Raw genomic sequence first — 72,089 nt, 5'->3', positions numbered from 1 at the left:
CAGGTTGTTAGTGCAGCTATTTCAAATGAGTTTGACGGGGTCGGCATTCAAATGGTTTTCTGGATTGGATCATTCACTCATTAAAAACTGGCAGGACTTAGCTGAGATGTTCTAGCGAAATTATCGGTTCAATATAGATGTTGGTCTAAATCGAAACAACATGGTGGTGAAAGAGTATGCACAGAAATGGTGAGAGTCCGCCTCCCAAGTAAGGCCTGCAATGATCAAGCAAGAGATGAATACCACGTTTATCTCGACATTAGGGCACGCCTTCTATACTCATCTGGTGGGGCACACCACAGGCACATTCTCGAATCTGGTACAGGTGGCAAATCGAGTCAAAGACGGGATCCGAACCGGTCTAATATTCCATTTCACAAGTTTAGGGGCAACAACAGGAATCCCTACTCAGAGAAAGCCAATGCCTATGGGAAAGAAGAGCGAAGAACCACAAGTTAACAACGTACAGCCAAACCGACCCCTCTTCATCCCTTCACCAACACCAAGACCAGAAGTGCCATTAACTGCATGGGTACCAGCCCGCCAATATGGAACCCTCCACCTCAGAATCCATTTCGAGCAAATCCTTCACCAATTGCACAGCAGGCACCGCTATATGGGCAGAACCAGCAAGTACGTCCCAATAGAGTAAATAGAGTGTTCACCAGGTTACCCATGACACTATCGGAATTACTGCCAATCTTGCTCAGGGGTGAGTATCTTGCGAAACGTCCGTCAAATCCTGAGGCTGCTAAAGGGCCAGGGTACAACCCCAATCTATTCTGCAAATTTCATATGGGTGCACCCGGACACTCTACAGACCAATGCTGGCAGCTCAAACATCAAGTACAGAACTTGATCGATAAAAAGGCTTTCATCCTAGATGGACCTACTAACCTGCCCCAACAACATAATATCAATCAAAACTCCCTATCTACTCACAATGGAGAAGGGAATGGGCACAGGGTAAATGTCGTCTACGGAGAACTCGACTTCAATCCTTCGGATTTGATAGCGCCTATCAGGGCAAAAATTAAGGTCTACATAACTCAGGAATCAAGGACGTCAACGGTTAACACAGTCAACCATTATGCAACGAATCCATCGCAGAATTCACAGTTACCTCTCAGAATGGCCGACCTCACCATCCATCCCACTCATCAAAATACTACTACCCGACTGCCTTTAGCTATACCTTACGGATTACCAAACCAACAAAATTCGACTCGACCTCCTCTCATTATACCTTACACACTACCATATTCTCAAGGATCAACTCGACCCCTCCTTCATATACTATACACTTCATCTTCACGTCCACCACTCGTCATTCCATACACTTCCTCAACTCTTCACGCAACTCTTCCTACCACCACAACATCCAAATCACCACCACCACTCATTCTCAACATAAAACTCGATCCACGTCCCATGACCATACACTCACCTAAACCATTCCCCTATAGCTCCAACCAGGCAATGTCCTGAAGCTACGAGACTACCATCACCACTACCACAGGGGTTGAATTCATGAAAAAAGTAATGGTGACCGATATCGACCATATGACAAGGGCAGGGAGATGCTAGAAATTATCAAAAAAGGGGATAAGCATTGGGAAAGAAGCAAAAGAAACCGCAAAAGAAATGACAGAGGAAGAAAAAAGGAAAGCAAAGGAAAAGGGTAAGCTGTATAAGATGACAAGATAGAAGAGAAGGTGAGAGTGATAGATAAAGAGGCTGCAGACTTCATTAAGCTCGTACGAAAGAGTGAGCATAATGTAGTAGACCAATTGAACAAACAACCAGCTCAAATGAGTATTCTGGGCCTGATGCAAAATTTGGAGGAACACCAAGAGGCATTGCTGAGAGTTCTGGGAAAGTCACATGTACTTGCAACCACTTCGCCAGCACAGTTGGAATAGACAGTAGGTTAGATCATGGCCTCCAATCCCATCATATTCACTGAAAGCGAATTCGTGCCATAAGGACGGGGGCATGTCGAGCCGTTAAACATCATGGTCATGTGCAAGGGCATGATGATTGCCAGGGTGTTGATTGACAATGGTTCAACGCTTAATGTTTGTCCGCTCGAAACCTTTTGGAAACTTAACGCAGATTGGTCACATGTCAAGCCTAACAACAAGGTTGTCCGAGGCTTCGACAGTTCGAAAAGGGATTCCCTAGGAGAGGTGGATTTACCTATCACGATAGGCCCGTGCACCTTTGAAGTAACATTCGAGGTCATGGAGATACCGACAACCTTCAATTTATTACTGGGCAGGCCATGGATCCATATAACAGGGGATGTACATACTTCTCTACACGAGAGAGTCAAATTCATTATAGGGTAGAGAATGATATCGGTGCTGGCAGAAAATCTTATCCCAGCTGGGAGAGCTCCGGATGTGCCATTCATTGACATTGAGATGACAAAGGATAAGGCAATGTACCACTCCTATCAGTTCGCCGTTATCAATCATATTGAGAAAATAAAAGAGAAGGTAAAGGCAGAACTATCAAGAATGAATCTGATGATCGGTCGGGTTTTGAAGAAAGTAGGTTACCGACCCAGACAAGGGTTGGGACCAGGAGGAAAGGGCAAAGCTATGCTGATTGAAGTAAAAAAGCATACTCCTTATTTTGGTCTGGGGTTTAGGCCCACAAAAAACGATATTGCAGAAATGAATGACAAGAAAAAAGAGCTTCGATTAGTTAGAAGGCAAAATCGTGAACCGAATGTCTGGAATCACGGTAGAGTTCCGCATATCAGCATCAACTTTCCAAAATCACATACTAGACTCGACAGGTTATCGGAATCATTGCCAACAAAACTAGCCAAAAGGCCAAAAGTGGTAAAGTTCAAACCCCTACACCTTTAAGAAGATCCAGTCGTTGAGTCCCAATCATCCTTCGTAGTGGCATTGATGTTCTATTCAATGGGGATTCCGATGAAGGTCTATCAGATACCGCTTCAGAATCCACCAAAGTGGAATTCACTACAAGCCCAAAGAAAGAATCACTTTTTCCCACCGGCATTGACTGGGCATCAGTCGTCATCCCACCAAGCTTGGGAGGGACTATTCCCCAACCGGACAACAACAATCAATCGGAGATCATGGTCATATCCGAACCATCAACCTAATCACCCAACAAATCACTTTTCCATCTCATCCTCCCCCTTAGAGAAGGGGAGATATTGAACAATTGGGAGGAATTCCCGTTGACCCTTGAGGCTACCATAGCTTCCAAAAAAAATGCCGTTAGACAACATCAATTTGCCCAAGGATCATAATAAGCCCTCGTCCTCGGGGAAAGACTGTTTTGAGGGCTCCCTATCTTTACTAATGAATTTGCATGATTGTTCTTCTTACTTCAAGTATCCAAAAAATAACAAAAAAGTAAATATTCCTCAAAAAAAAATTAAATTTTTTTCAAAAATCAAAAAAATCAAAAAGTTTTCAAGATTACAAAAAAAATTGATATTTTCCAAAAATCAAAAAAAGAGTTTTCAAGGGATCTGTCTCCGTCAAATGAGTACCTAGATAAAACAAAATTTGAAAGGGACAAGTATGATTTCGATCTTGAACTCGACTTCAACCTCATGGGGATCGAAGAAGAATCTGGGAACGAAATGTAATACCCACCCAAAGAAATCAAAGACTTGGTAGAATGTCACGACAGAGTTGTTCAGCCAAACATCGAGGACACAGATTCAATCAATCTTGGTACTGAAGAGGACCAACGAATCGTCAAGATCGGAGCCTTATTAACGTCACAGTAGAAAGTAGAAATGGTTGAACTCTTACGGAAGTACCAAGACGTTTTCGCATGGTCATACAGGGATATGCCGGGATTAGATACAGATCTTGTTGTACACAAGCTGCCAATTACCTCGAGAAGCAAACCGATCAAGCAGAAACTGAGAAGACTAAAACCAGAATGGACCCTCAAGGTCAAGGATGAAGTCATGAAGCAATTTGAAGTCGAATTCCTCGCAGTTTCTACGTACCCGGAGTGGTTAGCCAACGTCGTCCCAGTACCCAAGAAAAATGGGAAAGTACGCATGTGTGTTGACTATCAAGACTTGAACAAGGCCAGTCCTAAGGATGATTTTCCATTATCACATATCGACACTCTAGTCGACAGTACAACAGGACACGGCATGTTCTCATTCATGGATGGCTTCTCAGGCTATAATCAGATAAAAATGATAGAAGAAGACTAAGAAAAAATTGCATTTATCACACCATGGGGTACGTTCCACTACAAAGTAATGCCATTCGGGTTAAAGAACGCAGGAGCGACTTACCAACGGGCAATGATAGGACTATTCCACGATATGATCCACAAGGAAATGAAGGTCTACGTAAATGACATGATCGTTAAATCTGACATCGAAGAAGACCATCTGGTGAATCTCAAGAAGTTGTTTGACAGGCTGAGGAAGTACAGCTTAAGGCTAAATCCGGTAAAATGCTTATTCAGGATAACATCAGGCAAGCTATTGGGTTCATCGTCAGCAGAAGAGGCATCGAGATAGATCCTACTCCAGGATGACCTCTGTTGATGTATATCTCGGTACAAAAAACGTTAATGGGGTGTGTACTAGGACAACATGATGAATCAGGAGGGAAGGAACATGCCATCTACTATCTAAACAAGAAATTTACCGAGTACGAAGTCAAATATTCAACACTTGAGAAGACTTGTTGTGCATTAGTCTTGGCATCTCAATGACTGCGTCATTATTTGCTCAGCTACTTGACTATGCTCATCGCTAGGATGGACTCCCTGAAGTACCTTTTCGAGAAACCGACATTAACGAGTTGTACAACGAAGTGATAATTATTATTATCTGAGTTCGACATCACCTATGTCACTCAAAAACCCATCAAAGGGCAAGCCATTGCCGACCACCTCGCCGAGCATCCACTGCCTGACTACGAGTCATTAAAAATGAACTTTCCGGACGAAGCCATACTGCTTACTAAGGTTGAAGACGATGATGAGGAACCAGGCTGGAAAATGTACTTCGACGGAGTAGCCAATCAGAAGGAAAACGGAATAAGGGCAGTTTTGATCAAACTAGATGGGTCTCACGTGCCAATCGCAATCTGACTGAAATTCCAATGTTCTAACAATAAGGATGAATACGAAACATGCATAGCAGGTTTGAAAGAAGTGCTAGATCTCGAGGTAGATGAGATCGATATTTTCGGAGATTCAAGCTTAGTAGTCTATTAGACGACTGGAGAATGGAAAACCCGGGAACAGAGACTGGTTCCTTACCACGAGTATCTGGAGGAACTAAGCTCGCACTTTGACAGGATCTCATTCACATACATGCCAAGAGCTAAGAATCAGTTTGCAGATGCACTAGCTACGCTTGCTTCTATGATCAGTATTTCGGCAGACTTAATCATCGACCTAATTGAGATTAGAATTCAGGACGAGCCAGCCTATTGTCTACCCGTCGAAGTAGAAGAATCTGAAGAAAAGCCATGGTACTCAGACATTAAGGCATATCTTGAAGATCAAACCCTTCCCTCAAATGCAATGCCAAATGATAGAAGGACTATTCAAAAATTGGCAGGGCAATTCTTCATCAACAATGGCATTTTGTACAAGAAATCGCATCACTAGGTCTTGCTCCGATACGTGGCAGAAGTAAAAGCAAAATGATTAATCGAGACTGTATATGGTGGAGTCTATGGACCCCATACGAATGGTCATATGCTAGCAAAGAAGATTATGCGGATGGGATATTACTGGACAACAATGGAAAGTGACTGCTATCAGCATGTTCACAAATGCCATCTATGCCAAATCTACGCCAACAAGATCAATGCTCCGCCTTTAGAGCTACATAATATGACCACTCCTTGGCCCTTCTCACTCTGGGGAATGGATGTCATAGGGCCAATCTCATTTAAAGTTGCAAATGGGCATCGTTTCATTCTAGTGGCTATCGATTACTTCACCGAGTGGGTAGAAGCTGCTTCATATGCCAATGTCACCAAAAGTAATGTCCTAAAGTTTGTCAAGAACAACATTATCTGTAGATATGGACTTCCAAGCTGACTAGTGACGGATAATGCCAAGAACTTCAAAAACAAAGATATGATCAAGATGTGCGAAGATTTCCATATTACTTATCACAACTCTGTACCCTACAGACCTAAGATGAACGGAGCAGTTGAGGCAGCCAACAAGAATATCAAGAAAATTATCGAGAAGATGAAAGTTACGTACAAAGATTGACACGACATGTTGCCTTTCGCACTCCACGCCTATCAAACCTCGTTCAGAACTTCGACTGGGGCAACTCCGTATTCATTGGTCTACGGAATGGAATCAGTCTTACCTATAGAGGTTGAGATTCCCTCCCTCCGGATCTTAAAAGAAGCAAAATTAGATGAAACTGAATGGATTCAAGCTCGGTTTGATCAACTGAATCTGATTGAAGAGAAACACCTCGTAGCCATCTGCCACAGACAAATCTATCAATAAGAAAGACAAACCTAGAGATTTCTCGTTAGGAGACCTTGTTCTGAAGAAAATTTTGCTAATCCAAGAAGACGCTAGAGGAAAATTCAAATCGAACTATGAGGGACCATTTATCGTGTAGAAGGTAATGACAAGAGAAGCTCTGATCCTTACAGAGATGGATGGACAAGTCTTCCCACAACCGATCAATGCTGACACTGTCAAGAAATACTACGTCTGAGATCTGACCCTGAGATGACGAAAGGCCATCTTTGCTATCCCAAACAAATTATCTAACCCTAATCAACCCTTTGAGCCATCACGTTCATTTCTTAACCTAAGACTAGAGCAAGTCAACAACTACAAAACAATTACAAAAGAAAAAAAGAAAAAAAAAGAAAAAAAAAGAAGAAAAAAAAAATAACAAAAGAAAAAAATCAGAAAAAGCATCAAAATACTCCTGGCCTGCATAAGGATAAACGGTGAACGACTAAAATACAAAAAATCAAAAAAGTCAAAAACTTGGACACTTGATCTAAGCTCGACCCAAATCTCTAACCTAAACAAGTTCAAGAGACGCTGGGAGGAGACATAGATCACCTTTTCAAAATAAAAATAGACGAGCCCCATGTCTAAACCACTCTAAATACGTCCAGAACTCAACCTTTTTGTATCCTTCCACCACCATTAGCCTAAGCCAACGTTTCGTCCTACTTAAAGTCCTTTTTGATCAGGGAATGTTCTAGGGCAACAAAATGCCAATGACAGCACCAATGATCTTGCGACTTGGTTCGGACCTCAAAGTCTTATTAGTCATTGGAATACTCGAGAGGGGAATCCAGGTCGGATATTAGAAAAAAAAGAGTACTCGAAGTGTAGAGTAGCCGATCTCGCGGCTCAACTTGAATTGCCGAACCACGAATAGTCATCAGCAAACTCGAGAGGGGAATCTAGATCGATTACTCAAGAAAGAGTGCCACTACAAGAGTAGAGTCGCAGATCTCGCAGCTCAACTTGAGTCACCAAGCCACAGAGACACAGAGACTCCGAACAGAACTAAAATGTAAAAATCCAAAAATACAAGCATAGTCTGAAAGGGCATAGTGAAAATTCGAAAAGGCGCTATGAGTAAAAGAATCAGACGATGGTAAGATCAAAGCCATCCGCACGATGAAAATCCTAAAAAGGACGTCGATGGGTAAAAAATGTGGAAACTGGGTCTGGTGAAAATCGTAATTGGCACCAAGGGCAATAAGGGTGAATAAGAAAAAAAAAAAAAAAAACAAGAACTCTTGGCCCGTAAGAGTATAAACTGTTAACAGCGAAATCCTTCCAAAAACCCACGTCCCAAGCAGATAACAATCTTCCAAATACCAAAGCACTAGGATGACTCTAAAGGAACCAAAAGAACAATTGACGTTTGTGTCCCCTGTGTTTGGCAAAAGTACCAAAACCGTCACAGCCAAAGATTTTACAAACTCTGAGTTTATCATACTCATTTGATAAAGACATTTCACAAAATTGCATTTCAAAAAGTATTATTTTGGCCAATGACGACAAATCTAGTATTCACCCAATGAAACTTCGTGTTTTCAAGGAACAATAGATATACCTGAGGTCAAGTAAGTACAAAACATATTTTCTTTGCATTAATCTTTCAACTTTTTGGCATACATTCAGTTAACGAAAAGAAAATACAAAAGTAGGAACACGACGCGGTCAATCAAACATCATGATGAGAAATGAAAAAAGAGTCAAGGCATTCCTCCAAAGCACGGATCCGGGCAGCCTGGTTCATCATCACTTTCTCGGCATCAGAAGCATCATGACTCACCAAATATGCCGTAAAGTCCTCAAAATGAGGACACTGGGCAAGTCAATCCCTCAACTCAGCAACTTCGGCTTGAAGCCTAGCCACTTTGCCACTATCACTAGGTCCAGACTGGGTAAGGGCAGATGTCAGTCGAGCAATCTCTTTCCGCATCTTCTTCTCAGACTTAAGCCATATAGCCTGAATGCGACAATGATCAGTCTGAGACTCCTCAACCCGATCTCGATAATCAAAAAATGATGAAGCACCCGGGCGTGTTCGAGGAACTATCGACACCGAGGGTCTCTCAAAGACGAGCTCTCGAATGCAATGTAGGTATGAAGGGAACAGATGTGCTGCGAAGATGGGTCGACTTAGAACTTCAACTTGATTCCATTCCCTTACGAGTCGACTCAAAAGGGCAGTCGACAAAGGACCAACCAACTCATTGAAATTCTCGGGGACGAGTACACCTTGATCATAACCAAATTGACGAAGAACTCGAAGTGGTACATAATGAGTTGCCTTGTGAAGACCAATCAAAATAAGAAAATGGGCATCATCAAATGCAATCACGGGAAACCCTCGAGGTTGGAAGGCACCAACCCATCTTACTTCCTCCTCGTTAAGGTTGCCAATAAAGAAATACCACTCTTCTTTGCCACCCGAGACGAAGGGAGCCACTCGTCTCGACATCATAAGAACGAGATCGGCATTAACGTAAAATGGGCGATTAACCACTTCAGTTGAAACTAGATGATCCATGAACCAAAGCTGCAGTAATAGGAGTATCCTAAACTTTGGAAACTAATGAAGTCAAGTTTAAATCTAAGCTAAGTTTGGAATTTACCTGCAGGAGTGGAGCACACCCTCGAAAAATTTTATCACGACCAAAAGAACAAGCCGTGAAAGATTGGAACATCTCACTCAAAAACATCGATGCTAACCGACGTCCCTCCCTGATTTGTTGAATCATGTGAATGAGAGAAAAGTCTATGATGTCTCTGCCACCCGGAAACAAGAGTTGACTCACCACCATCAAAGTGAAGGCATTAAAATGAATCAACGGCTTCAAGTGTTTAATCAAGAAGGATTTAGACATTGTCTTCAAAATCGATCCATCATCCAGAATCGTCAAAACTTACGGTTTATCCCCAAGAAGTCGAAAACTTCGCTTCGATAACCATCTCGCAAAGGTGGAACAATAACCATACCTGACATATCGAGACCTAACAACACTTCAAGCTCCTCAATGGTGGGAGTCATTTCGTGTTCCTCAAAACGGAAGAGGTTGAGCTCAGGAACCAACACCCCAATATGACCTAAATCAAGCCCCATTGCAACAGGATGTTTGACAAGGAGACTGTGAACCCCGACTTGTTCAAACCCCATTGAACCTTCTTAGCGTAAAAAATCAAAAATTAAAAAAAATCAAAAATACAAAAATACAAAACAAAAATAAAAAAAATCAAAAATAATCAAAAAAACCAAAAAACAAAAAAAATCAAAAAATCAAAAAAATAAAAAAAAAATCAGAAAATTCAAAAAGAATTTCAAAAACCTTTCGAGTTGCACTCAACTCCGATTTGTCAAAACACGACCGAAGAAATATTCAAATTTCAAAACTCATCAAATTTTTGTCAAATCCAAGATCTCACACGAGCTTCCGCCATCAAGATCAAAGAATTAATAAGGCAAAACTCTGTCAGACCTCGTGCTTGAGTAGCCATTTTCTACAAAAGTCATCAATTTAATCGGTAATTTGAAGTCGTGTTTTACAAAATTTCGTCTGGCCAGTACAAATAGGGGTTTAGTCTATTCTTTGCAGTTCTTTGCACGCAATTCCTGCAAAGAAGGGCAGCTGTAGACACCCCAAGTTGAACAGGCCCCTATTCGAAAGGGCCCAAAAATACATATTTTTCAATAAAAATTATCGACGGGCCTCAAAGACCCAAATCAATCAAAATTTGCCATTTTGATCAAATCGAGGCCCTTATGACCTCCCAACGGTTTAACGAGCCCACATGAAAAGACTCGGCATGCTCCCATCTATCCCGCTCTACTCAAAATACAGATTTTTCGACAAAATTGGCCAACGGGCCTCAAGGGCCTAAATCTCTTAAATATGGCATTTTGGTCAAAATCAAAGCTTCTAAAACCTCTCAATGGGTTAGTAGGCCCACCAAAAGGCTCGGCATGCCCCGTTCCACGCAAAGCATCGATTTTTCGACAAAATTGGCCAACGGGCCTCAAGGGCCCAAATATCTGAAAATGGCAATTTGATTGAATCGAGGCCCCTAAGTCCTCCCAATGGACTAAGGGACCCACCAAAGGGGTTTGAGCTATCCTACACTTGCCCGACCTTCACCGTTCCACTCGTGCATACCAAATTTTCGATAAAATTCTCTCACGGGCCTAAAAGGCTTGATTTGCCAACACGTGGCATGTTTTTTTATCAAACCAATGGTTGCAAAAAATTAAAAAATTAAAAAATTAAAAAATGTGAGACTTGGGATACCTACTCCTCCTCTACTTCCACCGCTACACCTCTGAATCCGCAAACACCCTAAACCCATTCAAAGCCCGTGAACCCTCAAATCTACAAAAACCAATTTCCCACCATACCCCTAATCTAAAATTGATCTCATATCACCTAAACCCTAAAGTGAACCCACCCTCAAAAATACAACACACAAACAAACCTTATCCAAACCAAAGTAACCCACAACCTTCCTAAAAACCAAGCCCAATACACTAAAAGCCCACAAGATATTATCCAATTCATTATCCAACCCACAACCCTAACCCATTAACCACTACCCACATCAACCAATCACTCTCTCAACATCGAAAGATGATACATGTCATCATCTCCTTTCACCTCCCTCATCTAATCACCTACCCCCATCATCATTCTCTAACCAACTCATCTAACTCACATCACCTCTCTCCAAAATCACCTCAACCCATACCTTACCCTAACCTAACCTATCCCCATTCTCTAACCAACCACATCATAGCCCATACCCAACACACCCTAACCTATCATCATTCTCTTACATCAACAACCACCCACACCACAGCCCACATCTACACCCATCATTTTCCTTAAAATACTCCAATGAAATCACCTCAACCCATACCCCCATCATCATCAACTAACCAACCCATACTCTTCTCTCTAATCAAACAACCACCATCAACCAATAAACTAATCTCATCACCTCCCTCTCTCATCACATATGCCACATGGCATCATCCCCTTCATCCTCCCAAAAATCAATCTACCAACCTCTTACACAACCCATTCTCCTAAATCTAAACACCTCACCTCTTAAACCAACCTAACATTCATTTTCCAAACAACCCTCTTACACCCCCACTCCCCCTATCAACCATCACTCATCTCATCCTACCAAACATTCTACCCAAATGGATTTGGGTAGGATCCAAAGCATTTGGATCAAAATCTCACTCATTTTCATTCTTTACAAAACTATCATCAATCTTACTCCAAATTTCATACCCACATCTTTAAAAAAGAATGTCATTACCCATTCTCCTAATCTTTAACCCTATTATACCCCCCCAAACATCCTCCCAACACCTATAAATACCCCTCCCCTCCTTCCAAAAATGGTGACCAAGTTTCACTAAGAAAAAATCTACTATCTCTACTTATCTCCACTACTCTCTCATACCATCTACTCAAAAAGGAATTTTACTCTCATAACTCATTAAGGACTTAAGAAGCATAGAAGAAAAAGAATAAATGAAGAAAGAAGGATCAACTTGAAGCTTCAAAGTGGGTTCAAAGTACCCCCCATTTTCCTCTCGATCTTCTCCTCCTCCCTCTTCTAATATCCCCTTCTTCTTTTCATTTTGTTTTTAAAAAGAATTTAAGATGAGTAGTCCCTAAGGCTTAGATCTACAAGGATCATCTCCATCAATAAGATGATCCTATAATCGAGCCGAAAGCTAACCCCTATCTAGGGTACAAATACACACGTGGCACTTTATTTTTCATTTTTTTAAATCAAAATAACCGAGTTATTTGAGGTTACCGCCACTTGGCGGGGAGAAAGGGGTGCCTAACACCTTCCCCTTTCTCCAACTGAACCGCTTAACCGAATCTCAAGGTTTGATTATCCCTTATCCATCGTGAGTCACTAAAATGTCAAAAATATCATTTTTGGAAAATACACATCGGGTGACCATTCACACCCATTTACAATATTAATGGTTGCGACTCCAATCTTTAGTAGATGTGATTGTCATAATGACGAAAATCACGTATCTACAGTTACCATATAGGTTTCAGAAATCTGGATGAGGTATCTCGAACTGATAAAACTGTAAAACCACGCTACGCTAAGAAAATATGACCCCAAAAACATAGAAATCATCATCTTATAGACAAAAAGAAGCTTTACGATAAAAATCACTAAAAAAATGATCAAATTACCAAAATACCCCTAACCTTAAAACATCTCTAGAGCCTACGTTACGCTTAAGAAAACTCATTCAATATATAAAATAATAAATCGAAACCAAATAAATTATTTCACCAATTTTTACAAAATTTGACAAAATTATGAAAATGCCCCTCATAATGTTCACAATCATTTCGCACAAAAAATTTCATAAATAACACAAACCAATATTCCCGTTGAATTTCTTATGAAAAATCGATTTTAAAACATCCTGGAACATCAAAAATCGACTTGAAACTCAAAAGTTCTCTTCAGGGGCAAAACGATAATTTTTCAATTAAAAAAATTTAAAATTTTGAAATTAATAAATAAAATATTAAATAATGTAAAGTGAAACATTATTAAAATTAATTTAAAATTTTGAACCAAAGAAATCAATCAATTAGGCTCTCAGGCAAAATTGTTGATGGTTGGCCAGATATTTATTTAAGGACCCCTCTATCTGGGGGCCCAAAGAATTAAAGATATAATAAATGGGGGTTCTCCAAAAAATTAAAGTCAATCAAGTAAGACTAAAGTCAATCTTAAAGTCAATCAAGTAAGACTAAAAGTCAAGATCTTAAAGTCAATCAAGTAAGACTAAAGTCAAGATATTAAAGTCAACCAAGTAAGACTAAAGTCAAAATCTTAAAGTCAGTCAAATGAGACTAAAAGTCAAAATCCTAATAGAGTTCTAATTAAATAATAATTCTATTTAAAAAAATCCTAGTTAAATAATAACTCTATTTAATAGAATTCTAACTAAATAATCATTCTATTTAAAATAATTTTAAATAAACAATAACTCTCTCTAAAAGAATTATAATTAAACATTAACTCTATATAAAATGCACTTAAAAAATCTATAAATAGGGGTCTCTACACTCTATTTTCGTATAAAAAAATCCTAAAGAATTAGGACAAAAAGCTTCCCTAGCCTCTCATAATCCCTAATTTTGAAGTCCTAACTCCTTACCTAACACCCATACCTCAACTTTAGCTTGAAAAACACCTAGAAGCCCTTCAAAAATACTCAGAAATTCATAAACAAATCCGAAGAATCCAGATCTAAGAAAGAGATACCTTGCCTCAAAGATCAAAAATCAGATCCGGAGACAAAGCGAAACGAGGAGTACTGTACAAGGAGTTACTCTATCAGATCTGAGGGAACAAAACCGTTGTCTTTAGAAAGGTATCTATTTCTTATTATTTTTTTATTACTTAGGTCTTTTAGCAATGTAGTTTATTTGAGAATTAGTAGAGACCCGACGTTTGTCAGGCGGGGTTGGTGCCTAACACTTTCCAATCCCGTAACGTGATCCCCGAACCTATTTTTTTTCTTTCGTAAATTAGTAGTATTTGCCTTTTTAGAGTCAGTATTCGGTTCCTAGACCATAATAACTAGGTGGCGACTACCAAACCTTAAAGGTCAAAAGCGGATTTACGCACCCCGCGGATCGAGGGCACTTTCAGGCTATACGAAACTCGAATCGTTCCTTATACGTTTCAAAATATTTGAAGTTCTGTCTGTAAGGGGTGTCATTACCCTGTTTGCATTCCACAAAATGCGCCCTTTCCTATCCTAACTTCGATTGTTTTTGTTCCTCGACCATTCATCTTGAATTCCTACCTTAGCAACTTCCTTCTCTAGATTGGCTGCATTTACTACTGCTGAACATCTTGGTGTCTAAGTCTTCAAGATGTCTTCTAAGTTGTTGAACTTTATTTATGTTACATATAAGTCTTTTATCTACCCGTGTGGCTATTAATTCTTCATGCAACCTTGACCCTAGGATGGTAGTGGTCACATAAGCTGATGCCACTAGTTCGTCGTTGCATAACTTGTGCTCAAATTGAGCAATGAACTCCTGAATGCTCTCTCATTCTTCTTGTCTCAGGTTAAACAGAACATTAGCTTTCACCTTTCTTATTCGATTGTGGATATAATGAGCTACAAATAGTGCTTTTAGCCCTGCGAAGCTCATCACTGACTTTGTGTTCAACCTTTTGAATTAAGAGATTACAACCGACCTCAATGTGGATGGGAACATTTTACACATTAAAGTGTCGTCTCCTTAGTATATGTAAACACCCCATTTTTGCACTTGCCTAATTAATCAACTTGTTAACCTCATTGCGACAGTTCCTAATGATGAATGAATATTCTAAATTTTTTTATTATTACTAGATGTGTTTCTAAAAGATCAAATGAGATATTTTAAGCAAGCAAAACTTTAAAAATCACGCTATGCTAGGAAAATATGATCCAAAAACATAGAAATCGTCATTTTCAAATAAAAAGAAGCTTTATCAAAAAAATTATCAAAAAATAATCATATTATCAAAATACCACTGACATCATAACATCCCTAGAGTCTACATTACACTTAGAAAAATCCTTTCGAACACATAAGACAACAAACTAAAACCAAATAAACTGTTTCGCCAATTTCCACAAAATTTGACAAAATTATCAAAATGCCTCTCATAGGCTCCACCACAATCATTTCACGTCAAAAACCCATAAATGACACAAACCAATACCTTCATTGAATTCCTTACAAAAAATTAATTTCAAAACATTCTAAAATGTTGAAAAACAACATCTCAACTCAAAATCCTTGTTGAGAGCAAAACGGTAATTTCCAACCTTAAAATTCAAAATTTTGAAACTAATATTAAAATATAAATTAACGCAAAGTGAAATCTTGATAAATTAAATTAAAATTTTTGAACGAATAACATCAATTAATTAAGCCCACGGGCCATATTTTAAATAGTAGCACATTTACTTAAGTGGGACCCACATAATATTTAATAAAAAATCCTCCATTAGGGGGTTCTCCAAAAATTTAAAAAAAATTCATTTTACGTAAGTCAAAAAAATTCAAAATTCAAAATTCATACAAAACTTATCTAAAATATTATCATGATTTATACAACTTAATAGATTTGTTAGAGATAAACGTTATCTCTAAGAGATCTAATCTGAACCATAATCTTCACAAAGCTCTTTAAAATAGGGCCTTCACCACCTAATTTCATAGGTTAAGAAAAATCCTTTAAAAAAAGTCAAAAACCCTCCAAAACTTTGTTAAAACCCTAAATCTGAAATCTTAAGTCCATACCTAACCCCCCAAGCTTTAATTTTTCACTTAAAAAATACATCCAAAAAGTCATCTCACAATAGAGGTAAAAGCGAGAAGATTCACATAAGGAACGCTCATCGTTAGTTTCTGAGGGAATCAATCGTCGTAATCATTCAGGTAGAGGAAGGTAACTTTTATTTTATTTTTTAGGTCGTTTGTTACAATATAATTTTTTTAGAAAAGTAACAAGCCACTCTTCAAAGCCGAGGTTATTACTCTATGTTTGAAGTTCTAGATCCGGCATCACAAATCATCTCCCTACCATCCTCAGACCAATGGAGCAGTTGAAGCAGCCAATAAGAATCTCAAAGCAATCATCGGGAAGATATGTCAATCACACAGAGATTGATTTAAAAAGTTTTCATTTACATTTTGGGCATATCGTACTTCAATACAATCTTCCACAGGAGTCACTCCCTACTCTCTAGCATATGGTATGGAAGCAGTCTTACCAATTGAAATGAAAATCCTATCTCTTAGGGTCTTGATGGAAAGTCAATTACTAGACGTAAACCATATCCGTCAACGGTATGAAAACTAAACTTGATCGAAGAAAAATAACTTAGAGCTCTGTACCACGTGCAAGCTTATTAGAAAAGAATCGTCCGCGCATTTGACAAGAAGATCAAAGCTCACCAATTGAAAGTTAGGGATTTGGTACTCAAAGAGAACCAAACTCTTGTCTTTGACCCTAGAGGGAAGTTCAAACGTAATTAGGGAGGTCCTTTCATCATCAAAGAAATCCTGCTTGGAAAATCCTTCAAATTTCAAAACTATGATGAAATTGAACTACTAGAACCAACAAACTTTGACCAGATCAAGCAGTATTGCATTTAGAGGCCTTCTTTGATAGAACCAATATCATTGTTACCCAGTTCAACATCTTCTTTCTCAGTCATTTGTAACTTTTTCAAAAAAAAAAAAAAAGATAATTGCCTCTTTCTTTTACAGCCCGACCACACCAAAAAATATATATATATTCACCCACAAAGAGACAAAAAATCCAAAGAAAAAAAAATATATTTTCAAAATGGGGAAGAAAAATAAAAAAAAATCAAAGAAAAAAAACGAAATGCCACACAAGGGGCATTCGGGTTTTTAAGCCTCAAATTACCTTTCTTTCTATGCCCAGTCCTAAGCTTACCTATGGAAGTCCTCCTAAGTACCGTGCGAAAAAGTCAAGGAAAATAGTAACGTATGACTAGACAGAAACTCCAAAAGTTCAAAGAGAAGAAAAAAATGAAGTAAAAAAAAATAAAAATAAAAAAACCTGCTAGGTTGAAAACCCGTAAAGGAGACTTAAGCAAAAAAAAAAAAAAGGCAAGTTCGCAAGGTTGTAAATCCAAAAGGATGGACTTGGCAACAATTAGAAAAAATAAATAAATAAATAAATAAATAATTTGTAAGTTCGCTAGATCGAAAAATTGAAAAGACGATTTAGGCAAAAGCTAGAGCACGCTCGGTAGATTGAAAATCTGAAAAAAGGCAATCTAGGTAAAACTTAGAACGACCAAAAGAAAATCTCCATTGAGTTCAAAATCTAAAAAGACGGTCCAAGCCGAAACATCAGAAGTCCAAATGACTAAATTTTAATACACAACTTAAACCAAGCAAATACTCAAAAGCCACGAGTATCTTGTTTATAATTGATGTGAAAATCTTCATTTTCCTAAGTGAACAAAGAAGAAGAAGGATGAATTCTACGATGAATTTCAAAAGAAAATATTTTGTTATCCTGAGCTTGACTCAAAATCTTTAATATAAAAAGTCAAAATTACAAGTTAAATCTTTATTACGTTTGTGGTAATCAAAGATTTCAAACCTTCATAACAAGGGGCACTTTTCTTTTTTAAAACATATAGTTTTCCCCTTTACACTAGGGGCATTCTTTTTCAAACTGAGTTCAATTATCTCTAATGCAATATTTCCTATCAAACTAGGGGCATTTTGTTCTCAAGCTTGATCAATTTCAATCCTAAAGAATAATGGTAACCCCAAATCTAAGGTTATCCTCTTGATAGCAATTTTTTGAAAATCCCTAAGGTTGAAAGGAAGTTAAAATATTGGCCTGAGATTCATAAATTTTTTTGAAAAACTCCTGAGGTTCAAACAAAAACGTTTCTAATCTCACATTTGGCTTTGCCCACAGAATAGTTCATCACCCTTTCACCTAGAATAGGTAGAGTATGACATTAAATCTTTCTCAGATTTTGCTCAGACCCTGTTGAGCAAAATCTGCTCAAACCTTACTAAGATTTTTCTCATATTTTGCTCAGACCTTGCTGAGATTTTTCTCAGATTTTGCTCAGATCCCACTGAAATTTTTCTCAGATTTTGCTCAAACCTTACTGTGATTTTATTCTCAAATTTTGCTCAAATCCTGTTGAGATTTTTCTCAAATCCTGCTAAGATTTTTTCATATTTTTCTTAGACCCTGCTGAGATTTTTTCTCAGATTTTGATCTGACCTTGTTGAGATTTTTTCTTAGATTTTGCTCAGACCCTGCTGAGATTGTTCTAAGACCCTATTTAAATTTTTTCTCAGATTTTACTCAGACCTCACTGAGATTTTTCTCAGATTTGGCTCAGACCTTGCTGAGATAAGTTAACTGTCAATCGAAATTGCATCAGATTAAAAGCGATAGCACTGAATTCCAAACAAGATCCACGACCTTTTAAACACTTAAAAACTTCACATCAATAATAAACAAGAGCACTATAGGGGTTTTCCAATGTCGAGCTAGTGTCATCATCAACGAAATCGTTTAAATCACTTGTCCATGAGCTAACGTCACCATCAGTGAAATCATTGAAACCACTGGTCCATGAGCTAGCGTCATCATCAGCGAAATCGTTTAAACAACTTGCCCATGAGTCTCTCTTTGAATTGTGTTCTATTACACTCGCCAAGGATTCTTGAAAGTTCTTAAACCTCCTCTTTTCTTCTTCAGGTCTATAAATCCTTCCATATTTCTCCTTCCATTGTTGAAAGAGCACGGCGGCTTGTTCTTCTGATACAACCTTATCTAGCCCATAACTGACAATGGAAAACCTACTAGGACGAATGCCGACTGTGGGTTCCATGTTACTTGTGTGTATCCCAACTCGATCATTGACTAGCTGCAACAATAGAACAATATATGTAAGTTTTGCAAGACTACTACTGAACATGACCAATCATTCATGTTCAAAGAGATTTTCAACTTTTTTTTTTTTTGGGTACTAAAATAACATGTCCATTTTTTTCTACAATGGGCTTTATGAGTAAATAGGCCAATGGGTGGTTCCAATCCAAGGTCAAAATACTTACTTTTTTCATAAAACAGCTAGGATGGTAGGTTTCAATAGTTAGGCCTCCAAAATACATTTTTTTAAATAAACAATGCACGAGCTAAAACCGCTAAAGAATATTTTTTTCTTTTTGAAAATATACCTTGTTGGGCAAAGCGCAGGCATCAGTGATGGTGATGCTCTTCATGTTCCGGGTTTCCCAGTCTTCGGCCGTAACAGTAAGGGTACCATTGGCATTGATATCAAATTTAATTACCACACCACTCATTCTGGAAGAAGACCAATTAAAACAAAAGCTACCAATAAATTTGTTATCCCTTGCGAATTTTTCCTCACCCTGAAGGACATTTATCTCAATACTAGTCAAATCATCTTCACTTACCCCGAACAACTCCGATCTGGAGAAGGGCAGCTTTGTGTTCCTCGGAATAATTTTGGTCATAGTACCATCCGAGGCCTCTAGACCAAGAGATAACGGTGTCATGTCTAAGGGAACAATATCGCTGGAATTTCCAACCAGGAGACCGGCCTGAAATTTGAATAAATTTAGGAATACAATTAGAATAATAATTAATGTTCTATTACGTAATAAAACTAGATGTAATTGCCACAACAATAATTATGAACCCACTTCTGTCTAGTTTAATTAAAAAATTATGTAAGATTTTATCTCAATGGATGATGACTAAGACATGAATGAGAAAAAATAACAAGGATAAAAGAACTAACTGGAAGTGCGGCCTCACGAGCAGCAACTTCGGGAATGACACTGACGTTGGGATCTATTCCAATCATTTTCTTCACAACTTCCTGAACAATTGGTACATATGAAGATCCATCAACAGGTATCACCTCATCAAAGCCATTGCAGAAGAACATTGCATCCCTCGAGACACTTTTAATTGGGGTTCTTAACCTACAAAACATAATCCCAAATATACAAATAATAAGTCCCAGAGGACTTTCGGATGAGCAATAGAATGTCATAGTTACGATAGCAAACTTGAAAAAGAGTAGACCCACCACATCGTATTTGTTAGAACCAAAGATGACAGCTCCATCTTGACTTTCTCAGTTGTCTCAGCGAGACACTGAAGAAATTGTTCATCCTCCAAAATATAGATGTCTCCATCTTTATTGATGTTTGATGCAAGCCAATCGACGATTCTCTCTTTTAGTTGGAGCTGCTTAAATGTTATTCAGTCACAAGAAGTCAAAACAAAATCACATTAACATTCCAAAAACAGTTGGTTGTAAATAAAATGGAAGCAAATTATTCCAACCTTATCAAACGCATCACCACCCAAATGTGTATCTCTGAATGAAGAAAGCACCTTAAAAACATCTCCAGCCTCGAGAACAACAACTACAATAAAGAGGCAAGCAAATATTTAAAACAGCAGGAAACAAAAATTTGATCACAGCCATCATTTCCACATTCCAGACACTCAACTCCTTATGCTATGCCTTAACATTTGTAAGGAATAGCCAGTTGGAAAGTTGGAAAATCTTTATAATGACCTTCACAACCTCTAAAATACTTTTATCAAGTGTTTAAGACCTTAAATGTAGAGGACTCCCAAATACACCTCTTAAAATCATTACATTCATTAACTTCACAATCAAAATATGAGATCGCAAAACCTAAACAGGAAACAACATATAATTGTATAAAGAACCATGTTGAAGCAGCATACTTTAATTATGTACAATACACCATATCAACCTAGCCTGCCTTCAAGATTTTACAGCCTATATTACCCCATCCTTTTAAAGCTACTTTTAAACTTGGTAACAGTGTTGGTATCATTACCAATATACTTAAATATCTTGCAATTTCCCAAGATTCCTAAAGTATTTAAAACATACTAGAAACCCAAGGTGATCAATTTCGAGAGTTCAAAGTTTAAAATATCCATTAAATGATGTGAATTCTCCAAAGTTCTATGCATAGTTGTATACTTTATAAACTACTACAGTACCATATGTAAAATATAAAATGATACTTCTCTTTCTATTCCGCATGAACTCATGAAAATAGCTTAAGATATTTATGTCTATAAAACAAAAGGAAGTCAATTTGACATGGGTTTAGACATATAAAACAAGAACCAACAGCTAGACCAGTGAGGGGCGCTTTTTGAAGGATTTAAAAAGAAGAGAGGTATGTCAAAAATGACGTGGATGAAAGTAGTTAGGAAATATATGAAGCCACATTTTTTACTGAAAATATGGCTTGGAATTCAGAGTTAAGTACAAAAACAGGATTCCAGTTGCCGACACATATTTGGGACAAGGCATTTTGATTGGTTGGCTGAAATTATATACAAGATCCAATTTGTCAATTCACAAGATTTTCCTAATAAACTAGAAGTAAAATAAGGTTAAAAAATTGCCAAAAACCATGCCAATGTTCTCATGAAGAAATTTGATTATGTATCTAAAAATATCTATCTATTCATTCGCCAATTTAAATAACAAAACCTAAAACAAATAGAACACTAGAGAAGATAAGACATTTCCCTGCAAAAATAAGGAGGCAACTTCCACTCTAGTATTCAAAATCTTTACTTTTATAGTGAGAAAAGGCGGAGTAAAGCGGTTCGACATCAAAATTTATAAGACCAAAAATACCCCCACAATTGCGTTTATCCTTACTATTTTTTTTTATATGGATAAGCTGGACTTGAATCCATGACCACAAAGTTGCTTTGTAATGTATTAAACCAAGTGGGCTATAGGTCTAAAGCACATTTATCTTTACTATTAGTGTCATTTTGTCAAAAGGAATAAAATTATACCACGACTCTTATAATCACATTTGTTAGTATTCAAAAAAAAAAAACCTTTATCATGTCTCTTCATAATCCTCTTAATTAATATTTTAAATTATAAAAGGTCCTCACAATTGCACAATCCCTATAACCAATTAATAAATTTTCTAAAAATAAATATCCATCTTTAAAATCATTTTAATTAATATTAGAAACAGCAAAAAAAAAAAAAAATCCTTCCAATATATAAATGATAAAATATGATTATATATTTGAAAATTTTATCAATGTCTAATATAGAAAACAACACATGACATAGAATTGAATGCATTTGGTGAAGCATCATTTATTGGCCTTTCAAAATCATTCGGTAATCATGGGTACACTCATAAGCAGAAAGGTGGAAAAAACCCCATTGTACAGAAAGGCCACACAACATCCAAGTTTACAGTTTTGCTCATTATAATCACAAGCAATTCATGTCCTATATGAAAGCTATATATCATATGAAGTATTAACTTAGTTAACCACTAACTCTTTAACTACAAAGAAAGGCCTTAGATCATATGGTAAGGATTGTTAAAATAATGAAATTTTGTTTGTGATCAATCGAAAGAATGGCTAAAATTTGGATAGGCAAGAGAAATGCTCATGCATGCCACATTTGCAGCATTATCATCATCCCAAGTGGTAATTTACTTACAAGTTTTGTCATAATATAGTATCACTTCAGTAGAGGCGAAATCTCGGATGGCGTCGATTCCTTGAGATTTACCCCTAACAATCGATCTTCATGATTCTTGATGTACTAAATAAATAATGATCAAAAATCACACAGAAAAATAATCAAAGAGATAAAAAAGAGAGAGAAAACAAGAAGCAAGATTTGTTTACGAGATTCGTCCCAAAATTGAACTACGTCCCTGGGCTTCGAAGAGCCATTCCACTATTCTTTAGCCCATTACAAGATTTACAAGCCCCTAACCTCCTCTCCAGTTTCTTTCTCCTCTGCACCCCCTCTCTTCTACCTATTCGTTCTCTTTATATAGATAGAGAGACAAACCCTAAAATAAAAGTCAAATCAAATCAAAATTCTGTGCAAAATCTATCCTTATCTAGAAATAGATATTCTCTAGTCAATTAAGAACTTCTGTTTCTGGGTAAGATTACAATCTTAACTAAAAATCTAATCAAGGATATATCAATGCCTCGAGATATGCATTAATTATCGTGTGATCGGTCATCAGTATTCATCTTATTTACGCCACGTGTCCAATACTAATTTTACCCTTTACAGTTAGCCCCCTTCTCGTCAGTGAAGATTGGTGAGGCCGAGATCCACTTACGAGAATATTATACTACTCTCATGTCTACACTTTGCTCTATGAAAATATTGCTCCCTACTCTTTCTTTAAAGAAACGATGGTTCCTTAGAACCTTGTGGTTACTCAGGATGTCTTGGTTATTCAGCCTTCATCCTCCCACTATAAAGCTGTCACTCAGGACATTAGCCATTCAAGACCCTTAAGCCACTAAAGGCTACTCTTTCACGTAAGATAATTCTATCTACCCTACTTTGCTCTACCTACACAGTCCTTCTCTGCTCTACCTGCACAGTCTGCTCTGCTTTACCTGCACAGTCTACTTTAATCTACTTGTACAGTCATACTCTACTTGCACAGTCTGCACTACTCTACTCTACCTGCATAGGATAGAGCAAGGTCACGCCCAACTCTACACTCTACCCATCAGGTTAGAGTAGAGTCACGAAGACTTTGCAACCCCAATGAAACCAAGCAGTCTTGCCCAACTCTATGATTTGCCCATCATGTCAGAGTAGAGTCGCGAAGGATTTGCAACCCCAATGGAACCAAGCAGTCATGCCCAACTTGCGACTTTGCAACCCCAAAAGAACCAAGCAGTCACGCCCAACTTTGTGCTTTGCCTGCCATGTCAAAATAGAGACGCAAAGACTTTGCAACCCCAAAGGAGCCAAGTTGTCGCGCCAAATCCTGTGTTCTGCCCATCAAGTTATAGTAGAGTTGTGAAGACCTTGCAACCTACTGCTTATTTTATACCTTCATGTTGTGCACAAACCAATCATCATACCTTTCACATAGTTATGCTAGAATACCTTGGTAGTATCAATAGCACTACCTTTACCTTCTTTTTTTTTTGATCGATACTACCTTTACCTTTTTACCTTCTGTATTTACTTTTTTCTCTTGATGTTGACGCAACACCATATTTAGAGTTTTGTAATCTGCACATTTTTTTCTCTCGTGCATCTTCCAATGGTTGTTACTCCAGAACAACTCTAGCTTATCACCTTGTACAACCGATCGTCTCCACCGTAGCGACACAATTAAATAGATATTTGCGATTTCCTGATGTGCCACTACTTTTGATTTGATTAAACCCATACCGATCAAAGGGTTAATCAACCAAATAAAAAATCAATAGGGTGCCTAAAATCCCCCCACCATTCATCGATCCACCTTACCTTGTGGTTTTCGTAAGTTTTCTTCATTCGATCCCACAAACGGCGCCAATTTGTAAAGGCAAAATCTAGGATGGGGTCAGTTCCTCATGAGTGTTCTTCATTCAATCCCACAAGCCCCTAGAGCCTCCTGTCCACTTTTTTCTCTTCCCCCCCCCCCCCTCTTCTATCTATTCGTTCTCTTTATAAAGATAAGCAGACAAACCCTAAAAGAAAAGACAAATTAAATCAAGATTCTCTACAAAATCTATCATTATCTAGAAATAGATATTCACAAGTCAATTAAGAGACTTTCTGTTTCTGGGTAAGATTACAATCTTAACCAAAAATTTAATTAGGGATATATCAATGCCTCGAGATATGCATTAATTATCATGTGATCGGTCGTCAATATTCGTCTTATTTACGCCACGTGTCCAACACCGATTTTACCCTTTACAACTTCCTATATGTGTAATACATATGAATATATGCAAGTGGTACCATTCATAGTCACCAAAGTCGTCGACTTTTTCAAAAAATCGTGTTTAAATTGCGATTTTAAAGACTGGAGATTAAATCACGACTTTTTGAAAAAGTCATGATGTAAACAAAAAAATGTGAATTTTTTTTATTTTATTGAGTAAGCTATTTTAAAAGGTGTTTTTCAAAAACCATTTATTCTTAAGTTTAAAATAGGATTTGATGATATAAATGATAACATCACTTAGTAGAAAAAAATATATAGTCTTTACACTCTTTCGATTTTTTCCTGATTTTTTCTCAATTTTTTTTTTCGATTTTTTCGATTTTTTCAATTTTTTTCAACTTTTTCCCTTGCCGACTTATTCTCGAACCTCGACTTGGTGACTATGGTACCAATAAGAGCATTAATCAACTTAATGTTGGACGAGTCAACCTCGTGTTGGGAGACAGATATGCCACAGGACAAGTCATGCTCAAGAATTGTCTAGATACCTAAAACATCCTAATACTATATTGTTAAGATGAAAAATCATGGGTTAAAACACTTGATGTTACGAAAAGTCTCAACTATAATATATGTAAAAACTCATACTATGCAAATATTAACAAAACTAAAAGGAAATTTACAATAATTTCTTCTTATTTTTTTGGTTAAAAATGCATAATGAACTCAAGTGGAGATAATAATAAAAAAACTACAACAAAATGGCATGGTGAAGTACGTAAAAGGATCCAAGACCACCAAGATCTAAATGCTTAACTATAGCATCTGCAACTACGAATTAGTCACTTTTTTTTTTTTACAGATGTAGGTGTGGAGTTGGGGGGGATTTGATCTCAACTCTGTGGTATTACCACACAAACTTTTCCATCTTAGTATCTCACCTAAGTGGCACCTTCAAATTTCCTTACCATTGATATAGAACAACAAAAATTTGTTCTACAAACAAATAATAGGATAATAAAATCACTCAACCTTAGTTAGATATCACCCCTTTAAGAAAAATCATATTTTGAAGTAGGTATATCACATTCTCACTAAACATTTCTATATTACACAAAAACTATGAATTTCTTTATCCACCAAAAAATTCTCATATTTAAAAAATGAAGATTACACATGTTTACTGAACTAATTAATTTAATCCTACTTCAAATTAAAAAAAAATCCTGCAAGTTTTTCAAGATTACCTAGCATCACAATTGCAAATAAGTGAGACAATGCTCTTGAGGCGAGGCGTACACCTTGAAGTGATATGACTACATTCGAATTGACTCTAGGATTCGCAATCTAAAGAACTCTCTAACATCCATTCTTTTAGTCACCCTAGTGTACCACTTTAGCACATAGAAAAAACTTGTAACATTGAGGTCACCACTTATGCATCAAGGAAGGCCAATTAATTGGGTATATCGTCCAATTCCTCCCAAAAATTTATCCTTATAACTACTATTTGTGTAGCATAAAAGCCCGTAAAAACCCACGATGATATAGAATACATTGCTCTCGATTTTCTAGAGAAAATGAACCATAAAAAAGGTAAAGACGAGAGAATTTTCATGGCTGAATCAATGTATCCAGATCTGACCGAGTTGACTCAGTTTGACCGACTCAGTTCAAATTGTCTGAGTCAACTCGATTTGACCAGCCTGGTTCGGGTTGACCCAGTTGGGTCCATACTCAACCCAATTTTGATTTTAGTCCTATGTGTTTAGTTTATTTTAGTCTTAGGTTATTAGAAGTTGTTTAGTTAGTTTATATTTCAACTTTGGGAAGTTTCTATTTTTTGTCTAGTTACTATTTTTTTAGTCTCTAATTTGTTTTAGGTTTCCATTTTTTTCCAAATTCATTGTTATTATTTAAGCCACAATTAGAAGTGCTTAGAAGTGTTCAAATTGAGTTTTAATAGGTTTAGAAAGTCAGTATTATGTTACAGAAAAGTTAGGAAAGTTACATTTTAGTATTTTAGAATGTTTTTAAGTTGTTATGATGAAGTTATCAATATAAAGAGTTTCAAAACGAAATTCAGTCAATTAGAAATATATCAATTTAACAAAAAAAATTCTCTTAATTACTTTTTAGTTTTATGTTTTATTTTCTTTCAAATTATTGCTTGTCTATCAATTGAATTTATTGATCAAATTGATTGTATGTGTTCTATTGAACACAATCTTTTAATTCCTTTCTAATTTATTGATTCACACGCTTCCGCTACATCATATGAATATTGGTCAATAGCATGCTTAAACTCCACTGAAACCATAAGATACCCATTGACGACTATATCACCTCAATGGCCTTCTTATCCCACCTCCTCAATAGTCCCCTAGCTGAGCCTAGAACAAGAAGATCACAATAATCAAATATCCTTCCAAGATGCACAGATTTCTAATACAAAGTCAACAAGGCTAACTTGGTTTCCTTTAGTGCCCCCAAATGAACACCCCACTACTTGATTGAACTTTTGAGAATGACTACACCCTATTACCCAGGCCTTGCAATACTCCAAGCACATATCTTCAGCTTCATTGGGTACATTTGTTATTATTTCCTCAAGCGAAGATTCAAAGAAACAATCACCCCTTTGCAGCTTGACGAGAAGTTGGGCAACTCAGGTCACCGTCGGAGCCAAAGTTTCTTTTTCTTTTTGATTGGTAAGGTTTCTTAGAGGAACTTAAATTGAAACTTGAATTTTGAACAATATTTACTCAAGAAAATCTATAGACTATTTTATTCTTTCTGCCTATTTCATGACCCTTTCACCAATATATTGACCTCTTAACAAAAACTAGGACACAAAAAGTCTACTCCAATGTAATCAAAGCGAACGCTTTGGTGCATCTTAGGTGGGGCACACAAAAGATGCCTTAATACATGTGAAGTGAGGCAGTAAGTGAGATGCACCATGGCACATGCCTAGGATGTGCTTCAATCAACGCGCCATGCATACACCTTGGTTGCGCCTCAGTCAAGGCGTACTCCTCACAAAAATTGAACAAAATAAATGTATTTTATTTAACTAAGATACCAATGGATTTCATTGTATAGTTTTTATATACAAAAAAATTATTTGAAATACAATTTTTTACCATTAAAATGTTGAATTTTAGATCTTGTTATTTTTATTTAATCCAAGACCATCAATGCTTCGTCAACATAGGCCCAATAGGGGTATAAGATTGGTTTAAGGTAGAGTACACCTCTTTAGGGCTAGCTTAGGACTTAAACACGCCCATCACAAATCCACCTATTGCCAACCCTAGTTGTATTGTTGTAGTAGCAACACCAAATGTTGCTACTTCTTCAATTCTTTTTGTCCTCCTTTCTTTGTACTTCTTGATGCACAAAATTGCAGGATGATACATGTGTGCACATAATAGGTTTGACCAAGCTAACAACAATATTCTAAGCACCTCATAGGATAACCAAAGAATAAGGTTAAAAAGATGAAAATCTAAAGCCTAAACGATTAAGTGGCAAAAGGTAAACACAAAATTTTGCAAAATTGTGTTGTGATTAAATTTAGGGGTATCGAATAGTGTTACGTCTGCTGGAAGGAGGGTTTGAAGGTTGTCGATTAGGGTGTGGGTTATAGATCTAATTTTTAAAGGAGTTTGGATAGGTTTTATAAGCAGTACAACAGGTTTAGGTACCTTCTTGTGGCCCAAGAAGAGCTTGGTAGGCTGTTGATGATTTTGGGGAAGTTTTTAGGTAAGTTTGGGTGGTCTAGATATGGTGCGATTAGGTTGAGATGGGAGAACGAGTATTAGGGAAGAAGAAGGTTTGAACAATACAAATGGTGCTAGAATTTATTACAACTACCTTCCAAGATGCCAAGATGGTATTGAGTGTTGATTTCTCATAAATAAACAAAAAACAAGAGAAACGTAGAAGAAGGTGATAGTTTTGTCTAGGAATCACACCAAAATTTCAATGGCACCACACCACGTAGCTTCCAATCATTAGAGAACCTCAAAACTAGTAAATTTTGAAATGCTAACTTAGCTAAGTTGGTAAAACGTGTTGAGTGATTCAAACCCCCTTAAACCCAACTTCACTAACCATTAACACTTTACCTAACAAATTAAAAAAAGTAAAACACTAAAACTTTTCTTATTTCATTGAGTTCTTCAATAATAAAAGGTTTACAATCTATTTATCAAGAGAAAAGAAACGTTATTGTAAAAGGATTCAAACTATCTAAATTTATCTACCAAGTATCCTAGTTAAATATTAGTGAATTCAATTTTATTATAACTAAATAACTAAGTAGTCGAATTAAATATTAGTGAATCAAATTTAATTATAACTTAATAACTAAATAGTGTAATTAAATATTGATAATTAAGAGTACGCTTGCCAGTATTCCTAACTATAGTATGTCTCTCTTCTCTATCCCTCATAGTGTGGAAGTTAAGATGAATAAGATTTGTAGGAACTTTTTCTAGCGTGATAAGGAAAACAATAGAAAATACCATATGATGGGTTGGAGGAAGATTTGCCTGTCAAAAATTAGAGGGGGTTTGCTCAGAAGTTTTGCTATGATGAATTATGCTTTATTGTCCAAATGGTTGTAGAGATTTGGTGAAGAAGAGGATAGCTTGTGAAGAGAAGTGGTGGCTAATAAATTAAGGTAACAAGAGTGGGGTTGGGAAACAAAAGAAGTGAAAGGAGCATATGGTTGTGGGGTTTGGAAAGGTATTTTTCGTCGCTTACCCTCGTTTCGAAAGAAAATGAAGTTTAAGGTGGGAAGGGGTAATAGGGTTCCCTTTTAGGAAGATAGATGATGTGGAGATATTGCGTTCAGGGGACTTTTTTTGGATCTTTTTGCGATGACAAACAAAAAGGGTATGACTATAGAGAACTTTTTGGTAGGCGATGGTTTGGAAAGAACGTGGGATTTTGACTTTAGGAAAGACTTTAATGATTGGGAATTGAGTAACATGGAGCACTTGTTGGAGCTAGTTGAAATGAGAACTTCTCTTGTCGAGAACGTAGATCATAGGGTTCGGGAGGGTATGAGAGGGAAATTTTTCCATGTGTCCAATGTATATGGCTGGATTATCAATTTCAAACTCCACCTTTCCCGCCAACATGATTTGGGGCACAACTATTCCCTCCAAAATTTCGATTTTTCTATGGCAAGCTTCTTTGGGGATTAACCATTTTGGACCAACTTATCAAAAGAGGTTTTCAAACGCCAAATTGTTTTATTTTGTGTATGGGAGATGAAGAGACAATAGAGCATCTCTTGCATTGTGGGTTGGCGTATCGATTGTGGTCTCATTACCTTAGTCTTTTTGGTTTGGAGGGTTGCTTACCATACACCATTTGGGAGCTTTTAGATTTGTGGCTATTTTGGGGCACCTCTCTTCGTCGTTCAAAGCGAATCCTTTGGAGTTTTTTGCCTTTTGCTATTTGATGTTTGTTGGAGTATATAATGCAGGACAGTGAGGGGAGAAAGTAAAATTTGGAGAATTAGGAAATTTGGTTTAAGATTGGGTTAAGGATTTGAACTAGGATGGGGTAAATCCAAAAGTTAAAAAAAAATTAAAATAATTTCGCATTAACGATGGGATAGATGAAAAGGGTTAAAGGTCAAGGTTTATAGAGTAATGATTAAAGGTTAAAAGAATGGAGAAAGGATTAAGAGTTGAGACTTGTAGGTTGCAAGAATCAAGAAAGGTGTTTCAAGAATCAAAGAAATCAAGAATCAATAATTCAAGATTTCTTGAAAAGTCAAGCAAACAAAATTTGTGTTGGGTTCTTGAAAGGATTAGAATGTTCTTAATGGTGTTTCTTAATCTCTCACAAATAAACAAAAAAAGATATAGGATAAGAAGAAAATTAAAAAAAAAAAAAAAAAACATGATATTTACTTTGGAATCACCCCAATGATTTCCATGGCATCAACCACATTGAATGCGCCAACATTCAAAAGAAAACAGAAACTTCTGTAATTTGTTTGTTCCATTCATTCTCTCTCAATAAACCCTAATACTATCTATAAATAAGGAAAATCAACCACGAGTCTTAATAAAACTAAAATACCTAATTTTCGTAACTTTCTCTCTCTTAAATTTTCTACCTTAATAAACTTAAATAAAACACATCATAAAGTTATCAAATTGCCTCTAAATATTATACTAAGACTATGGGCCAAAAAAATATGAAAATAAACCAAAAAAACATAAAAATAAAGCCTTAAAACAATCCAAAAAACAACTCAAAATAAAGCCCTTAAAGAGTTTAAGGGGATTTTCTTTGAAGATTTTGTAGCTCGTTGGGATTGTAATTTGGGAGACTAGTTGTTTCTCTTTAATGGTTTCCTTGATTTTCTTGGTTTTTCCTCTTTTGATGAGTTTGAAATACTGGGACATCTCGTCCTTTTTTCTAATAAATTTTTTACTATGAAAAAAATAAATAAATAACTAAAGTAGTTAGAAGTAAATACTTCAACTAATATCAAAGAGAATGTAGAGTCTTAGATTTTACACTCTCTTTACACAAAAATTCATATTCCCCACTCAATATGAATTACAAGCAAAAACCCCAAATCATAATTTTCTAAGGTTGGCTTCTCAAAAGTTTAATTTTCTTAAAAAATCCATTGCTGATATCAACTATTACATGAGGAATTATAAGTTAGGTTTTTTTTAATATTTTTAAATTAAAAATAATAGTCTATCTTGTTAGGTGTTTGCAGGATCGATTATGTCTCCTGAATCTCATACCTACAAATGATAAAAACCAAAAGCAATGTTTTATTTAGGTTCTAGTTCTACGGCATTCGACCTGAGGATTGAAAACCAAGGCTCCAAAAATGGGAAAGGATTCTATCCGATATAAGGATAAGGTAGGTACCGATCAAAAAAAGATAAGGTAGGTGCCTCCTTTCTCGACTTAATACCTTAGACAAGTATTAAGCTAACCTATGTCTTTATAACTATTTCATCAAGCATCACCGCTTTCTTTATTTCAATGAGTTGGTAGCCAAAGATTACTTGATGACTTGAAGAACGGGGATAACAATTTATATGACATCCATTCCATTCCAAGAAAGAGATTCAAGAGCTGTCGATCCCTTATAGACCTTTATTTGTCTCCCTCCAAACTAGAAGCAAGCGATTATCCATTACTTCTTCAGGCTGGTGGAGGTGCATCGACAATGACTCCGCTTCATAGGATCAATGAACTCATTTGCAGCACAACACTGACCTTGTTTTCCTTGAAATCAATCAAAATGGACGAAAATATGACTTTCCGATGAAAGCGAACTCCAAGTATGATTTTGTATATCAATGATAAAATATTGAGCAATCTAGGGGATAGAGATACGGCCCTTTGCAAGTTTGAAATGTGGACACTACAACCCTAGTTCCCATGTAAGGGCTCAGCCATGTCCATAACAAAGAACAGTCTGGATTAGAACGAATACAATTACGAAACCAAAACGAAATATCATGCCTAACATTCACCAATTTGGATACATCAACAAAATCTGCCAAGAATGGAGGCTCTCCACCTGATACGAGGGAATGCAAGGGATTTGGATCTACAATATATTTTTCCCGATTTTCTAACAAGAAATTGCTTCAAGCACTCCTATGCCCAGCTGCATTATCTAGACTTGATTTCTTCTAGGGCATCCTAAATCGATTCTTCCCCATACTTCAATGAGCTTGAATATTGAGATTCCAATAGACCCATCAGCATATAGCACCACTCTTACGGCTAATTTGTTGGAGGCGAACAACCATCAACACTACTAAAGGTCTAATAAAAAAGATGATTGAGATTCCAATAGAACCATCAGCATATAAAACTTGCACTCATCAGTAAAAATCTTAATCATGATACAATCCAATTGTTGATCATGTATTCATCTCAAATAATTTATGTAATGGAGCCCTTTAGAAACCCCTAATTTAGAATCAATGTTGAATGAGCAATTTTTACACATTGAACCAAAAGCATATACTAACCACAAATAGAAAATAGGTTTTCTTGTTCAACACTTGATTCCCTTAGTTTTATTTTTCTGAACAAAAGCCATATGTCTCCAACAACTTGCTACAAGACCATGTACAATGTTCTAGATCAACAAAAGCAAAATGTATTCATCAAAAAGGACCAAAAGCTATCAAAATTATAGCACATTAAACATCTCCCTCAAAAAACGTTTCCAGAAAAATGACCTAGAAGAGAAATTATACCAAGTGTTCCGATTTCAAACCCTTGTACACACCTCAAGTCAAAGGATGAGAACATAAACTAGGCTAACCAACAAGAACAATCCCACGTCACTTCTACATCTAAACCCACATAACAATCCTTAACTACCAAGTCCTTCATAACAAAAATTTCCAAAGCCTAAGTCCTTCCAAAACACTTTACTAATATACAAACCAACTCCAACACACCCAATAATTCAGAAATGGACCTCAAAACCCCCATCTACTTTCATGGTTGCTATTAGCCTATTACAATCTCAACCCCTACTCCCTATTACAATACTTATTATAAATGAATTTTCTCCAATGGCTTTCAAGAACTTCTCAAACAATCAAAATAAAACACATGATTTCTAGTGCTTGAGAGTTAACTCATTATTTCTATTTTATTTTTGACAGAAAAGATAAGAGGGTGTAGGCAGCGCTTTGATCCCAATTATGTGGTATTACCACTCACAAACTTTACCAACTCTCCAAGTTGGCACCTTCAAACCTTGCTCACTGTGATTATATATACGTTCACATAGCTATGTTACGCACATGTCTTACAATGTGCAATGTACCCATATCAATAATATATGATACAAATTCCAATACCAATCACCAAATGAATACTTCTATACTAAAGTTTTTTCATTTATTTTTGTACTATAAGTTGTTTTCTTGCCTTGACCACAATACTGTCTAAATGTATATTATTACAAGTATTATTGTATAAAATAAATAATAAAAAAACACAATTTGCACCCCTAAAAGTTTCATTTCATTATTGGTGTGATGTGAATTTAAAAAGTAATTCTTAGCTCTCTTTTTTTAAAATAAAATAAAAGAAAAATAAAGCACAATGTCAGAATATTGGATGGGATACCTATATCCAGGGGCGGAGCTAGTAAGGAGCTGGTGGGGGCAATTGCCCCCACAGAACTTTGAGACACTCCTATATTTTCAACTAATTACATGCCCCATTTGTCTCCACTCCCTCACCTCTCTCCCCATTTGCCCCCACACCCTCATCTCCCTCCAATTTTTGCCCCCACTCCCTCACCTCCCTCCATTCAAGTTCTTCAACTATTCAACTAATCATAGTTTGCCCCCACTACAAGAAAATCCTGGCTCCGCCCCTGCCTATATCTAGATTTCAAGAAACAAGTAGTAGTATCCCCACTTATGATAAGAATGTCATTATCAGTATGTGTGTCTAGGCATCTTGGCCTTCCAATCAAAAAAGTAGTATTTAGTCCTACTACTCTACCCTCACATGAACGTCTCCTTGCATCCTTTCTAACTTAGTAACCCAACCAAAAGAAACACTAATTTCTTGAAGATGAAGCTAGAATCTATCATTTTACATTTAACTTAAGAAAATTATTCTTTTGTCCAATTAGAAACATGGTTTATATCTTGTCTTGGGTAAAAACAGAGAAGATGGAGAATGCAAAACAAGAAAAGCATATAAGAAAGCACACACTTTTATGCATATGGTATCAAATAAACATGCAAAAATATGATGATCATGCATGCCTTTGCAATTAGCGGCTTTGTCTTTTGGATAGCTTTTGGCAGCATCGCCAATATCTTTCGTTGGACATCCAAGGAGAGTGAATAATCCTACCGATGCATCCAAACATACCCCCCATTGATGTCCCCTAGTAGTTGGTCTGTAACATATGGTTCGACCTTTAACGCAATTCGGGTCAAGAGGATCCTTCCAATGCATTAGAAGATGGTCTTGAGGGGTAGCATCATCAACCAAAATCTCCATTAGGGCAGATTGATTCACCCCAACACCAGAATTTTGAGGTATGGTTATTTTATCGTCTTCAACCTGCAGAGTAAGGTATTACATACAAATGTAAATATCCAAATCAAACTCTACCAAGATATGATGTATAGTTGTCAGAATAATTTCTCTTTATAAACATCAGAAATTATCTGTATTTAAATAACAGAGTTTAAACCATAAAAGAATTAGAGATGTGCTGACGAACCTGATTTTGCTGGTAATATTCCTGAGCCAACTTCAAATCCGAGTCGATCAATGGGATAAGACTTCTGTTGAAACTCGGACTTTTTATATAATTTCTTTGAGAACCAACTCGAGATGCCAAACGGACTAAGGAGAGAGATTTTCCACCAAGGATGGTAAACATGGCCATTAGATTTCAAAGAAAAAATTCTAGGGTTTTAGGCATTAAGTTAGGTTCGTAGAGCCTGGTTACTGAGAGACGATATTTGATAATTTAATCGGCCAAACCAGGCAAATAAATATAAAACAGACAATAAATAGAAAGTGAAACAGAGTTTTTGACAGACAAATTAAGACTTGTAACTTCGTCTTCTTCTTTAAGACTTGTAACTTCGTCTTGTTCTTTAAGACTTATATAAAAGGCTGCGTGATTGTAGTTTTTAGGGATTACGATACTACCAATTAAACGTTAATTGTAAAAACATGTAATTACGATACCACCCCTTAGCAATTTACTCCGTACACCCCCTTACTCACCTTCCCCTTTTACGGATTTAAAGCCTAAAAAACCCTACCCAAAAATCCTACAAACGTTCAAATCCAAAATTTGTATGTGTGTGGCATAGATGAAGGTGAGTTAAATGTGTAATTATAATATTACCCATTTAACTTCGTAAATTCTACGCAAAAATCCTACAAAAGTTCAAAGTCATTAGTGGGGGATCCATTTGTGTGCGTGTAGGAACACTACCAAAAATCCTACAAAGTTCCAATCCTCTTTTTTTTTTTTTTTTTTTGAGCGGGCGGGGGGAGAGTATAAATTAAGGTGGTGTTTGTTTCCGCTTCAAAACACGGATTTCATTGCGTTTGCGGTGAAAAGCTGTATTTCAATCGGAAATCACCGTTTGGTAAAACCTGCATTATGAAATTGCGTTTTAATTGTTTTATTATTTTGTAAATAAACATTGTTGGTATAATTTGGTATAAATCGATATTTGCTATAATTTGGTATAAATTAAGTGTTTGATGAATGAAGGTGATTTTTTTTTATCATGCTTTTATTTTTTTCACTGTTTTTTTTTTTAATTATTTTATTATTTTGTAAATAAATAATGTCAAAAAATTAAAAAACTTTGATTTTATCAAAATATCATTTGCACCAAAAAAAATTTCCAAAATTTCTAGTTTGTTTGGTATGTCTTTACTGAATCCTCGGCATTTATTTGGTAGGCGTATACGGAAATAAATTTAACATGGGATTTATGTGAAAATTGGTTTAATATGACAACATGAAATGTTACGAATTATTTTTGGCATTTAAATATTGAAATAGCAATGTAGAAGTCGGTAAGTACCTAACAAAAGTGAATTAAACTTTTTGGTAGGAATGTAGTCAACAATATTAGAATTCTCTTTGCTCCTTATTTTTTGACTAGTGATTATGTATTCCTATTTTTTTCGTTTTTTTGTAGATATCTTATTTATCTCCGGATGTCACACATTATTTGCTAATGTTGTAGGAGTATAAATTAAGTGTATGATAAATGGAAGTGAGTTAAATATGTAACTATGATACTACCCTTTAGTAATTTACTCAGTTCACCCACCTCCTTACTCACCTTCCTCTCTTACGAATTTGAAGCATGATAAATCCGACCCAAAAATCCTATAAAAGTTCAAATCTGTTTGTGGGGGATTCATTTGTGTATATGAGTGGTTGGGAGGGGTATAAATTAAGGGCCTGATTGATTCAGCTGTCAGCTTTTGCTGTCAGAATCTGCTGTCAGAATCTGCTGCTAGAATCTGCTGTCAGAATCTGAAACACTGAAAAGCTTGCTTGATAGAGCTTTCTAAAAGTGCTGTGCTGTCAGAATCTGCTGTCAGAATCTGGAAATTACTGCTTGATACAGCTTCAAGAATTTGCTGTATTAGGGTAAAATGACCAAAATACCCTTAATGTTGATAATGCACCCAGAATACATTAAAAATTACCAGAATACTCCTATAATTATATAATTACACTAAATATATATAAATATAATACAATTATATAAAAATTAAAATAATAATTATTTTAATTTTAAAATGTCTATAAAAATTTACAAAAAAATTTATAATTCTATAGAAATTTCGGCAGCATCTCCTCTTAAAAATGGACATATGAAATTTTCCTGATAAACAAAATACCTGCATAATATGCAATCCAAAATTCACATTGTACATAACACATCCACATTACATCGTATATACATAACACATCCACATAACATCTAATATACATTCTGACATCATTGAAACATAATAACCATAGTTAATATAATAAGTAAAACTGAAATAAATAAAAACATGAAAAATATACATCCAACAAATGCATACAAAAGATATTTTTCATTCTTCTTATTTGACTCCGTTACTTTATCTTGAGGAACATTATCATTGATAATGTCAACTTCATCTACCCACAGAAAAGACCCTGCATGTCTCTATAAAGTAAAATAACACATAAATTAATATCAATGTCACCAAATATAAATATGCACCCAACATTAATATCAATATCATATTACCTGCCAAGATGGACACCTATAAAACATCCTCCCATAATTTTCTTTTGTTTTAGCTGTGACTAATGTCATCACTCGACCACATGAACAACATGGTGGATACGTATAGTTTGCCATCAATGCTATTCATCATACACAAAGACAATAAATAAATAAGCATAGAATCTTCGAAATATACTTAAAAACAGTATAATCTTTATTCCAACATCGTTTAATAGTATTTATAATTACAATACGAAATAAAAAAATAGAATACATTGAAAATGTATCAATGATTGCCAGTAAAAATGGCATCAGCTATTAAATCCCTATGTATTTTCATTATTTGTTGACTCTGACGACCTACTAATGTGGGAACTGGATACTCTTGATTAGCGATACCTTCTTCTTCCACTCCCGTAGATCTTTCTTCCACTCTCGTAGATCCTTCTTCCTCGAATAGAGCAAATTCTTCATCGACAATCGCTTGTTTTCTGATAAAATTATGCAATGCCATACAAGCAACAACAATGTTTCGTTGTTTGTCCAAATTATATGAACGCATCAACTTCAAAATTGGCCATTTTACTTTCAAAACCCCAAAAGTTCGTTCGATCACGTTCCGAAGTGATGAATGTAAATGATTGAATAGCTCATTTCGACCATTTGCCCGTGATCTTCTATAGTCTTGTAGATGGTATCGAACACCTCGATAAGGCGCGAGAAAACCATCCATGAGTGGGTACCCAGCGTCTACCAAATAGTATTTACCTAATATACAAACAAAAATCAATAATTTCTAGGATTGAATATAAACAGATATAATTGACAAACTTTTAAATATATACCTGGTGGAGGATATGGAAAATTTAAACTGGGAGTATTCACTGTCTCAAGGAAGACACGTGAATCATTAGCCGACCCTTCCCAACCAACCACCACATGAGTGAACAACATGTCAAACGAACATGTTGCCATTACATTTTGTGTGAGTCCCTTATGTCCTCGATATCGTATTTGTTCTGCAATTGGTACAAATGCACTAACATGCGTCCCGTCTATCGCTCCAATACAATCCTACATATTTTTAAGGTATATTAATATATAAACATTAATAAAACAAATATTTTTCAAATATATATATATATATATATATATATATATATATAATTACCTTAAAATATGGCCAAAAACGAGGATTGTTACGGATGTGCGAAGAGACTTCATTGAGGTCGGGAGGCACAATTAAGGACATTGACAAGTTCACAATAGCCAAAAGAACTTTGTTGAAATACTTGCTAACTGTTTGAGGTGAGTGATCGAAATGATTTGCAATTAATCTTTGACCTTGATTATGTCCTATTACCAATAAGAACATCGCTAGTTGTTCTTGAATAGTAACGTAACGTCCCATCTCCAATAGACCTTGATCTTTCAAAATACTACATAGATTTAGAAATACGTGTCGCTCCATTCTAAATAGTGTATGACACGTCGCACGATTATCATCTAGTGTTTCCCGCACAAAGTCAATCCCCTTTAACTGACTATTACTATGTGGCTCCCTATATAAGAAATTATCGCAATAAAATAATGAACCTAAGACGCCTCCTGTAGTGGCCATACGTAAACCTCTTGACTCAACAGTATTGGTGGTATCACCATTTGAATCGATGGTATCAGTCGTATCATCTGAATCGATGGTAATCGTGGTATCAATTGTATCATCTGAATCCATATGACCTGCTTATAAATCCATATTAGTCTTATATATCCATCTAACCAAAAATATTAATCACAATATCCATCCAATAACAAATAAAATATCAAATATCCATCAACAAAAAATATATTGACCAAACTTCATAGTATATTACACCATAACACATCCAAAAAGTAACCAATGTATATTGCACCTTATAAGTGCATCATAAAACCCACATAAAATATTAAAGTAACATATAAACATGTCTAAACATTTTTTCCAGTCATAAAATCAGACATCTCATCCTCCAGCCACCCAAGACGAACCTCTGCTGATCGTAACGCACAAAATATTTCTCTGAATTGTTTGTTCTTGCCAAACATCTTCAATGCAAAACGATAAAGATCACTCTTGGGGGTTAAATCTGGTAGTTCATCTAAGAGAGACACCGACTCTTGAATACTGCCATTCTTAATATTAGTGGGATTGGTAGCAGCATATGTCTGAACATGAACTGCATCTGCAAGCTTTTCCAATGATTGGCCAATTTGCATTGCAGTAGTCTTCTTCTGCCTACGACCATGAGGTGGTAGATGATCACCACTTCTACGTCGAGCAGGGTATGTGGGTAGGGGTACAGTATGACTAGCATCATCCTCAAACTCATTATCAGCATCAGGAGTCAAGTCGAAAGGTGTGTCAGACTCTGGAGGTTGGGTTGCCATAACATCTACATCATCCGCATCAAGATTCTCATTCTGAGGTGTTGATGCAGATGGCATTGTACCAGATGCAGGTGACCACATGCGGCTACCAGTGGCATATGTACCTCCAAAAATGAAATCCAATTGTTTCGCAAACTTCAGAGGTTCCTTTCGGAATATTACATCTTTTGGATGATGCTATAAAAAATATAAACCCTATGTTACATAAAGAAACAAAAATCTTAAAATAAATAAAAGGTCAAATTATCAAAAAAAAATACCTCCAACCACCCATCCCACCACTCATCACTTGCATCTAATATGCCAGTCTCAATATCATAAGAGACGCCTGTATTCGTGCAAACCTTATTCCAACGTCCCCAAATGCCTTTTTGTCTATCCCATTTGTTCTTCATTTGCCCTCTATCGTAAAAAACATTTGTTCTTTTGTTAAACTCCTTAACCAAGAAATCATAACCGGTCTTGTCAAGTACTTTATGCGGTCTCCTCCCCTTCTTAACTAAGTCATAACAGATCTCGACCCAAACTTCATGTTGTTTGGGTGTCCAATCTGCTTTCCCACTCTTTGAATTGTTATCTTCCATCTGCCAATGGTAATAACAAGAGTAGCGCATAGAATGGCACATGTCATATTCTATTTCAATAATATAACATGATTCATTGGTTGAACAATAATTGTTGTGTGTGTGTGCGTGTGTAAGTTAAAGAAAAAAATATATATTAACTTTTGCACAGTGTATAATCAAAGAGAGAAACCAGGAGGCAATGTCAGGTTACCATATAGATAGCCGGAAGAACGCACAGTTCTCAGTCCCACGGTGAGGGAGCCCTGTGTTCTCGATCTTTGACTGTACAACGTACAGTAATTGTTGTGTGTGTGTGTGTAAGTTAAAGAAAAACATATATAAATTTTTGAACCATTGTATACTATTTGGGTAGGTAGTGTGTTGGAGATTCACATTTTGGGATATGGGAATAATGAGTTAATTGATCGAGTCTTCATTATATCACAAATAATTCATTCGTGAAAAACTGAAAATCCTATTAGTTCAGGCTTTAATGCCTACAACGTCAGCCCTAAAGATGAAATGAACTAGTTTTTTCTATAGCACAGTTTGACATAAGGAGAGAACATACCAATTATGACAACAATCACCCCAGACTTACCATTGAATGCAATCGACTATACATTCAACTGGTTTAAAACACACAAAATTTCAACTCAATACGTATTTCAAATTATATGTTACGTACATGAAAACAGATACATGTGTTGTGGGCTGATTAACAAAACATGTGTCGTCCAACACAACCCCAGACACATACACAATGAGAAAATAAAAAATTAATAATAAACATTCAGCTATTTTAAGTAAAATAAAATTTATCAGAGAATAGGAAAAACAAAAGTTGCAATTGAATTTTTCCATCCCAAATGTGTGAATGTCTTAAAATGATTTGATTTTGCAAATGTTTCTAAAATATTCTCCATGTCAAACAGTAGTTGAAATATCATTACAAAAAGGGTAAGCAAAACATTCAAGAATAGCAGCTCCACCCATCAATATCAAACGTGTTGGGAGCAATGCATTGTCACAAGTTTGAGAAGCATGCAAGGAACAACTAAGAAAATTTCATAAATAAAGTGAACCCCCTTAAGCTATAATTTGGATAAATAGCTGGAAATTATAAATATAAACCTAGTACCTTAAAAAAATAACTGCGAAAATAAAATAAAAAAGAAATATTTTTCCTATGCAAATTATACAAGCATAGAACACCTATATCTAAAAGGAATATAGTAGGACCTATCCACTCTGCCTGTATATGATAAATTCTACAAAGATGATAGATTATTAAAAAAAAAGAACTTTCAAACATGAAAACGAATGTACAGCTGAGATGGAGGGAGTAACACAGATTTTTTTACGGAGCATGTTCCCTATAAAAATTCAAAGACCAGAAACAAAGCTAAAATCAGCCCAATCAATGTCATTTTGGTCAAGCGTTGGCCATGGATGCCCCTAGACATTAGCCATCGAATAACAAGCTTTAACGATGAGTTGTGGATCAAACAAATAAAATAAACTTTAACTATAGGCAAGGTTTCTTTAGCCTATCCAGAGATTAAAGTTATGGTGAAACAAATATTATTGGCTGTCATACTAAACTCTGAAACCTTCCAAATCAGAATCTCTAATAAAAAAAAAGAAACTATTTCCAAGAAAACAATAACAAAATTAAAACAGCAAAAAAGCATCTGGGAAAAATAAAATCAGACAAACCCAGATAACCAATATTTTGTAACTATTAGGAAAATGGAGATAAACTGAGTAACAAAAAAGTGCTCCAACCCTAACAAAATAAAACATTTACAAACATAAACAATCATTTCTTAGCTTAAGGGTCTCTTTCATAACTGAGTTTTTTTTATTATTAGTGTACCTGTGTCTGAACCTTTGTTTTCTCCGAGTTCAAGTGAAGTTCTAAGCTGTGAATTTTGTTCAGAACCAATAAGAAGATTTCAGGCCGTGACAGCAACACTAGTAGTTTTGCTATTATTATCCTGAATTGAGCCTAAAAATACATGCTAACGTGCGCCATATTAAGGAGAATTTATATAGCGCACAAAAATCAAAACATTAATGGAATGATGGAGGAAGGATTGAAGAAGTAGAGTAAGTCAAAGTGGATAATTTTTTGATAGTGCAGGTAGTGTTGCAGAGAAGAACTCTGTGATGGTTTTTAATTTGTGAAGAATTCATCCAAGAAAACCACTAATTCTTTGATCTTAATTCTTATCTTGTTCGCACCAAATAGCATTCCACACATTTTAAGGTGACGAGGCAATCCAAGAAAACTGAGGGTGGGCAAAATAATTCTGACCCTATCAATGGTGAATAAAAATAAGCAACAAAAATAATGCAATAATTTCTGATTCGATCAATGGTAAATATTTATTTTTTTTAAATAAAAATCTAATAAGAAAAACAGTAACAGATCTAAAAATCTAACAAGAAAAAGTTCTGTTAATCGATCTTCAAGTTGCAATTTCTTCAAAGATCCAAATCGATGAGAGAGGGGAGAGAGAGAGAGAGAGAGAGAGAGAGCTCACAGATCGTGTTCGAAGCTGCTGTGAGAAGGAACCGAAAGGCGTCGATCGGAAAATAGGCAAACGGAGAGTTTGAGTTCGCTTAGACTTCGATTCGTCGTCGTCAATGGCGTCGATCGGACTCGGAGTTGTCAATGGCGTCGATCGGCGTCACTGTCTTCACCGATTTTAGGTTTAAAAAGGGGTTTCGAATCCTTTACTGTTAATCGATGGGTTTCGGTTTAACAAGACAACGTTGTCTTTGTCGATGGGTTAGGATCGGAAATTGATCGCCGTCGTCAAGTAGATCGTCGGTGCTGTTGAAATCGATGAGAGACAGAGAGAGAGCGAGAGAGAATGGACGAAGGGCTGCTGTCTGTTTTTGTTTTATCGCGGACAGTGGCTGAAAATTTGATAAAAGACGAAGGTCATTTTCGTCTTTTCACTTCCCCGCTTTTCAACTCAGCTGTGCGAAGCTGCTATTATTTGCTTTTCAAAACTGCGGTCAACGATAGCAATTTGCGTTTCAAATTTCGAAACGCAAATATTAGAAGCGGTATCAAGCACGTTGCAGCGAGTCAAAATTTGCTTTTTGACGCAAACGCATCAAAAGCTGAGTTTAGAAGCGCTATCAAGCACGCCCTAAGTGTATGCTAGATGGAGATGAGTTAAATATATAATTACGATACTACCCTTTAGTAATTTACTCTGTACACCCACCTTTCCCTCTTACCAATTTGAAGGTTGCTAAACCCTACGTAAAAATCCAACAAAACTTCAAATATCCATGTATGTGGGTGGGGGGGGGGGTCTATTATTCTCAGAAAATCAATATTTGCTATAATTTGGGGGGGGGGTCTATTATTCTCAGAAAATCAATATTTGCTATAATTTGGTATAAATTAAGTGTTTGATGGATGGAGGTGAGTTTTTTTTTCATCGGTTCTTTTTTAATTATTTAATTATTTAATTATTTGTAAATAAATATTGGAAATACATTCTTTGGTATAATTTGGTATAAATCGATATTTGCTATAATTTGGTATAAATTAAGTGTTTGATGAATGGAGGTGATTTTTTTTATCATTCTTTTATTTTTTTCACTGTTTTTTTTTTTAATTATTTTATTATTTTGTAAATAAATAATGTAAAAAAATAAAAAACTTGATTTTATCAATATCATTTGCACCAAATTTTTTTTTTTTTATTTCTAGTTTGTTTGGTATGTCTTTATTGAATCCTCGGCATTTATTTGGTAGGCGTATACGGAAACAAATTTAACATGGGATTTATGTGAAAATTGGTTTAGTATGACAACATGAAATGTTACGAATTATTTTTTGCATTTAAATATTGAAATAGAAATGTAGAAGTCGGTAAGTACCTAACAAAAGTGAATTAAACTTTTTGGTAGGAATGTAGCCAACAATATCAGAATTCTCTTTGCTCCTTATTTTTTGACTAGTGATTGTGTATTCCTATTTTTTTCGTTTTTTTGTAGGTATCTTATTTATCTCCGGATGTCACACATTATTTGCTAATGTTGTAGAAATAAAAAATTTATATTGTCCCTAATTTCCTTCAAAAGTACAAATAACCCTTTTATTCTTTAAAAAATATAGAAAGGGTCCTTAAAAGTTAGAAATGGGCCCTGCACCTAAATTGGTCTTGTATATTAAAATAGCTTTTTATGACATGGACTAAATTTATTCTAGATAAATTTAAGGGTAATTTAGTAAGACCCTTACAAAATAATCCAAATTAGAGTCACCCCCTATAAATTGCAAGATGTGGTCTACTCCCTGGACTTTTGTTGATAGTTCTTCTTCAATTTTAACCTAAAAAATACCTAAAAGCCCTCCAAAAACATCCCAAAATCCATTAACAAAATCGAAGAATTCAGATCCAAGAAAGAAGAGATACTTTGTCTCGGAGATCGAAAATCAAATCCGGAGACAGAACGAAGTAAGAAGTACGGTACAAGGAGTAATTTTTGTCGGATCTGAGGGAACAAAGTCTTTGCTATCGGAAAGGTATAACTTCTTATTTTTTTTATTTTATTATTATCTAGGTTTTTTTAGTAATGTAACCTATTTGGGAAAATTAGTAAAGACCGGTTTTGGCCGGGCGGGGTTGGTGCCTAACACCTTCCAACCCCGTAACATGATCCCCGAATTCAGTTTTTTTTATGTTCTAGATTAGTCCTTTATCTATTTAGAGTCATTGATCGGTTCCTAGACCGTAATAACTAGGTGGCGACTCCCAAACCTCAAGGGTCAAAAGCGGATCCGCGTACCCTGCGGATCGAGGGCGCTTTCAATCTCAAACTAACAAAATTGTAGAAATCACATTCTGCTAGAAAAATATAACCCCAAAAACATAGGAATCATCATTTCTTAGACAAAAAGAAGTTTTACGATAAAAATCACAAAAAATGATCAAATTACCAAAATACCCCTAACATCAAAACATCCTTAGAGCCCCCCTTATGCTTAGAAAAACCCTGTCGAATACATAAAATAACGAATTGAAATCAAATAAACTATTTCGCTAATTTTCACCAAATTCGATAAAATTACAAAAATACCCCTCATAGGGTTCGCGATCATTTCACGCTAAAAAATTTCATAAATGACACAAACTAATAATCCCATTAAATTTACAAAAAATCGATTCTAAAACATCCCGGAATATCAAAAATCGACTTGAAATGCAAAAGTTCTCTTCAGGGGCAAAACGGTAATTTTTTAATTTTTAAAATTTTTAATTTTGAAATTAATTAATAAAATATTAATTAACGTAAAATAAAAAATTTAATAAAATTAATTTAAAATTCTAAACTAAGTCAATCTCAAAAGACTAAAGTCAAAACCCTAATTAAAACCCTAACCAAATTAATTTCATAAGACTTAAGTCAAAACCCTAATTAAAACCCTAATCTAAAGAAACCAAGTCAATCTCATAAGAATTAAGTCAAAACCCTAATTAAAATCCTAATCTAAAAAGACTATGTCAATTTCATAAGACTAAAGTCAAAACCCTAATTAAAACCCAAAAAGAAACCTAATCAAACATTAAGGTGTTGTTTGTTAAATTGAAAAAAATAAGTACTGAATAGCATTAAGCGCTGAATTTAAGTGTTGAAAAAGTTATTTGTTTAGATGTTGAATCATGTTTATTACACATTGTTGAAGCTGGTAAATTGTCTTTGTTACCCTTACAATCATATTATACATTGTTTGCATGTTTCAAATGTTTATTTATTATCAAACACAATAAAATATATTATTTCTTATAAAATTAAAATACAATTCATTTTTAAATAATAAATAATACTCAAATCTTCAATTTATAAATAATAATTTCTATTTATAAAAGCCCACAAATTTTAAATTAAAAATAATAATGCCATACAAGTCACCAAAATTTAAAATCAAAATTAAAAGAACTTAATTTTGTATGAATAATTTTCGATGGAAATGAAGGATGTGTAATTATAAAAGCACCATATGAATTAATAAGGGCAACCCACATCATAGCCAATTTTTTTTGTTTTATATAGGTTAAAATTTTTGGAATGAGCAAATTTTTAGTGGATGGTCTATATGGTCTAGAGATCATCCTCACCAAAATCAGTCTATTTTTTTTGTTTTATATAGGTTAAAATTTTTGGAATGAGCAAATTTTTAGTGGATGGTCTATATGGTCTAGAGATCATCCTCACCAAAAATCAGTCTATTTTAAAACTTCTAACTCATCAAAAATAGTTTTAAAAAAAATAAAGGGACGATTTACAGTTCTTGAACTTGTTTTGATAAGGTTAGAAGTTTCAGGATGTGCTGATTTTTGGTGAGGATGATCTCCTCATTGTAGAGATCATTCTCATCAAAAATCAACTATTCCAAAACTTTTAACTCATATAAGACAAAATAATTCAGCCATGGTGTAGATTTGTTAATTTGTGGGGTGCTTATATACTAATGAGGATATCATCCTCACCAAAAATCAACTCATTCCAAAACTTTTAACCCATATAAGACAAAATAATTTAGCCATGGTGTGGGTTTATTAATTTGTGGGGTGTTTATATACTTATCCATTGGATATAAGAGGTAATATCCTTTTAAGAATAAGGGCATACTTGTCCATGCTCAAAAAAATGAAGGGCATATTTGTTCGTGTCGAAAAAAGCGAAGTGCTTACCGCTTCAGCTCTTTTTTTAGCATCAAAATAGTGCTGAATTTTTTTCGCTTATTTTCAACAATTAGTGTTGAAAATATAGAGTAAACAAACGCACTATTTTGATAAAAAGTGCTGAATTTAATTTTTTTCAGCAATAAGCGTTGAAAAATAGCGCAAACAAACACTGCCTAACTCTACCCAAAAATAGCGCAAACAACCTAATTTCATAGGTCAAAGAAAACCCTAGAAAAAGTAGGTCAAAAAGCTTTTCCAACCTTCTCAAAACCCTGATTTTGAAGTCCTAACCCCTTACCTATCATCCAAACTCCAACTTTTGTTGGAAAACCCCTAAAAACTCTCTAGAAAACACCTAGAAATCCATCACAAAACTCATATCTAAGGAGGAGATACTTCGTTTTGGAGATCCAAAGCAGATCCGATGACGGAACAAAGTAATGAGTACTTATACAAGAAGTTGTTCTACCAGATCTGAGGGAACAAGTCATTGCGATCATCGTATAAGTATATTTCATTTTCACTTTATTTTATTTATTTATTTATTTAGGTCTTTTAGCAATGTAGTCATCTTGGGAATTAGTAGAGATCGGTGTTTACCGGGCGGGGTTGGTGCCTAATACCTTCCAACCCCATAACGTGATCCTCAAACTTAGTATCTTTTGTAGATTAGTTATTTTTATCCATTTTGAGTCAATGCTCGGTTCCTAGATCGTAATAACTAGGTGGCGACTCCTAAACCTTAAAAATAAAAAACGGATCTGCACACCCCGCTGATCGAAGGCGCTTTTAGTGGCGACTCCACTGGGGATTATTGGTGATCAAACTTGAAAACCCCCAAGTATGGGAACATTGCCATTTAGACCTAGTTTTTCTTATGTTTGTTTTGTTTATTATTTAGTTCATTTGATTCGTTTATTTTTGGGATTATATTATATTCTCTTGGCATCATTTTTAGCGTATTATTATGGAATATTATTTGTTATGATTCAATTTAAGGTCGTTTGGGATGACCCTAAATAATGCAGGATATTGAGAAATGATTATGTGAAAAAATGGGTGTTGACCCATTTTTATTTGAATTCTTTTTTAGGTTTGTATTATCCTTTATTGGTATCCTTTGGTTCGATTTTAGATACTTTGATTAGGCATATAATTTTTTTATGGTTTAATCTAGGGTCATTTGTGATGACCCTAAATAATGAAATATTCAAATTGACATATGAATTGAGGATGAGATGATACTGAAATTGACTATAAAAGTTTGGAGATCATATTCTTGAATGTTTTTTTTTTGTAATCCCAATTAAAGGTCGATTTGGGAGACTCCCAAATAATCTAATGGTTTAAAGGAAAATAATGAGGTAAAATGGAATGAAGGTTGTTGGATCATAAAGATTTTATTTTAAATAAAAAAAACTTTTTATTTATTTATTTATTTTTATTTATTTAAATTTTTTAGGGTACATGCATTGATCTTTGATAGTAATTTAAAAAAAAAAAAATTAAAAAAAACGTTTAAAAAAAATTAAAATTTTTTTTTCTTTGATTCAAAATTTTTTATTTTAAACAATATTCGGTTTTTCTCTTAAAAAAAAGGAATAATTTTTTCAAACTGAATTCAGTTTTTCTTTATTTCTTAAAAAAAAAAAATACGTTTAAAAAAAATCAAATTCTTCAAATAAGATAAAAGTTTTTTAGTGTTGCTCAGCAAAATAAAATTCAATTAATTTTCTTAAAAGAAATAATAAAAGATAATTTTTTTTTAAAGTATGACCATAATTTATTATCTCAATAATTATCATTCCATTCTTAACTTAATATATTCTTTGAAATCTCAACTTGTTTAAGGTTGTCCAAAATGACCTTTAATTGGATCATAAAGATAAAATATAAAAAAATTATTTTGATTAATTCTATGCCGGTTTCAATGTTAAATCTGATTGAATATTCTGTGATTGCCCATTTGATATGTCATGATCTGATATATCTTTATGATGTGCATGCTTTGATCTTGAATTAAATATTATGGATGTTGTTTGTATTTTTGTTTAATATTTGAAATCCATATTGTGATAATCTGATCTAGCCCATAAGCCCATTTATCTAAAAGTGCCCCAGGCACACCCAACCCTACTTTACACACACCACTAGCACGTTTATTTTGTTGGATTGTACGCTTGCATATCCCTTCTAGTTAACGTTGTACTAGTACGTGATCCGATCTCTTCGGAGATGCAACATCATTCATGAAAATCACAACTCCAGTAACGTACCTTAGGGTATATAAAACTGGGGCATCAATAACGTTTGATCGGGTAACTCTGAAAGGTATATCAATGCACCCATGCTGGTGCAACTTGATCATTTTGTCCTATTATAAACCGCACAGTCACATGTCCCGATTGCCAACGTAGTACTAGTACATGGTTAATCCCCTCGTGGGATGCTAAACCATTTATGAAAGCTACAACCATAGACTCGTACCTAGTGCCAGAGAAGTCTTTTCGAGAGTTGAATACTTTCGTTCATACTCTAACATCTTCTTGCTGATATAGTAGATGGCCTTCTCTTTGTGATTGTCTTTGTCGTACTGTGTCAGCATGCATCCCATAGCTTCTTCCGTGACTGACAAGTAAAGGAGAAGAGGTTCACCTGGGGTGGAACCAAAATGGGCGGATTTAAGAGATACTCCTTACCTTGGTTGAAAGCTTTTTGGCATTGCTCATTCCATACTGTCGGCTCGTTTTTCTTAAGAAGCTTGAATATAGGTTTGCACACATTGGTGAGCTGAGCAATAAATCTGCTGACATACTGAATTCTGCCTAAGAACCCCCAAATTTGTTTATCAGTCTTAGGAGGTACCATTTCTTGTATAGCTTTGATTTTTCCAAGGTCTACTTCGATCCCCCTTTGACTGACCACGAATCCAAGTAATTTTCCAGAAGTCACTCCGAATACGCATTTTTGAGGGTTAAGGCGTAATTGATATTTTTGGATTCTTGTCAGAAACTTCTCTAATGCACCGATGTGTTCCGATCGTTTTTTGGATTTCACTATCATGTCATCCACATAGACCTCAACCTCTTTGTGTATCATGTCGTGCAATAAGGTCGTAACTGCCATCTGATATGTAGCCCTAGCGTTCTTCAAACCAAAATGCATGACTTTGTAGCAAAATGTTCCCCAATCAACTCAAGTCATATCCAGTCATACCCGGTCAAATTTAGCCTATCCTGAAATTCAGACAAACTAGTCCACCTAATCAAATCCAGTCAACCCATGCTAATCCAACTAATCCATTTTGACCCAATCAAAAGCCTAAGCCTAATGCCAAACCAATTAATCAGTTATCACGAGAAGGTATCATTCAAAAGAGAGAAAATGTGCAGATACTCAAAGCAAGGTAGGATGTTCACAGTTAAGAAAGAGAATACCACAAGCATGATAAATAGATAGTTCCGAATCAAAAGCATGCTAAAAGAAAGAAAAAGATGAAACATCGAATGTCCTGATTCGCCCCATCTCGCTTAAATTCAGCCCTTCAAAATACCCCGATACACGCCAAAGCATGTCCCATTACCTATCTAATGGTCCTAAACGACTCGTTAAACGATCCCGTTTTTAATCCCAATCCAATCTTCAATCCCCATTTCGCCAGCCCCACCACTAAAACGGGACCACTAACCCCTACCTAAGCTGTCCCAATGACCAACCTCCTAATCACTCAAAACCACCCTTAATTCAGCCAATTTCCACTTCAAAAGCAGTTACCACCCAGCTTCTAAAAACAATCCCTAATCCCTTCTCAAAAGGCAACCTCAAACCATTACCCTCCATCAGCCATCACTCCCCCTATCCGAACCTTCATCCAATCCCTCCAAAATCCTAAAAGTTCGAATCACCATCAAAGATACTTCCAACAAACTACCCCGTCTTACCACCCCAAACACATCTAAAACACCCTACCTTGTTGCCCAAAACTATACCTAATCTTAGCCTAATCCTGTCCATAACAGTCCAACCTCTCACTCAAAATCATTCCCAAAATTACTCTTAATCCTTCCCCTGAAAAACAACCTCAAAACCACCAATCACCCCCTCCCTGAACCATTCACCTGCAGCATAATTCGATCCACCAACCACCAAACAACTGTTCAATCATCCACTCCATCATCAATCAATCCACCTACAATCTTAACCTTACAAATTAGTCCACCTATACCCTCACCATACCACCAAGGTCCCAAACATCCTGGGAAATGTTCATCCACCCACCATTCTTCATAAATCAACCAAATACCCCACGACCTCCAACCCATCTATGTCCAAACAAGATGAAGAATAGGTTCACGACTAAAGATCCAAAAGGCAGATAAAAGAAATAATAAACAATCCGGTGCACAAAGGGCCAAATCAAGTTTGCAACGAACAAGCCGAAGCAAATAAATAAACAAACCTGGTTAATGGTCACGTTCGGATGGCATGCAAGAGCAATTCTCATAAACAAATAGGAGAAGAAAAATTAAAGGAAAATAAGAAACTCAAGATAGAGGCGTTATTAGTACGTGAAACAGGTTCAAAAGTAAACGTTCTCATACGAAAAATTATAAAAAATCAACTCAGGACTTACCTCGACAGGAAGTCACAGTCCAAGCAAGTTCTTCGAAGCTTTAAAACTCGTCCGTGAGAGGTCAAATACAACATGCACGCCCGTTTACTCTCACAACCGAACTTAAGGCCCCGAATCAATGAAGACAAGGAGAAGACGAAGAAAAAGAAGGGAAATCGCTAGAAATGGAGAAGAAACCGAAGAAAAACGAAAAAATGAAGAGGCGCACGAGTTATAACGTTTGAAATTCATATTGGTCCGTGTTACCAATACGAGTAAGACAAAGGGTGCACCATCCGTGTCACTAGCATGGATAAAGAAAATTTGGTTGGAACCGTGTCTCAAACATGGATGAAAGAAACAAAAATGCTACCCGTGTTTTAAATACGGATGAAATCGAACCAAATGCTATCCGTGCTTTGAGCACTGATCAGTCAATAATTAAAAAGGAGAGGAATGAAGAATCAAATTAAAAATCAAATAAAAATCAAAAAATCAAAAATCAAATAAAAATCAAAAAAAAAAAAGTCAAAAAAAAAAAATCAGAAAAATTAGAAAATTTTCAAAAATCCTTTCAAGTTATACTCAATTTTGATTTGTTACAACACGACCGAGAAGTACCCAAATTTCAAAAATCATCAAATCTTCATCAAATCCGAGATCCCACATGAGCTCCGCTCCATCGAGATCAAGGAATCAATAAGGTAACTCTATCAGACCCCGTGCTTGAGTAACCATTTTCTATAAAAGTCATCAATTGGTAATTCGAAGTCGTGTTTGGCAAAATTTCTCCTGGCCCGTATAAATAGGGGTTTAGTCTATTCTTTGTACGTAATTCCTGTAAAGAAGGGCAGTTATAAACACCTCAATTTGAACGGACCCTCACACAAAGGGCCCAAAAATAGTAATTTTTCAATAAACTTGGCCAATGAGCCTCAAAAGCCCGAATCGTTAAAATATGATATTTTTATCAAATCGGGGCCCCTAAGACCCCTTGAGAGTCTAACGAGCCCACGTGGAAAGGTCCGACATGTTCCCATCTACCCCGCTCCATTCAAAATATCGATTTTGCAACGAAATTGGCCAACGGGCTCTAGGGCCCAAATCACTAAAAATGGCAATTTGATTGAACCAAGGCCCCTAAGATTTCCCAATGGTCTAAGGGACCTACAAAAGGGTTGTAGCCCATCCTACACGTGTTTGACCTCACCACTCCACCACTATATCCCAGAATAACCAAACGCTCGATGAAATTATACAATGGGCCCAAAAGGCCCGATTTGCCAACACGTGGCATTTTTGATCAAATCAATTATTGCAAAAATCTCAAAAAAAATAAAAAAATAAAAATGTGAGACTTGGGATACCTACCCGTCATCTACCCCCCACCGCTCCACCTCCAAACCCGCAAACACCCTAAACCCATTCGAAGCCCACAAGCATTTACCTCTTTCCTAAATTAATTTCCCACCTTACACTCTAACCTAAAGTTAACCCCATGTCACCTAAACCTTAAAACCTACCCACCCTCAAAATCCAATCCAAAACAAGCCCTATCCAATCCAAAATAACCTACAACCCGAAGCCTAACACTAAAAGCCCACAAGACGTCATATTATCCATATCCAATTATCTAACTCACAACCCTAATCCATCAACCCTTACCCATATCAACCAATCACCCTCTCAACATCAAAAGATGATACATGTCATCATCCCCTCTCACCTCCCTAATCTAATCACCTACCCCTATCACCATTCTCTAAACAATCCATCTAACCCATATCACTTCCCTCCAAAATCACCTCAACCCATACCCTACCCTAACCTAACCTACCTCCATTCTCTAACCAACCACATCACAACCCATACCCAATACACCCTAATCTATTATCCTTTTCTAACGTCAACAACTACCCACATCACAATCTATCATTTTCCTTAAAACACTCCAATGAAATCACCTCAACCCATACCCCCCTCATCATCAACTAACCAACCCATATTCTTCTTTCTAATCAAACAACCACCATCACCCCATCAACCAATCTCATCACCCCACTCTCTTATCACATATGCCACATGGCATCATCCCCTTCCTCCTCCCAAAAACCAACCTACCAACCTCGTACACAACCCATTCTCCTAAATCTAAACACCTCACCTCTTCAACCAACCTAACACTCATTCTCCAAACAACCCTCTCACACCCCTACTCTCCCCATCAACCATCACTCATCTTACCCTACCAAACACTCTACCCAAATGGATTTGGGTGGGATTTAAACCATTTGGGTCAAAGCCTCATCCATTTTCATTCTTTACAAAACTACCTCCAATCTCACTCCAAATTTCATACCTCCATCTTCTAAAAATCATCTCATTACCCATTCTCCCAACCTTTAACCCCATTATACCCCCAAACATCCTCCTAACACCTATAAATACCCCTCCCCTCCTTCCAAAAATGGTTACCAAGTCTTACTAGAAAAAAAAAGAAATGTCATCTCAACTCATCTTTCCTCTACTCTACTACTCTCTCATACCACCTTCTAAAAAAGCAATTTCACTCTCATACTTCATTAAGGACTCAAGAGAATTTAAGAAGAAGAAGAAGAAAAGAAGATCGAAGATACAAGGTTCAAAGTACACCCCCCCTTTCTCTCTATCCTCTCCTCCTCCCTCTTCTAATATCCCCTTCTTCTTTTTCATTTTGTTTTAAATAAATAGTCCCTAAGGCTTAGATCTATGAGGGTCATCTGCATCAATGAGATGATCCTATGATTGAGTCGAAAGCAAATCCTTACTTAGGGAACAAATGCACGACACGTGGCACTTCATTTTCCAAATTTTTTTAAATCAAAATGACCAAGTTATTTGAGATTACCGCCACTTGGCAGGGAGAAAAGGGTGCCTAACCCCTTCCCTTTTCTCCAACCGAGTCGCTTGCCCGAATCCCTAGGTTTGATTAGTTCTTTATCCATCGTGAGTCACTAATGCCAAAAATGTCATTTTTTGAAAAATGTCCATCGGGTTAGGACTGTCAACGGATACATATCCGATCGGATACTGGTATATCCGAATTCGAATCCAAATTTTTTTAACGATATCCGAATTTGAATCCGAATCTGATCGAATATCACTAATGAATATTCGAATTCGTATCCGAATAAATTATCAGATATCCGATATTATCCGATTTGAATCCAATATTTAATATTCGAAAATTATCCGAAACTTATATCTGAAATTATCCGAAACTTGTTTACTATCCGAAATGAATTACAGAACCTTATTCGATCTGTGCTCCTCTAAGGAAAGGTTTTCAACTTATGTCTGCAGAACAGAAAGTGGCCTCCAGATGAAATCTCACATTTCTTGAAACACCACAGAACATTTTTAGAAGTTCTATTCTAATGGCATGATTAATCTAAAATGGCCAACAAGGGTTGTAACTGATCGAATATAGTGCGCACAATGATACTTCTGAAAGGAAAAAAAGTGCAAGCCCTACAACCATTTACATGCCAGGAAACTAATATCTACTTTTACCTACCTGTAAAATGTTGAGATCATCGTCAAAGTCCCTGGGCCTTGAGACATCAAGTCCCCTGATTAATCAATAAATAAGCAATAAAATCTCCAAAGCTTAGAGATGTTATAAAATAACCTCCAAACAGATCAAAACAGTCTTTATAAGTAAACAAAAAATTCTAGATTACTTCCAGTGTATTCTATTTTTAAGCTTCTTCACTATGAGTCCAATTCCTTCTAGGACATTTGTTATGTCATATATCCTCCTCTTCTGTACTTGTATCAACAAAAATTATTTAATTATAAGAATATTATAACATACATAATACACTCGACCAGGTAGTAAAATGCTTACCTCCAAAGTGTCAGCAGCTTTGTTTAGATCAAGAACACCATCTTCTGCATGTTTGAACAAATTGATAAACTTTTTTGTCAAGAGACCTGAAAGGAGCCACAACAAATTTACTTCCCGATTGCTCAAACATTGTCCCACATCCTTATCAATTATACCATTTTGGAGGCAACCACTTAAATTACCTAGAGAGCTGTCATAACGGCAAGTACCAACTGGAGTGAGAGGATTGCCAAAAGGAGAGCCTACAAATTGTACAAAAAAGTATAATGTTAACTTTCTTTTTCGGTGGTGATGGCAATGTGAGAGTACACTTAGTTATGGAGAGCAGAATTAGTTGTGCTAGACCCAAGAGAAATTGAGTCCACAAAATTGCACCAACAGTCAGTTAGTTTCCATGAGCCCATGCGGGCATTGAGATCCCCAAAGATCTAGTTGAGAACATGAAACTTCCAACATAAAACATATCAGAAGTAATTCTCACCAGCATTTGAGGTGGGAGTTTGAGGCGCAGCTCCCTGGTACTTTGATACCTTTGACCTGCTATATATCCTGCCTTCTTTTACTGATATTAGTGTCCGGAGGGGACTGTTGACCACTTCAATGTTCCAAGGACTGATAGTCCATTCACCAGACTTAGCTTCCTAGTCTTCTGTTTTGGGCTTTCGTTTCAACTGTTGAGGAACACCATTTATTTATTAGCAAGTATGTTAATATAGAAAAATCATCTGCACCACAGATTTGAGATGCATCTAAATGAAGTCTGATGAGTAGTGTAATGTATATGTCATGAATGTCTTAACCCGATTATAATGAGGCAGCAACAACAAAGAAGCTGGACTATGCAACAAAAAGGAAGACACAAGAGGTCAACTGCCCATTAAATGAGAAGATTTGGCAAAGCTTGAGCATCCATTACATGGGTAAAATCCCATATTCCAGATAAAAAGCTACAACAAAAATAGGATGGGCTGACATTGATTTAGCCAGGTGTTTCAAACGTCATATTAGAAATATCTCAGATTTCCCCAAGCATGTTACACAAGAGAATTCTTGGAAATGGTTATTTATTTGCATAGACAGTAAATATTGCTTAAAGAAATTTAGTAGTGTTGTGTTTGTTATTTTTCTCCACCACATAGTCTAAATGCCCAACACTTAACAGGGAGGTTTTTTCAAGACTCAAAATGCCCTTGCAATGGCAACCAATAAGAAGTCAAGGAGATTAGGTTGCAAATCCTAATGTCCAACCCTGGTAAAACATCCATCTAGTTAAAAAGAATCATCCATCTGTATTAAAGACCTTATCTGCATACAGTCAGAATCATCCATCTGTATTAAGTTATGAATTTTACTTATTAATCAATAACAAAAAGGTTTTGTACAAGCACTTCCAACTTCTAAGGAATGACAAGACAATCTCCCTCGCACTAAAGAGACAAATTCATAGCTTAAGTTTTAAGGATAAGCATCAGTAACAAAACATCACAGAAGCACAACCCCACTTGAGTAGCATAGTTATCAATTTCATCCTCCTTATAGATATAGAAATGTGATAATAGAAGATGGGCATTCCCTTACTAAAGTTCTAATCCATATATCCTTTCTTGGCTTGACTTATTTTAAGGTCACTAGACTTGGATTCCAAGGCAAAACTATTGGATCACAAGCCACTTGTCGTGCTAATGAATTTCATAAAAGTAAAATTAGTATAGGGGCTGCTTATGGAACTAAAAGTAAAATTTTACATTGAAAGATAGAACTAGAAAGTACCACCTCCCATGATCTTACATCATCTAGTTCCTCCAAAATGATTTCCTTGGATTCCTTTAGCACTCCTAGCACAATTGAAAATTACATAAGCTAGAGAGATTGAGCATGAGGTATAAATAATTTTTATGTAGAAAAATCAGACGTACAACACTCATTACCCATTTAGGATTGGCTCTTGCATCCTTAACATCCGTATCATAAAGACAGATATGCTTCACATCAATTAATGGAACACGTTAGTATCTTACAATTTGCATTTTTTAAACATGGTCTAAGAAGAAGTGTAATTTATAAAAACAAATTGCAAGATGAGAAAATAGGTACAAACCTAATAGCAAGTGAAACTATATATAAGTCAGCAAGTTAGATGTTATAATTTGTGACTTCCTTCTCAGAAAATCAGCAGCTATACACTACATGTTATCCTCAAAAATGTAAGGTAGTCATGTTCTATGCACAATGAAGGCTTAAGATCCCTATATATCTATACAAGTGATTCATCATATTTTCACCTAAAAAACGACAGAGATCTATATATCAAGTTTTCACCTCAAAAACCAACTACAGATCTCAACTTTCATCACTCCAAATCATAACAACTATCATGCTATCTTCAATTTAATGTTCACTAAAGCCTCGATTTATTTCGGGTCACTCAAAACCACCCTTTATTGGATCATAAAAAGAATCTCCTTGGTTTGGACTAAAAATAATGAGCTTTTGCCAACGATTGGATCCAATTATTATTCGTTGTCTCAATTGCCTATCTAACGGTACCATGATCTTGATAGGTTTGATGTGCATATCTTTAATAATGTTATTGGAATAATGTTTATTTTGATTCATGTTTATGTGGTATCAATGTTATGATGGTATGATCAGGCCCAGTGTTTGGAAAAGGCCCCGGGCACACCCCACCCTGTTTTGCACACACCACTAGCACGTTTACTGCTTTGCACGCTTGCACGTCCCATATAGCTAACGTGGCACTAGTGCGTGGCCTGGTCTCTTCGGAGATGCGACGTCATTCATGAAAACCACAACTCCAATCACGTACCTTAGGGTATATCAAACTGGGGCATCAGTACCATCTGATCAGGTGACTCTAAAAGGTATATCGATGCACCCAAGTTGGAGCTACCTGAGCCTTTGACCTATTGTAAGCCACATAGTCACATGTCCCGATTGCCAACGTAGTACTAGTACGTGGTCGGTCCCTTCATAGGATGCTAAATCATTTATGAAAGCTACAACTCTTGACTCGTACCCATAGGTATATCAAAGATAATCTAAGTACATCAATTGCACTTCTTGGTCAAAACTGGTATCTAAACGAGATCCTGCCCCGCTGTACCCTACTGTACAAGGGAGATAGACTACGTCTATTCTAGATGAGAGGTATTTAAGTGGGTCCTTGCTCAGCATCGTACGTCACCTCTCAATTGGGGATCAATCTGACTGTTTTTTACTTCAGAGAAGTGAGTTGAAGTTTTAGATTATCACCTATACGGTATATCAAACCAAGTCACCACGTACCGTCTGGTATATAGGTGTACTTGGACAAGGGTGGCTAGATAAAAATGCATTGCATATAGTAAACTTAGAGTCTAGAAACCTCTCCTATACGTCACAACTCGGACTTATCATGGGTGTTCCTGGGTTATTTATTGAATGGGACCTTGTGATTGATGAATGTATGTGATGATGTGAATGATGAGATCAAAATATACGTATGAGATCAAAATATTTTGTTGTCCTCAATGATTAAGGTTTTGTTTTACCTGATTAAAATGGGTGCACCGGTCCAATAAAGAATCCATTTTTTGCAATAATTCATAATGACCCAGTTCATCTCGATCCAACAATCATGATGGGCCGAATCATTCAAATTAAAATAGTATTCAAACTTTTTGTTGAATTTGGACTTCTATCTATTTTTAAAAAAGATGTTCTCCAAAAAGAAAAATATTTTCCAAGTAAAAAATATTTTTCAGAGAAAAAATGATTTTCTAGAGAAAAAATGATTTTCCAGAAGAGAATATTTTCCAAAAGAAAAGAAAATGAAGGAAAAAAACTTACAAAAGATCTATTTTTTTTTCAAGGAAAAATGATTTACAAAAGATCTATTTTTTTCAAGGAAAAATGATTTACAAAAAATCTATTTTTTTGCATGGACCTTGAAAAATTATTAAAATATGTTTTCCTAAAAAATGATTGCGAAAAATAATCAGATTTGTGCAATAAAATTATTTTCCTTCTGGATAATCATTACATAAATGAATTGTTTAATGGATTGGAGCACAGAATTCGATAAAATCTTAGGGTTCATTTAAAATGTTATCAAGGGGGTAACACTGAAATTGATCAGATTCACATTTGATGGGGTCTCAAGGTTATCATTGCACCTAAGCTCAATCGTTCACCGTTTTGTTAGGGTTACTAGTCCGGTCACTTAGAACGAATGTCAACGCCAAATCAATCATCAAAAATCCTTTAGAATATCTCAACATTTTCCAGTTGTTCCTTAAAGATCACAGTGCCTCAGTCATGCCGGTTGTAAACAATGTCTCAATCCTTAGTCCTAATTAAGCTTGTTGTGGGTAGTCTTGAGTTTTCATGATTCATTTGGGTTAGCTCGAGTCCCTTTTTTTTTTATCAAGGTCATGTCTTCTTTTCGAGTCGACTCTTTTTTTTGTTGAGTCGAGTTAGTTTGTCGAGTCATAGAGGTGTCTGTCACCTTATCTGAATTTGATTGGATAAATAAAATTTTTTAATACCACAAGCGTATTAATGAATTAACTAATGATCTGGCTTCAAGGATAGATTCATCTCCTAAACAAAAAGATAAGAGTCAGGCTCAACCTTTAAAATAGAAATCAAAGATCATTGACCTCAGAATAAAATATAATTCTCAAGAAATTTGGATTAGAATTATCTTATCCCCAAAAGAACACGAGGGAGTAATGAATTACTCAGAAATTTCAAAAGACTTGAGGTGCAAGCTTGGGTGTTGTTCAACACGGAATAGATACTCGTCTATATCAATGAAATCATAGAAGATGTTAGAAAATATATCAATGCTATTCTCATGGCATCTCGAGTTGTAAACTTCATTCAAGCGTTTCTCAGTCAATATGGAGGTACCTTTTGAGCTGATCTTTGATAATGGGTCGTACTTCAAAGCTTAAGTCATTCCTCCGTGTTCAAAGTTCAAGATCCGGCATCATCTCCCTACCATCCTCAAATTAATGGAGCGGTTGAAGCAAGTTGCTAATAAAAATCTCAAAACAATCATTAGGAGAATGTATTAATCACATAGAGATTGATCAGAAAAGTTGCCATTCATACTTGTGGGCATATCATAATGCAATATAGTATTCCACTAGAACTACTCCTTACTCTATAGTACATGATATGGAAGCAGTCTTATCAGTTGAAATGGAAATCCCGTACTTCAAGGTTTTGCTGGAAAGTCAATTGCTAAAAACAGACTAGACTCGTCAAGGGTATGAAGAATTAAACTTGATTGAAGAAAAACAACTTAGAGTTTTGTACCACATGCAAACTCATCAAAAAAGAGGCACTCACACGTCTGACAAGAAAATCAAAGTTCTTCACTTACAAGTCAAGGATTTAACCATCAGATTGAGCACTCGTCCTCGATCATAGGAGGAAGTTTAAATTCAATTGGAGAGATTCATCTATCAGTAAGAAAATACTACTTTGAAAAACCATCAGATTTCAAAGAGAATTGAGTACTTATTTTTTACCCTAGAGGGAAGTTCAAACCTAATTGGAGAAATTCATTCATTAAGAAAATATTGTCTCAAAAAATCGTCAAATTTCAATATCATGATAGAATTGAACTACCAGAGTCAATCAACCTTGACCGGATAAAGCGGTACTACATTTAAGGAGGTCATCTTTAACTGAATCAATTTTCTTGCTACCCAGTTCAATATCTCCTTTTTTAGTCCTTTGCAGCCTTTTAAAAAAAATGATTCATTTTTCTTTCTTAGCCTGATTACCTAACCTAGGGAAGGAAAGATTTGAATTACGTTTTGGTCTGATCCCAAGTTTACGTAGGCAACGTGAAAAGTTATTTCAAGCCCGACCACATCAAAATAAAAAAATCTAGTTCCCCACACACAAAAATCCAGAAAAAAATTCAAAAGAAAAAAAGAAATATCTTCAAAATGGGGAAGAAAATTTAAAGAAAAATAAAAGAAATGTCACACAAAGGGCATTCGGGTTTTTGAGCCTCAAAATCTCTTTCTTTTTATGCCGAGTCCTAAGCCTACCCATAAAAGTCCTCCTAAGTATTGTGCGAATAAGTCAAGGAAGATAGAAAAGCATGATCAGACAATAACCCCAGAAGTTCAAAATGAAAGAAAAAGAAAAATGAAGCCTGCTAGGTTGAAAACCCAAAAGGGCAACTTAGGCAAAAATTAGGGCAAGCTCACAAGGTTGAAAATCTAAAAGGACGACCTTGGCAACAATCAGAGAAAAGAAAAGAGAAAAAATTGTAAGCTCGCTAGATCGAAAACCTAAAAAGATGATCTAGGCAAAAGCTAGAGCATGCTCGCTAGATTGAAAATCTGAAAAGGCAATCTAGGCAAAATTTAGAACAGCCAAAAAATAAAAGAAAATCTCCATTGAGTTGAGAAGCTGAAAAGGCGGTCCAAGCCAAAACATCAGAAGTCCGAATGATCAAGTTTCAATACGCAGTTTGAACTAAATATAGACTCAGTGGACACAAGTATCTCTTCTATGATTGATCTAAAGAGTTTCATGTTCCTAAGCGAACCGACGGGAAGAAAAAATAAATTCTATGATGAATTTCATAAAAAAATATTTTGTTCCAATTTCTTTGAGCCTAACTCAAAATCTTCAATACAAAAAGTCAAAATTAAAAGTTAAACCTTTATTGCGCTTGTGATAATCAAATATTTCAAACCTTCATACAAGGGGCATTTTCTTTTTCCTCTAGATATGTAGTTTTCTCCTTATACTAAGGACTTTTTTTTTTAATTTTGCATGATGTATTCAATTATCTCCAATGCCATATTTGTTTTGTTATCAAACCAGGGGCATTTTGTTTTTGAGCAATGTTAATCCTAAAAGATAGTGGGAACCCCCAAACGTAAGGTTACCTTCTTAATAACAGTTTTTCAAAAAACCCTTGAGGTTCAAAAGAAATAAAAACTTAGGTTTTAATTCATAAAACTTTTGGATAAAACCTTGAGGTTCAAAAAAAAGTACTTTGGATCTCACATTTGATTGTACCCAGAGATTAAATAATAACTCATTTACCTAGAGTAGGAGATATGACATTCTTTCATTCCCAGATTCTTTTTCAGATCTATTCATTCTTGGATTCGATCATTCTCTTCCAAATTCATTATCTTCTAGATTTATTCATTTGTTCTCCAATTCAATCATTATTTTCTAGATTCGTTTTCAATCTCATCCAGATTAATTTTAATCATTCTTCTCCAAATTCATTCATTCTTTCCTAAAATTCATTCATTCCTCTGCCAGTTTTGCTCAGATGCCACCAAGGGTTAACTTGGATTTTGTTCAGATGCCGCCAAGGGTTATTTTGGATTTTTCTCACTTGCCTCCAAGAATTATCTTGGATTTTACTCAGTTGCAGCCAAGGGTTATCTTGGATTTTGTTCAGTTGCCGCCAAGGATTATCTTGGATTTTTTTCAATTGCCGCCAAGGGTTATCTTGGATTTTGCTCAGTTGCCGCCAAGGGTTAACTTGGATTTTGCTTAGTTGCCTCCAAGGGTTATCTTGGATTTTGCTCAGTTTCCGCCAAGGGTTATCTTGGATTTTGCTCAGATGCCGCCAAAGGTTATTTTGGATTTTGCTCAGATGTCGCCAAGGGTTATCTTGGATTTTGCTCAGAAAACATGCCGCCAAGGGTTATCTTGGATTTACTCAGTTGTCGTCAAGGGTTAACTTGGATTTTGCTCAGTTGCCGCTAAGGGTTAACTTGGATTATGCTCAGCCAGTTGCCACCGAGGGCTTTCTTGGATTATGCTCAACCAGATACCACTGATTTTGCTCAGATTTTACTCAGATAGTTTATTACTCTTTCACCCTGAGTAAGTAGAGTAGGACTTCCAGAAAAATAGTTCATTACTCTTTTACTCCGAGTAGGTAGAGTAGAACTTCCAAAAAAAAATTAGTTCATTACTCTTTCATCCCAAGCAGGTAGAGTAGAACTTCCAAAAAAAAAATTAGTTCATTACTCTTTCACCCTAGGTAGGTAGAGTAGGACTCTTAAAAAGCTTAGTTCATTACTCTTTCACTCCAAGTAGGTAGAGTAGAACTTCCAAAAAAAAATTAGTTATTACTCTTTCACCCCGAGTAGGTAGAGTAGAACTTCCAAAAAAAAAAATTAGTTCATTACTCTTTCACCCCGAGCAAGTAGAGTAGAACTTCCCAAAAATAAATTAGTTCATTACTCTTTCACCTTGGGAAGGTAGAGTAGGACTCTTAAAAAGCTTAGTTCATTACTCTTTCACTCCGAATAGGTAGAATAGAACTTCCCAAAAAAAAAATTAATTCATTACTCTTTCACCCCGAGCAAGTAGAGTAGAACTTCCCAAAAAAAAATTCAGTTCATTACACTTTCACTCCGAGTAGGTAGAGTAGAACTTCCCAAAAAATTAGTTCATTACTCTTTCACCCTAAGCAGGTAGAGTAGAACTTTCCAAAAAATTAGTTCATTACTCTTTTACCCTGGGCAGGTAGAGTAGGACTCTCAAAAAGCTTAGTTCATTACTCTTTCACTCCGAGTAGATAGAGTAGAACTTCCAAAAAAAAAATTAGTTCATTACTCTTTTACCCTGAGTAGGTAGAGTAGGACTCCCAAATATATATATATATATATATATATATATATATATATATATATATATATATATATTTTCATTACTCTTTCACCCAGGGTAGGTAGAGTAAGACATTCAAATTTTGTTCAGATTATGCTCACTTTTACTTAGATTATGCTCAGTTTATGCTAAGATTTTATTCAGATTATGCTTAGTTTTTTCTCAATTTTTACTCAGTTTCACATAGTACACACACTCACACTTACACTTTTTAGTCAAGGATAATTCTTTAAAATTCAAGGATCTGACATTGTAGTGAGAGCTCTCATTTAAGGACCTGACAAATTTTTAGTTCGGGGAGAGTTTTACCCTCAAGGATCCGAACGTCCAGACGAATTACTAAATCAGGCTGCAAAATGAACTGTCACTAGCTTTTGCATTCGGATATCGCACTATCTACCAAAATAGATTTGCTATCTAGTTTGCTTCAACCCTATGCCAAAGAGGGGCATCTGTAGACACCCCATTTTTGCATTCGCGTGATTAATCAACTCGTCAACCAGATTGCAATGGTTCCCAATGATGGATGATCATTCCAATGTTTTATTTTGTTACCAGATGTGTTTCAAAAATCCGGATGAGGTATCTCGAACTAACAAAATTATAGAAACCATGCTACGATAGGAAAATATAACTCCAAAAGCCTAGAAATCATCATTTTTCAGATAAAAAGAAGCTTCACGATAAAAATCACTAAAATATGACCAAATTACCTAAATACCCCTAACCTCAAAACAACCCTAGAGCTTACGTTACGCTTAGGAAAACACATTCAAACACATAAAACAACAAATCAAAATCAAATAAACCATTTCACCAATTTTCACAGAATTCGACAAAATTACGAAAATACCCCTCATAAAGTTCAATATCATTTCGCACAAAAAATTTCATAAATGACACAAACCAATATTCCCATTGAATTCCTTACGAAAAATTGATTCTAAAACATCCTGGACCATAAAAAATCGACTAGAAATGCAAAAGTTCTGGATAGGTGCATTACCCTCCGCCATGTTATCCAAGACTTTATCGAACAAGAAAAAGTTACCATACCTGCTCCTACCACGCCTAATGTCAAAACTAACCATTTGCCTACCTTTCAAAATCAACCTTCTCCTACGCTGAATCTAATATCCATGTCCAAACCCGAATCAATTGACCTAGTTTCCTTCATTCACCCAATTGATCTTAACAGTACATTCGCTCCATGCCAGAATGAGCTCAACTACCCTAAGACAGTGATAGAACTGAAGAACAGAGAAATTATTGAAGCAATGGGTTGTCCCGCATATGACAAGCTTGATTCAGAATAGAAGAGATAGTAAAAGTAGGCAAGTTCAAGTCATCCATCGAAGATAACTGAAGTGGCATAGACTCTAGAATTGTGTCCCTCCATTCAGAATGATGTCGTCTTTTAAGTCTTCTTAGTTTTTTTAGCTTCACTTGCGTAAGTCTTTGAATTCAGTTAGTCATCTTCATTTTTGAGTTTTAATAAGGTTTGTCAGTCTATGTTCTTTTTAAATCAAATAAATAAAAAAAGCTTTTGATTATCCTGTGTGCAATAATGATGTGAACCTAAAATCTAACATGAAAAACGACTTAAAGCTCACTAATCAAATTTGGTGATACATTATCCTCAGGAGAACATGAGAGAATAGTAAACTTACTTGAGAAATTCAACAATATTTCTTGCGTGGTCTCATAAGGATATATGGATGGATCGCATAAAAATATAGATCAAGACATAAAGTCAAGAGTGATTTCAAAGTCAAAGATTATTAGTCAAAAATGATATAGCTGAAAGCATCGACAAAGATGCTAAGACTTACAAATGGATCTACCCTGCTTCTCACTCAAAAGAAGAGAGTTTAATTCATAAGAGAATAAAAGATTTTCTCGAAGTTTTAGAAGAATTGAATAGTAAGAAAACTCAACCACACTCGATTTCACAAAAGAAGACTGAAGAATATTCATTCTCAAAAGAAGACCTTACTTGATAGAGCAATCCAGATATCGAATTCCTGAAACTTTGACCAAGTCGAGCAGCATTCATCAAAGGAGGCCTCTCGCAGCCTTTTAAAAAAAAAATAGCCTCTTCTTTCTAAATCACACCAACCAACCTTGGAAGGGAATCTTAGTATGAACTACATTTTGACCTGGTCCCAAAAGAAAAAGAAATATTTGGGGTACGTAGGCAACCTGAGAAGTTACTTCAGGCCCGGTCACGCAAAGAATAAGTGTATTCTCTTAAGAAAAGTGTCATCTAAAAGGAAAATCCCTTATTCAAAGGTTCAAAAGAAAAGAATGCCAAACTAAAGGCATTAGAAAAAAGAATCAAAAGAATGGATAAAAAGAAAAGAATGCCAAACTAGGGGCATTTAGAAAAAATCAAAATAATTGACAGAAAAGAGAGAATATCAAACTAGGGGCATTTTGGGAAGTTGAGCCTTATATCTTTTCTTTCTATACCACAGCCTAAGCCCACCTATTAAGTCCTCCTTAATGCTAATTGACTCGGTTAAGGTGCAGGGAACCAAAAAGTTATCGAGTTGATTATTCAAGATCATCAAGAAAAAAGAAAAGTTTGCTAAGTCGAAAACCCGAAAAGACGACTTAGGCAAAATTTAGGGCATAACCATAAAAAAAAAAGCCGGTTAGGTTGAAAATCTGAAAAGGCAACCTAGGCAAAAATCAAGGCATCATCACAAAAAGAAAAATAAAACCCGCTAGATTGAAAACCTGAAGAGGCGATCTAGACAAAAATTAGGGCATCATCAAATGGGAGGAAATGTCTCATCAAGAAGAAAAATTCAGAAGGAAGCTTGTGTAAAAATTAGAAAATACCGAACCATTCAAGCCACAATATTCGTTTTTCAACCAAGAGCTCACATCCGACGAAGACAATGATGAAATCGAAAAAGTCAGAAGTCATCTTGAACATTGTTCAAGTATTCGTTAATGGAAGATGTAGAACCATCAACCACTTTTAAGAGAAAGATCTTCTATTCTAATATTTATCAAGATTTTTTTAAAGTCCAGCTCAAGCATTTTCAAAAGAAATTCGAAAGAAAATGATCAATCCCTTATTGCACATATGATAACCTTAAGAGTCTTAAATTTAAAGGAATGTTAGTTCTTCAATCAGTCATACATCAAAGTCCATATTTTTCAAGCGTAATCCATTTCATCAGTCTCATTGTCAAGTTACAGTTAAAGTCAACCTTGAAACTAGGGGCATTTTTTGAAAGTCATTTAATGCCAAAGTTTTGTTCTTAATCACATGATAAAAAGGAAAATCTTATTTAGAAGTCCGATGAAGTCCAATGACAATTATGAATCCAGATGCATGATAAGCCAATAAAGGCCCGATTTTTTAAACTTTGAACTCGATTAATAGGATTGTTTAAGTTCCTATAAATCTAAACCCGAGAAACGTGGCTTAGTAAGTTCGAGTCTGAGAAACGAGACTCCAACTTTTTGAATCATAGAATGAATAGACTTTTTGAAGTGCCTATAAACCTAAGTTCGAGTCCGAAAAATGAGACTCCAACTTTTTGAATCGTAGAATGAATAGGCTTTTTGAAGTGCCTATAAACCTAAGTTTCGAGTCTGAGAAACGAGACTCCTACTTTTTGAATCATAAAATGAATAGGCTTTTTGAAGTGCCTACAAACCTAAGTTCGAGTCCGAGAAACGAGACTCCAACTTTTTGAATCATAGAATGAATAGGTTTTTTGAAGTGCCTATAAACCTAAGTTCGAGTCCTAGAAACGAGACTCCAACTTTTTGAATCATAGAATAAGTGAACTTTTTGAAGTGCCTATAAACTTAAATTCGAGTCCAAGAAACGAGACTCCAACTTGTTGAATCATAGAATGAGTAGGCTTTTTGAAGTGCCTATAAACCTAAGTTCGAGTCCGAGAAACGAGACTCCAACTTTTTGAATCATAGAATGAGTAGGCTTTTTGAAAGGCTTACAAACCTAAGTGCGAGTCCGAGAAAAGAGAGTTCAACTTTTTAAATCATAGAATGAGTACGTTTTTTGAAGTGCCTACAAACCTAGGTTTGAGTCCGAGAAGCGAGACTCAAACTTTTTGAATCATAAAATGAATAGGTTTTTTTGAAGTGCCTATAAACCTTAGTTCGAGTCCGAGAAACGAGACTCTGATTTTAATATGATTGTTTAAGTTCCTGTAAATCTTAACCAGAGTCCGAGAAACGAGACTCCAAAGTTTTTGAATCATAGAATGAATTAACAGGATTGTTTAAGTTCCTTAGCTTGAGAAGCGTTGCTACAATAGGCTCGAGTCCGAAAAACAAGACTTATATTTTTTCGAACTCTAAAAAAAAATTTCAAATAGGATTTTACGAAGTTCCTACATTGTTATGACTCTAATTACCATATTATTAAACCTTTCCATGATTGTTTTTATTGCATAATCATATTTCAATTTTGAATCATTATTGTCAGTGAGAGAAGATCTCTAGGACCTGACACATTTTTGCTCAATAAACATCACACCATTGCACACGCATGCGCTTTTGCATTAGTCAAGGAGGATTTTCTAAAATTCAAGGATTTGACACTGTCAGTAAGAGTTCGCGCTCAAGGACCTAACAAACTTTTAGTTCGGGGAGAGCTTTACCCTCAAGGATCCGAACACCTCGACGAGTTGCTAAATCAGGCTACAAAATGAACTGTCACTAGCTTTGGCATGCGGATATCGCACTATCTACCAAAATAGATTTGCTATCTAGTTTGCTTCAACCCTCTGCCAAAGAGGGGCATCTGTAGACACCCCATTTTTGCACTCGCCTGATTAATCAACTCGTCAACCCGATCACAACGGTTCCCAATGATGGATGTTTATTCGAATACTTTATTTTGTTACCAGATATATTTCAGAAATCCGGATGATGTATCTCGAACTGACAAAACTTTAGAAACCACGCTATGGTAGGAAGATACGACCTCAGAAATATAGAAATCATCATCTTGCAGACCAAAAGAAGTTTCACGATAAAAATCACTAAAAATGATCAAATTACCAAAATACTCCTAACATCAAAATAACCCTAGAGCCTACGTTACGATTAGGAAAACTCATTCAAATACATAAAATAACAAATCGAAATCAAATAAATCATTTCACCAATTTTCACAGAATTTGATAAAATTATAAAAATGTCCCTCATAAAGTTCACGACCATTTCATGCAAAAAATTTCATAAATGATAAAAACCAACATTCCCATTGAATTCCTTATGAAAAATTGATTCCAAAACATCCAGGAACATTGAAAAACGACTTAAAACGTAAAAAATCCTCTTCGAGGGTAAAACAGTAATTTTACAATTTAAAAATTAATAAATAAACCATTAAATAATGTAAAGTGAAACATTAATAAAATTAATTTAAAATTTTGAATCAAAAAATCGATCAATTAGGTTTTCAGGCAAAATTGTTGATGGTTGCCAAGATATTTATTCAAGGACCCCTCCATTTGAGGGCCCAAAGAATTAAAGATATAATAAAAGGGGGTTCTCCAAAAATTAAAGTCAATCAAGTAAGACTAAAGTCAATCAAGTAAGGTTAAAGTCAAGATATTAAAAGTCAACCAAGAAAGACTAAAGTCAGTATTAAAGTCAATCTCATAAGACTAAAGTCAAAATCCTAATCTAAACTAATCAAGTCAATCTCATATGACTAAAGTCAAAATCCTAAATCAAAACCTTAATCTAAACTAATCAAGTCAATCTCATAAAACTAAAGTCAAAATCTTAAATTAAAACCCTAAAGACTAAGTCCATCTCATAAGACTAAAGTCAAAATCCTAATTAAAACCCTAAAAGAAACCCTAATCAAACCCTAATTCTTCTAAAAAACTTTATAAATAGGAGCCTCCACACCCTATTTTCGTATCAAAGGAAAAATCCTAAGAGAAGTAGGTCAAAAAGCTTCCCTAGCCTCCCACAAACCCTAATTTTGAAGTCCCAACTCCTTACCTAACACCCATATTTCGATTTTAGCCTGAAAAATACCTAGAAGCCCTTCAAAAACACCCCAAAATCGATAACAAAATTTGAAGAATCCAAATTTAAGGAAGAGATACATAGCCTCGAAGATCGAAATCAGATCTGGAGACAGAACGAAGTAATGAGTACGGTACAAGGAGTAGTTTTATCAAATCTGAGGGAATAAAATCGTTGCATTCGAAGGTAAAATCTCTTTTATTTTTTCTATCTAGGTTTTTGTTAGCAATGTAATCTTATTTGGGATAAATAGAGACCGGCATTGGCCGGGCGGGGTTGGTGCCTAACACCTTCCAACCCCGTAATGTGATCCCCGAATTCAATTTTTCTTTAGTAGATTAGTTTCTTTATCCGTTTAGAGTCAGTATTCGATTCTTAGACCGTAATAACTAGGTGGCGACTCCCAAACCTCAAAGGTCAAAAGCAGATCCGCGCACCTCGCGGATCGAGGGCGCTTTCACCTACATCAGCCAATCACCCTCTCAACATCAAAAGATGACACATGTCATCATCCCCTTCTACCTCCCTCATCTAATCACCTACCCCATCATCATTCTCTAAACAATTCATCTAACCTACATCACCTCTCTTCAAATCACTTCAACCCATACCCTATCCTAACCTAACTTATTCCCATTCATCAACCACCCACATCACAACCCATATCCTACATACCTTGACCTATCCCCATTCTCTGATACCATCAACCACCCACATCACAACCCATATCTCCTAAATAATAATAAAAACTAGGTCTTCTTGACAATGTTCCCATACTTGGGGTTTTTCAAGTCTGATCCTCAATAGTCCCTAGTGGACTCGCCACTGAAAGCGCCCTCGATCAGCGAGGTACGCGAATCCACTTTTGACCTTTGAGGTTTGGGAGTCGCCACCTAATTATTACAGTCTAGGAATAGAACATTGACTCAAAATGGATAAAACAAATAATCTACAAAAGATACTAAGTCCGGGGATCATGTTACAGGATTGAAAGGTGTTAAGCACCAACCCCGCCCAACAAACGTTGGTCTCTACTAATTTTCAAATAAAATTACATTGCTAACAAGACCTAAATAATAATAAATAAATAAAATAAAAATAATTACCTTCAACGAACGCAACAATTTTGTTCTCTCAGATCTGATAGAACAATTCCTTATACAGTATTCATCACTTCGTTCTGTTATCGGATCTGATTTTTGATCTCCAAGTTGAGATATCTTCTTCTTGGATCTGTGAGTTTTTTGATTTTTTTTTATGGATTCTAAGATTTTTTAGAAGGGTTTTTGGGTGTTTTTTGAGCTAAAGTTGTGATATGGATGTTAGGTAAGGAGTTAGGGCTTCAAAATTAGGATTTTGGAGAGGCTACGGAAGCTTTTTGACGTACTTTTCTTAGGGTTTATTATTTGATACGAAAATAGGTTCTAAGGACCCCTATTTATAGATTTTTTTAAGTGCTTGTTTTGAT

General features: G+C 35.7%; 2 protein-coding genes and 1 long non-coding RNA gene across 3 annotated transcripts; all 3 read right to left on the bottom strand.

The window, feature by feature from the left end:
- Positions 1–18,521: 18,521 nt before the first annotated feature.
- On the bottom strand, positions 18,522–35,558 carry LOC147382663 (chaperone protein dnaK-like). Its single transcript, XM_086428015.1, has 7 exons — positions 35,170–35,558; positions 34,703–35,006; positions 20,491–20,573; positions 20,231–20,391; positions 19,937–20,123; positions 19,350–19,736; positions 18,522–19,036 (listed from the first exon to the last, which is right to left on the bottom strand). Exons 1-7 carry the CDS (start codon positions 35,335–35,337, stop codon positions 18,614–18,616), a joined length of 1,713 nt encoding a protein of 570 aa, XP_086284141.1. The 5' UTR covers positions 35,338–35,558; the 3' UTR covers positions 18,522–18,613.
- A 4,103-nt stretch (positions 35,559–39,661) lies between these two features.
- Positions 39,662–41,185, bottom strand: LOC147382662 (L10-interacting MYB domain-containing protein-like). Its single transcript, XM_086427211.1, has 2 exons — positions 40,381–41,185; positions 39,662–40,297 (listed from the first exon to the last, which is right to left on the bottom strand). The coding sequence occupies exons 1-2, from the start codon at positions 40,744–40,746 to the stop codon at positions 39,662–39,664; spliced, it is 1,002 nt and encodes a 333-aa protein (XP_086283337.1). The 5' UTR covers positions 40,747–41,185.
- Positions 41,186–55,906: 14,721 nt separating this feature from the next.
- On the bottom strand, positions 55,907–56,509 carry LOC147382661 (uncharacterized). Its single transcript, XR_015173432.1, has 3 exons — positions 56,391–56,509; positions 56,092–56,151; positions 55,907–55,995 (listed from the first exon to the last, which is right to left on the bottom strand). It is a non-coding gene; the product is annotated as an uncharacterized LOC147382661 (long non-coding RNA).
- Positions 56,510–72,089: the final 15,580 nt, after the last annotated feature.

This window comes from Akebia trifoliata, chromosome 16 (assembly GCF_017979445.1).
Source record: "Akebia trifoliata isolate Shusen 1 chromosome 16, ASM1797944v1, whole genome shotgun sequence".
Lineage (NCBI taxonomy): Eukaryota > Viridiplantae > Streptophyta > Magnoliopsida > Ranunculales > Lardizabalaceae > Akebia > Akebia trifoliata.
Note: the sequence above shows the minus strand (reverse complement) of the source record. Positions and strands in the feature narration are given on the sequence as shown.

Excerpts from the sequence above, each read along its gene's own strand:
- LOC147382663 (XM_086428015.1), bottom strand. The coding sequence starts at position 35,337 with ATGGCCATGTTTACCATCCTTGGTGGAAAATCTCTCTCCTTAGTCCGT. Across the intron at positions 20,392-20,490 it reads GTGGTGATGCGTTTGATAAG|CTCCAACTAAAAGAGAGAAT; the intron begins GTTGGAATAATT and ends ACATTTAAGCAG. Across the intron at positions 20,124-20,230 it reads GTTCTAACAAATACGATGTG|GTTAAGAACCCCAATTAAAA; the intron begins GTGGGTCTACTC and ends TATGTTTTGTAG.
- LOC147382662 (XM_086427211.1), bottom strand. The coding sequence starts at position 40,746 with ATGTGCCATTCTATGCGCTACTCTTGTTATTACCATTGGCAGATGGAA. Across the intron at positions 40,298-40,380 it reads GGTGGGATGGGTGGTTGGAG|CATCATCCAAAAGATGTAAT; the intron begins GTATTTTTTTTT and ends TATTTTTTATAG.